The sequence below is a fragment of the Lathyrus oleraceus genome, chromosome 3 (genome assembly GCF_024323335.1).
Source record: "Lathyrus oleraceus cultivar Zhongwan6 chromosome 3, CAAS_Psat_ZW6_1.0, whole genome shotgun sequence".
NCBI classification, from domain to species: domain Eukaryota; kingdom Viridiplantae; phylum Streptophyta; class Magnoliopsida; order Fabales; family Fabaceae; genus Lathyrus; species Lathyrus oleraceus.
The window spans coordinates 321078428-321150516 of NC_066581.1; the positions used below are offsets into that span (position 1 = coordinate 321078428).

At 39.8% G+C, this 72089-nt stretch overlaps 2 pseudogenes; one reads left to right on the plus strand and one right to left on the minus strand.

Annotated features, from left to right (window-relative positions):
- Positions 1-1668: 1668 nt before the first annotated feature.
- LOC127127411 (exosome complex exonuclease RRP46 homolog) lies at positions 1669-7031 on the minus strand (annotated as a pseudogene).
- Positions 7032-7096: 65 nt separating this feature from the next.
- On the plus strand, positions 7097-12068 carry LOC127127410 (exosome complex exonuclease RRP46 homolog; annotated as a pseudogene).
- Positions 12069-72089: the final 60021 nt, after the last annotated feature.

Here is a 72089-nt window from a genome sequence, read left to right on the forward strand (position 1 = left end):
ATATATATATATATATATATATATATATATATATATATATATATATATATATATATATATATATATATATATATATATATATATATATATATATATATATATATATATATATATATATATATATATATATATATATATATATATATATATATATATATATATATATATATATATATATATATATATATATATATATATATATATATATATATATATATATATATATATATATATATATATATATATATATATATATATATATATATATTGGATAGTAATATAAAGATCCAAAAGCTAAAAGACCAACTAAACAATGTTTAAGATAAAAAAATTCAACTAAGATAAATTTTTATATTAAATTGTCTAAACTAACTCCACGATTCTATTATGTTTTTAATATGATATTTTTATATTTAAAAAAAATACCATATTAAACTTAGAACTTGAAAATATATATGACAATTGCATAACTACTTGCATCATTCGTATAGAAAAATATTATAGAAAAATATTACAAAATAAATATTATGTGATACTTTTTATTTAAAAAATATCATATTAAACTTAAAAATTGCAAATATACATGACAATTGCATAACTACTCGCAACATTCAAATAAAACAAAATAAATATTATGTGACAATAGACAGGTTCATTGTGTGTGATAACTCATTATAAAAAAGAATATAATATTTTTTTATAAAATATTCTCCAGCCTTTTCTACCTCGGATTGATTCTATAGGTAAGTAACTTACTTTTATTATGTTTTATATTATTTATTTATTTATTTATAATGTTTTGTTTCAAAGATCTGAAATATATTTATGAAAATATAATATTGGAAATGCAATAATTTTAAATTTGTTTCAAAGTTTTAAAATTATTGTCAAATATTTTTTATTTTGAGGAATGTTGTTTCACATAGTTATTTTCATATTTATTCTCAGAATGGGAATCAAACATATATGAATAATTTCAAGTAATTATAATTTTTCATTAGCATTCACTTATATTTTTATTCTTATTTTATAATTTAAAATTAATTAAAATTTATAAATATTAAATACAAGTTTTTTGTCAAATACATATAGAAAAATATTATTCTTTTAAATGTAAAGTCTTACTCATGAATGCCGAGAATCTCTTTTTAAATATTTAGATAGTATAATCATCTCTGAGTATATATGATGTAAACTACTACGAATAACTCAAAATATCTATAAACCATTTTGTTATTTGAATTATTTTTTTGAATTTAATTGAAATACACTGACGGTGTAAAAGGATTTTACACCATCAATTAATGTTATACGTTAGATATTAAAATAAGTTTGACTTTTAGTTTAAAAATCTAAAATAATGCAAACCGATGATAGTGATGAATCTAAAATAATTACTATACACTGACGGTGTCAGTGTATAGTGATTAATCCCATACCTAAAATACTATATTTAATGCAAAATGCAATCAAAATTGATTACATGAGGTAAAACACAAGCTCCAAAGGTGTACACCAGTAGATTGATTATTGCCTCTGTTCTCTGGTGTACACCAGTAGATTGATTATTGCCTCTGTTCTCTGCAGAATTATGCAGCAAATCAAAGCACAAAAAATACTAGCTCCATCACATTAGCTAATGATGAGATCATGAAAGAACAGTTTGACTCTGGCAATTTTATAATCATACATAAATTATCATCTTACTCATTGTAATAGCAACTTCGTTATGTTGTAGAACTACAAAACTAATCAGAAATTTAGATAGTTAGCAGGCATGGAACGGAGCAAATATGTCGCAAAAATTGTCCTACAAAAGATTCCATCTTCTTCAACCCTTGTAAGGGAAAAATTGGATACAAGTAAGCTACATTCAAAATATTCGTAAATCATCCAGCTTTGGATGCCTCGCGGATAGATTTTGGCTCTATGTTCTTCCTCAAAAATTCAGACAACCTTTGAGTTGTGGCACGCCCACGTTCTAGGCAATGAAGATAATTATCCACTAAAAGAAAATTAAATAGAAAATTAATTATTATATCCAATATTAGAAAGTTAAACAGAATCTCTGGAATCATGTGCTAGAGAGTTAGAGAGTTAGGCCAGTGCTGGAAAAATGAAATGGAAACATAGGGAACACTAGGCATCAAAATTTCAACTCAAGCATTAACTTTCATTTGAAGGAAGTGTAACAGAATACCTGACATAGCACCGTGTGTAACAGATGTGATGATTCCGTGTGCCGTGGGATCACTGCCAACTTGCAATGATTTCTCTGGTACGACAGTAACAGTTGTATTTGGAAAAACTAAATATGCAAATGCTTTCGCTTTCTGCCAGAAAACAAAAACGCATTGAATTAGAATGGCGCACAAGCTACATGGGATCAAGGTTTCCAATAAATGAATTTGTTTATACAACTGAGACTTGAAGATATAAACAACTATACCACGATTATGAGCGATTTATACATAATAGAACGCCAATTCACATAAAAATTTCAATTTCAAACTCCATAATAATTTTTTATCAAAACAAACTCCATAACACAACAATCAAAGTAGCATAAGAAACAAGGGAATAAATTAACATTTTTAGAGAATATGGATATAAAAACAACAGTAAACCAGAGCACTCACAAACAATAATACATAGAGGTGTGAGTAACACAAGCAGTAAGCACTCACAACACATTGAATAGAGCAACAAATTGAAAGATCAACACAAATAAGCAGAGCAAAAGAACAGAACACAGCACAGCATAAAGAGCAAAGCAGAAAACTTAAAACAAACCATAGGAATGAACGTGAGGCTGCAAGAAACACACAAGTGCATGCGCGAAACAACAAGAAATTGCGGTGCGAACTAGAGATGACAAGAAATGTGCATTGTGAATGCAAGACGGGGGTGGGGGTGGGGAGAAAGATTTGTTGTTCATATGAGATTTCTAACTTCTAAAAGAAAAGGAAGTGATAACAAAGGTCCTCTAGCTTCTTTTAAGGCTTTTTTGCTGAAACGAGGCCCAACATGTTTTGGGATTTTTTCTTCAAAATCATACCAAACTTGTAAACTTGCCTCAGACTCGCGAATATGTCCGAGTTTGTATGAGCCTATCCATGTTCGACTGAGTCCACCACGAAAACGAATCTAAGTGCGAGTCAACTCGTTTTAGCCTCCTAGACTTTGAGTCTACAAGTTGACTCACTCGCGAGTCTGACAACTATGGTTGCACTAAACCATACATTGTCTATTGGATGCATATTCTACCCCAACTATTTATGCTGCAAAACTGTGTCACTAGGGCAGTTTTATTTTTATACCAAACAAAAACTACAAAAATGGATAAGTACTAATGAGCTCAGTATTTTAAATCAGGAGAACGTAGAATATAGAGCCATGATGTTACATGTCAAAAGCATAATCTCATCACAACAACAACAACCAACCAACCAAGCCTTATCCCACTAAATGCGGCTACATGGATCACAAAAGAAGGAAAATATAACTCGTCGCGCGGTAAAGGAAGAACTCGAAGCTGCAGCTTATCACACAACTGACTCAAGTAGATGTTAGAATAATAAGAATCTTTAGTACAATGCTCCACACAGAGACACCCACCATGAACTCAATCAACCCTGATTTCCCGTCCGCATGTATGATAAAACCCACTCATCTATATCAAGATTTCACGCAAAATCAGAAAGGGGGATTAATATTGTGGAATAGTAATACTAATGGTAAGATTACACAAAATTCATAAGTAAGACAGAAAACCTTAAATCAATTGAAATACTCATGTAAGCATATAGCTGCATAATAGCATAAGAAAGTCAATAAGTAACAAATTCACAACTCATTAACAGGGGCAGGAGATCAGAATCGCAGAAACGCTTCCAAAGATCGTAGATTATATGACTCGATAATTAATAGGGGAGATCCCACTCCACCCGATTCCATCAGGATCTTAACTACCATGCTCTTGGTTCATGCACCAACCCCAAAATCATGACATAATTTCAACTATAGATACAACTGCACGCGTAGAATTAAAAATCCTATGGCAAAGAAAGAACAGTGTTTCACCACTTTACAGAAAATTAGGTCATCACAGCCATCAAGAAAATAAAACTGAATGGAAGCATCCAGGTTTTGAAGTAAGCTCCTTGCCTTCAGTGATGACAAGCATCCAGAGCCAAACATGAGAATTTGGTGGAGGAAACTGTTTTGTTTAAATAGATGCACTAGATAAGGATATGGGTGTGGTTTGGTGGGGGAAACTGTACTGTTTAAATAGATGCCCTAGTGTTAACAATGTTATGCGATAAAAAACAAATGCAAGATTCTTTACGTTTCTTGGTAAAAGCAGTTAAGTTAATCAAACCTCAACGGATGTAAAAGGAGCTAGCTTTACTTACAACATCAACGAGAACCATACAACAGATACGGTGACATATATATAGTTCAGTTCGGGAAAGGGTTGTTATGAACTTATGACAGCAATTACGGAAGAAAGATAAATAAATATATATATATATATATATATATATATATATATATATATATATATATATATATATATATATATATATATATATTTCCATCATTATCCACCGGGTATTTAGAATACTTCATCATAAATGTGGTGAATGCAGACCAAACTTTGTTTAACTAAAATGAGGTGAAAATAAAAATTGCTTTAAAATGGACCAAAAATCAATATACGAACCTTCTCTTCTTGTTTGGAAGGGTCCAATATAATACTGTTATTATCTGTTACACAACAACATATTGCAACTGCAGAAATAAGAAGAGAATTTTATTATTTCTTAACAAAATGAAATCTTAGAAGTAACCAAAAAACAATAACCAACAACTCTCTACTACCAGCAAGATGTCTTAGGGGTATTCCGGCATCAACGAGTGCAGCACATGCTGCGTTTATTGCACATGGAAGAAGCTAAATATTAAGTCAAGAAAAAGAAGCAAATGATCTAGAAGCATATTTATTAAATGTATCAATCTCATTGGGCATCCACTCTTCATGATTAAAAAAAATAAAAAAACTCACTATAGTGAGTAAACAAGATGGTATTAATGGTAAACCTATTTTGTTTCTTCACATTCCTAAAAAAAAAGTAGAACATAGAACTTGCCTCTGAATTCAATCGCTTTAACACCTCTCTTCAATGCCAATCACTCATTAGTCATTTCAATAATTGGACATTGAAGTAGAACATAGAACTTGCCTCTGAATTCAATCGCTTTAACACCTCTCTTCAATGCCAATCACTCATTAGTCATTTCAATAATTGGACATTGAGTCTTAGGTTAGAAAATAGCAAAAGAGAAATAACAGTAGAAATTTGGGGAATATACAAAATATATCCATTTCCTCCATCCAATTGAAAAACATTTAAATTTGAGCAGAAACTACAATCCTAAGGAACAAATATCACACGAATTGAAATTCAAATCATAACCAGTAGAATTGAAGATTTTCCAAACAAAAATAAGAAAGTTAACGAAAACAATTACCGCTACATAGATCATATATTAGAAGTGAATGTTTAAATAGGATAACCTGCATTAGACAGAAGGAATGTTCATGTTGACTCACAAAACATAACAAGCTAGGTAACAAATAAAATATTCTTAACTTGAAGTAGTTTGTGTTTATAATTAAGAGGGACTGAAAAACTTGCCTGGACTATAACAGAAGTGGTGGTGTTGGGATATATGGTAAGAATACAGATGCTTTCCAAGGTTTTCTTCAATATCATTTCATACTCCCTCGGCTTGACCAACCTGCCCTGTACTAGGCTTCCAAATAACTTCAATGGAAGCTTTTTCTGGATTTTCGTTCTTCTTGGCTCCGGCTTTAGGTCCGTAAACTGCGGCAAAGAGTTTGGTTTCGCCTTGAGCCCATGTGGCTGAGCCATGGGGTCGGTGGAGGACGGAATGAGAGCAAGCTAGGGGCCTCAGTTGATTGGGTGTCCTTCCGTCAGGTCTGTCGATCTCCATAAAATTGATACAAATAAAACCACTCTTCCTTCTGAACTCACTCAACTGAGCACAAGAAAAAACTGCAGTATTGACAATAAACCCAGAATTTATTCAAAACCTAAGCAAAAAAACCTAAGTTCAGTCTTCATCGGTTAAACTCGATCAAAATTATTCAAAAGATAAAGAAACTAATTAACTTCTCCTTAATCACATTAACAATAAACCCTATGCCATCAATGTTTCAGTAAATAAGGGAATATTGAGGAAAGAAATTGAAAAAGTAAAAAAGAACGGAAAGTGATGTGAGATACCTGTGACTCTGGGTAGGAACGGCGGTGCAAGTGTGTGTGAGAGAGCGACGGCGCGGGAGCGGCGGGGAGAGAGAGGCGGAGGGCGAAAGAGACTTCGGTTGTGGTTAGTAGGTTCGTTTTGCGTCTAATTTGTTTGGTTTGAGAGCGAAATCGAAGAGAGTGATAAAAGTGTGGGACCTAGTGGAGAGAGATGAAATATCTATGAAATTACGTGATTGTCCTTACTTATTTTTATTAATAATTTTGTTATTTTTTCACTTGAATCATACATTACCCTCTATGAACAGAGTACTACTACTATTTAAAATAATAAAATATGACCATCCCAAAGTTAAACGAGTCCATGAGAGGAAGCGACAGGGAGAGGATTAGAGAAAGGGAGAAAATTAAGAGGAAATTGAAGCCATTGATTTAGGTCTGGATCGAAGAGGTGGACGGTGGAGGGGTTGTGGTGGTTGTGGTGGCGGAGGGCAAGGAGGTTGAGTGATGGAAGAGTGGCGGAGATGTGGTGGAGGAAGGTTGGTGTGGTGAGTAGGTGGTTGAAGAATTTGGAAAGGGAACGGCAGAGAATGATTTGACGGAGGGGTAAAGTGGAGAAGATTTTGAGAAGTGTGTCGTGTGGGAGGTTGTAGATTAATGGTTCTTGTTCCATTTTTTTGTGTGTTTGTTTTGTGTTGTGGTGAAGAAGTTTTATGTGGGAGAATAATGGGTAAGGATGTTTTTTTTAATGTTTTTTTTTAAAGGTGGGAATTTCTTTTTTGTGTATTGACTTGTCGAGTTTTGTTAGGATATTTAGGGTAATTGAGGATTTTGATTTGGGATATTGTTTTGTTGTTTTTACTATTTTGTCCTTTGTTTAGATTTAGGATGTGTTGTAAAGGAGGGGGAGATGTGTCAGAGATGAGATATGAAAAGAGGACAGAGAGATGATAATGTTGAAAAAAGAGGGAAAGGTTAAATGTATCTTTGGATTGAATTTTACTTTAACCTCTAACCAAAAAGTGATGGTCATATTTTATTATTTTAAATAGTAGAAGTATTCTGTTCATAGGGTGTAATACATGATTCAAGTGAAAAAATAACAAAATTATTAATAAAAATACATATTGACACAAAGGACAATCACGTAATTTCATAGATATCTCATCTCTCCCCTAAGATGGAAATTGGAGATGGGTCCCACACTTTTATCACTCTCTTCGATTTCGCTCTCAAACCAAACAAATTAATTAGACGGAAAACGAACATACTAACGACAGCCGAACTCTCTTTCGCCCTCCGCCTCTCTCTCCGCCGCTCCTGCGCCGTCTCTCTCACACACTTCACCGCCGTTCCTACCCAGAGTCACAGGTATCTCACATCACTTTGAGTTCTTTTCTACTTTTTCAATTTCTTTCCTCAATATTCCCTTATTTACTGAAACATTGATGGCATAGGGTTTATTGCTAATGTGATTAAGGAGAAGTTAATTAGTTTCTTTATCTTTTGAATAATTTTGATCGAGTTTAACTGATGAAGACTGAACTTAGGTTTTTTTGCTTAGGTTTTGAATAAATTCTGGGTTTATTGTCAATACTGCAGTTTTTTTCTTGTGCTCAGTTGAGTGAGTTAAGAAGGAAGAGTGGTTTTATTTGTATCAATTTTATGGAGATCGACAGACCTGACGGAAGGACACCCAATCAACTGAGGCCCCTAGCTTGCTCTCATTCCGTCCTCCACCGACCCCATGGCTCAGCCACATGGGCTCAAGGCGAAACCAAACTCGGAGCCAAGAAGAACGAAAATCCCGAAAAAGCTTCCATTGAAGTTATTTGGAAGCCTAGTACAGGGCTGGTCAAGCCGAGAGGGAGTATGAAATGATATTGAAGAAAACCTTGGAAAGCATCTGTATTCGTACCATATATCCCAACACCACCACTTCTGTTATAGTCCAGGCAAGTTTTTCAGTCCCTCTTAATTATAAACACAAACTACTTCAAGTTAAGAATATTTTATTTGTTACCTCGCTTGTTATGTTTTGTGAGTCAACATGAACATTCCTTCTGTCTAATGCAGGTTGTCCATGATGATGGTGCTGTATCCTATTTAAACATTCACTTCTAATATATGATCTATGTAGTGGTAATTGTTTTCGTTAACTTTCTTTTTTTGTTTGGAAAATCTTCAATTCTACTAGTTATGATTTGAATTTCAATTGGTGTGATATTTGTTCCTTAGGAGTTTCTGCTCAAATTTAAATGTTTTTCAATTGGATGGAGGAAATGGATATATTTTGTATATTCCCCAAATTTCTACTGTTATTTCTCTTTTGCTATTTTCTAACCTAAGACTCAATGTCCAATTATTGAAATGACTAATCAGTGATTGGCATTGAAGAGAGGTGTTAAAGCGATTGAATTCAGAGGCAAGTTCTATGTTCTACTTTTTTTTAGGAATGTGAAGAAACAAAATAGGTTTACCATTAATACCATCTTGTTTACTCACTATAGTGAGTTTTTTTATTTTTTTTAATCATGAAGAGTGGATGCCCAATGAGATTGATACATTTAATAAATATGCTTCTAGATCATTTGCTTCTTTTTCTTGACTTAATATTTAGCTTCTTCCATGTGCAATAAACGCAGCATGTGCTGCACTCGTTGATGCCGGAATACCCCTAAGACATCTTGCTGGTAGTAGAGAGTTGTTGGTTATTGTTTTTTGGTTACTTCTAAGATTTCATTTTGTTAAGAAATAATAAAATTCTCTTCTTATTTCTGCAGTTGCAATATGTTGTTGTGTAACAGATAATAACAGTATTATATTGGACCCTTCCAAACAAGAAGAGAAGGTTCGTATATTGATTTTTGGTCCATTTTAAAGCAATTTTTATTTTCACCTCATTTTAGTTAAACAAAGTTTGGTCTGCATTCACCACATTTATGATGAAGTATTCTAAATACCCAGTGGATAATGATGGAAATATATATATATATATATATATATATTTATTTATCTTTCTTCCGTAATTGCTGTCATAAGTTCATAACAACCCTTTCCCGAACTGAACTATATATATGTCACCGTATCTGTTGTATGGTTCTCGTTGATGTTGTAAGTAAAGCTAGCTCCTTTTACATCCGTTGAGGTTTGATTAACTTAACTGCTTTTACCAAGAAACGTAAAGAATCTTGCATTTGTTTTTTATCGCATAACATTGTTAACACTAGGGCATCTATTTAAACAGTACAGTTTCCCCCACCAAACCACACCCATATCCTTATCTAGTGCATCTATTTAAACAAAACAGTTTCCTCCACCAAATTCTCATGTTTGGCTCTGGATGCTTGTCATCACTGAAGGCAAGGAGCTTACTTCAAAACCTGGATGCTTCCATTCAGTTTTATTTTCTTGATGGCTGTGATGACCTAATTTTCTGTAAAGTGGTGAAACACTGTTCTTTCTTTGCCATAGGATTTTTAATTCTACGCGTGCAGTTGTATCTATAGTTGAAATTATGTCATGATTTTGGGGTTGGTGCATGAACCAAGGGCATGGTAGTTAAGATCCTGATGGAATCGGGTGGAGTGGGATCTCCCCTGTTAATTATTGAGTCATATAATCTACGATCTTTGGAAGCGTTTCTGCGATTCTGATCTCCTACCCCTGTTAATGAGTTATGAATTTGCGTGCCTTTACTTATTGACTTTCTTATGCTATTATGCAGCTATATGCTTACATGAGTATTTCAATTGATTTAAGGTTTTCTGTCTTACTTATGAATTTTGTGTAATCTTACAATTAGTATTACTATTCCACAATATTAGTCCCCCTTTCTGATTTTGCGGGAAATCTTGATATAGATGAGTGGGTTTTATCATACATGCTGATGGGAAATCAGGGTTGATTGAGTTCATGGTGGGTGTCTTTGTGTGGGGCATTGTACTTAAGATTCTTATTATTCTAACATCTACTTGACTCAGTTGTGTGATAAGCTGCAGCTTCGAGTTCTTCCTTTACCGGGCGACGAGTTTTCCTTCCTTTGTGATCCATGTAGCCGCATTTAGTGGGATAAGGCTTGGTTGGTTGGTTGTTGTTGTTGTGATGAGATTATGCTTTTGACATGTAACATCATGGCTCTATATTCTACGTTCTCCCGATTTAAAATCCTGAGCTCATTAGTACTTATCCATTTTTGTAGTTTTTGTTTGGTATAAAAATAAAACTGCCCTAGTGACACAGTTTTGCATAAATAGTTGGCTTCTTAATTGAGTTGGATAATTGCATGATTATTTACCGTGAAGTCTCTCTTGATCATGTCTATAATACTCCTACAATCAAAATATTGAAAGTTAAACCAAAATTCAGCTGTGTAAATGAAACTAACTAATTGAATTTTTGGGGTAGAATATGCATCCAATAGACAATGTATGGTTTAGTGCAACCATAGTTGTCAGACTCGCGAGTGATTCAACTTGTAGACTCAAAGTCTAGGAGGCTAAAACGAGTTGACTCGCACTTAGATTTGTTTTCGTGGTGGACTCAGTCGAACATGGATAGGCTCATACAAACTCGGACATATTCGCGAGTCTGAGGCAAGTTTACAAGTTTGGTATGATTTTGAAGAAAAAATCCCAAAACATGTTGGGCCTCGTTTTAGCAAAAAAAAGCCTTAAAAGAAGCTAGAGGACCTTTGTTATCACTTCCTTTTCTTTTAGAAGTTAGAAATCTCATATGAACAGTGTGTTTCTCGCAGCCTCACGTTCATTCCTATGGTTTGTTTTAAGTTTTCTGCTTTGCTCTTTATGCTGTGTTCTGTTCTTTTGCTCTGCTTATTTGTGTTGATCTTTCAATTTGTTGCTCTATTCAATGTGTTGTGAGTGCTTACTACTTGTGTTACTCACACCTCTATGTATTATTGTTTGTGAGTGCTCTGGTTTACTGTTGTTTTTATATCCATATTCTCTAAAAATGTTAATTTATTCCCTTGTTTCTTATGCTACTTTGATTGTTGTGTTATGGAGTTTGTTTTGATAAAAAATTATTATGGAGTTTGAAATTGAAATTTTTATGTGAATTGGTGTTCTATTATGTATAAATCGCCCATAATCGTGGTACAGTTGTTTATATCTTCAAGTCCCAGTTGTATAAACAAATTCATTTATTGGAAACCTTGATCCCATGTAGCTTGTGCGCCATTCTAATTCAATGCGTTTTTGTTTTCTGGCAGAAAGCAAAAGCATTTGCGTATTTAGTTTTTCCAAATACAACTGTTACTGTCGTACCAGAGAAATCATTGCAAGTGGGCAGTGATCCCATGGCACACGGAATCATCACATCTGTTACACACGGTGCTATGTCAGCTATTCTGCTACACTTCCTTAAAATGAAAGTTAATGCTTGAGTTGAAATTTTGATGCCTAGTGTTCCCTCTGTTTCCATTTTTCCCAGCACTGGCCTAACTCTCTAGCACATGATTCCAATGATTCCAGAGATTCTGTTTAACTTTCTAATATTGGATATAATAATTAATTTTCTATTTAATTTTCTTTTAGTGGATAATTATCTTCATTGCCTAGAACGAGGGCCACAACTCAAAGGTTGTCTGAATTTTTTTAGGAAGAACATAGAGCCAAAATCTATCCGCATCCAAAGCTGGATGATTTACGAACATTTTGAATGTAGCTTACTTGTATCCAATTTTGAAGAAGATGTAGGACAATTGTGACATATTTGCTCCGTTCCATGCCTGCTAACTATCTAAATTTCTGATTAGTTTTGTAGTTCTACACCATAACGAAGTTGCTATTACAATGAGTAAGATGATAATTTATGTATGATTATAAAATTGCCAGAGTCAAACTGTTCTTTCATTATCTCATCATTAGCTACTGTGATGGAGCTAGTATTTTTTGTGCTTTGATTTGCTGCATAAATAGAACAGTGGCAATAATTCAAATAACAAAATGGTTTATAGATATTTTGAGTTATTCGTAGTAGTTTACATCATATATACTATCTAAATATTTAAAAAGAGATTCACGGCATGCATGAGTCAGACTTTACATTTAAAAGAATAATATTTTTCTATATGTATTTGACAAAAAACTTGTATTTAATATTTATAAATTTTAATTAATTTTAAATTATAAAATAAAAATATAAATATAAGTGAATGCTAATGACAAATTATAATTACTTGAAATTTATTCATATATGTTTGATTCTCATTCTGAGAATAAATATGAAAATAACTATGTGAAACAACATTCCTCAAAATAAAAAATATTTGACAATAATTTTAAAACTTTGAAACAAATTTAAAATTATTGCATTTCCAATATTATATTTTCATAAATATATTTCAGATCTTTGAAACAAAACATTATAAATAAATAATATAAAACATAATAAAAATAAGTAACTTAATATAGAATCAATACGAAGTAGAAAAGGCTGGAGAATATTTTGTAAAAAAATATTATATTTCTTTTTATAATGAGTTATCACACACAATGAACCTGTTTATTATATATATATATATATATATATATATATATATATATATATATATATATATATATATATATATGTACATATATATATATATATATGTACATACATATATATATGTACATATATATATATATATATATATATATATATATATATATATATATATATATATATATATATATATATATATATATATATATATATATATATATATATATATATATATATATATATAGATATGGATGCATTAAAGAGTAAGACCTAAAAGACGGGGATTGTTGTAGAGGTGAGATTAAAAGATTAAAGGGTAGGTAATGATGGGTTAGAGGTATGAGATTCAGAGGGATTTTGGTGGATGTTGTAGGTTCAGAGTTTGTGTAGATGGGGGATGGTTGATGAAGGGAGGAAGATAATTGCTTTAAATTAAAGTATAAGAGAGTATCAGATGGAACTGACTTACTTGGGGAGGAGGAGACCAGAGGCACAGGCGGTCTGGTTTCAGATGGTTCTCCTAACTTCAGAGTCTTCTTCTTTGACTTTCTTTCAGAAGGCTCTCGCATACTCTTCATGAAGTTAGGTGGATGTTCAGGTATCAAATCCACCGAGAAGTCAGAGATGTCTATCCCTTGATTTGCTAAGTCCTGCAGATAATGGGCGATGCATTCTAGGAGATCTATCTTAGAGAACAGATATAGACCATTGGGTATCTTCCTCTGATCCTTCAGAGCTTCCCAGGAGGTGTCCAGAGTTGGCTTGACCAGAACTCTCTCAATGATGCCCATGCTCTTCATATTTCTTGAGTTCAGAGGCTTGTCGGTGTCTACCGTCACATCTTCCATCAGATTATAGGATATCAGATGATCCACTAATCCACTTTCTATCAGAACATCAGAGATGAGCCTTCCCATAAGAATGTAGTTTATGGGCTTCATGTGATTTTTGGTGTCCCAGACGGAATCCCTCAGATACTTGAACAGTAGGGAAGGCAAATTCAGCTTGAGTCCTTTGTGGAGGCAGTAAAGGATGCATTTCTGGTCAGTGTTGATGTAATTTGACGAATTTGACGTTGGGAGGTGATGAATGGTACCCAGAATGATCTTCAGCCAGACTCTCAGATTCTGGTGAAGTTCCTTGTTCTTAGAGGATTTGCCTTATGCGCTTTGCTTGAAGATGGTGGGAATAATCTCCTGGGACATGTACCGTGCCCTAGGGTTGATGTTGTAGATTCTTCTTCCCCCATTCTTCTCCATGTTCAGAAGTTTTGCAATTGATTTCTCAGTAATAACCATCTTCACCCCTCAGAACGTGTGAGACGATGCAATGGTCATCGCAATCTGCGAATCTCTAGAACTCCTTGACCAGAAAGGTGTAGATGAGACCATAGAGTCTCTGAAAGTAGTTTTCCCAGCCTTGTTTTCTTAGTTCCTCTCTGAGATCAATACCATTACGTTTCATGTTCTTGAAATCCAAAAGAGGTTCACACAGAACTTCCAGTTTATCAAAAGGAATTGCAAGATGGATGTGAGCTGGACGATTAAGAATGTGTGGTTCCTTGTAGACTGTAGTTGATGTTTTAGCAGGTACGCTGGTGGTTTGCTGGGAAGCATTTGTATGTTGTTCAGTTGATTCCATTTGTTGTGAGAAGTTGTACACTTGTTGTTGTTGTGAATCCATGAAGAAGATGAAGAACAAGTGAAGAACACTGAAGAACTTTGGAGATAGTTGGTAACAAAGGTTTGTGTTGGATTGTGAGTAAAAAAGTGTGAGAGTGGGAGTTGTGACAATTATATATACACAAGGTTAACATGCAAAACGACATCATTTAATGGGAATAGTAAACATCATACATTAATGAGCATGGAAATTAAGTTGATACGCGACGGGGAAGTTAATTTCAGCTAATGATGGATGTTTAATCCCAAAAATATGCACACTTCTCGAGGAGATCTCAATAGTCTGGCTCTTGAGTTCTATGCTAGACAGTTGTCTAGAAGATCCAAGGTCAAACGCAAGAGAGGCCACATGTTGATATATCTGACTTCAAGAAAACCAAGATGTTTTGATTCTGAAGATTTCTGATTCTGATTACTTCTAACTGGTAGAGGTATCAGAGTCAGACCCAGATGCTAGAAGGATTTTAAGTTAGAGCCTATTTTGACACTTCAGAGAAGGAGCACAAATTTTAGACTCATTTTGGGCAATCTGCCATGTTTAAATGTTTCAGAATGAATGAGAATCTATCTTCAACTAGGGGTTTTATGAAGATATAAGCCCATTGGTGGTTTGTATCTATGAATTTTAAAGTTATTACCCCTTTCTGAACATAGTCTCTGATAAAAATGATGTTTAATTTCTATGTGTTTTGCTTTGGAGTGCAGGATAAGGTTCTTACTTAAACATATGGCAGCAGTATTATCATAAAAGATAGGAATGTTACTCTCATATATCTAAAGGTCCTCTAGTTGATTCTTCATCTAGAGCAAATGAGTAGTGCATAATGAAGCTGAAATATATTATGCTTATGCAGTAGAGAGTGCTATGGTTGACTGTCTTTTGCTAACCAAAGAGATAAGGTTTCCTCCCAGAAATTGAAAGTTTCCAGATGTACTCTTTCGTTCCAATCTGTCTCCAGCATAATCTGCATCACAATATCCAGAAAGCCTATACTCTGATGTTTTCTCATACATCAAGCCAAGGTTAGGTGTTCCTTTCAGATATCTTAGGATTCTCTTAACATATGTTAGATGAGATTCCCTTGGATCTGACTAGAATTTGGCACAAAGATAAATGCTGAAAAGAATATTTGGCCGTGTAGCTGTCAGATAGAGAAGAGAGCCTATCATACCACAATAGAGCTTCTGACAAACCTTTTGACTTACATCTTATTTCTCCAGAATGCATGTAGGATGCATGGAAGTCTTTGCTGGTTTACTTTCTGACATTTCAAATTCTTCAGAATGTCTTTTATATATTTACTTTGATATACATATGTAGCGTCTGAAGCTTGGTTGATTTGAATTCCCAAAAAGAATTTTAGTTCTTGCATCAGACTCATTTCAAATTCTACTTGCATCAATTCAAAAAATTCTTAACAAATAGAAGGGTTAGTAGAACCAAAGATTATATCATCAACATATATCTGACAGATCATGAGGTAATTTTTGATGTTTTTACAAAAGATTGTATAGTCAACTTTGCCTATGATAAAATCATTTTCCAGAAGAAAAGTGTTTCGTCTTTCATACCAAGCTCTAGGAGCTTGTTTTAGACCATACAAAGACTTTTTCAATTTAAAAACATGTTCTGGATATTTTAAGTTTTCAAAACTCGGAGGTTGATGAACATTCACTTCTCCAGAAATATATCCATTCAGAAATGCACTCTTGACATCCATATGATACAGTTTAATGGAATAATTTACAACGAATGGTACAAGTAAACGAATAGATTCTAACCTGGCGACTGGAGTAAAGGTTTCATTGTAGTCAATGCCTTATTGTTGACTATAATCTTGTGCTACTAGTCGTGCTTTGTTTCTGACTACTTCTCCCATTTCATTTAGTTTATTTTTGTACACCCATTTGGTTCCAATAATGTGGGTACCTTTTGGCTTTGGTACAAGATCCCAAACATCGTTCTTTGCAAATTGATCAAGTTCTTCTTTCATTGCCAGAATCTATTATTGTCTTGAAGTGCCTCTTCATAAGATGTTGGCTTTATCAGAGACATTAATCCCATAGTGGTTTCCTCATATACTTTGAATGTAGACCTTGTTATGACAGGTTCATCCTTATTTCCCATAATCAACTCTTCATAAACGTTTAGTCTATTTCCTGATCTTTTCTATGAAGTTGAGGTTTTAGTTGCTTCTGGTGTTCCCCTTTCAGCTTCCTCATATTCTTTAGTCTTTTCTTCAGAACCTGCAAGTGTTATCTCCAAATCTGCAAGTTTTTCAACTAGCTTTGACTTTTCAAAGTCAAGCTTGTCATTAAATTTGACATGTATTGATTCTTCCACAATTTTAGTTTCTGTATTGTGTACTCTATAGCCCTTAGAGCATTCTGAGTATCCTAACATAATACCTTTTTGTGCTTTTGAATCAAACTTGTTCAGATTATCTTTAGTGTTTAGGATAAAATAGGAACATCCAAAAGAATGAAAATAAGAAATGTTGGGTTTTCTTTCCTTACACAGTTCATAAGGAGTCTTCTCCATAATAGGTCTTATAGAGATTTTATTCTGAATATAATAAGTTGTATTTACTGCTTCAGCCCAGAAGTGCTTAGCCACATTTGTTTCATTGATCATGGTTCTGGCCATTTCTTGAAGAGTCATATTCTTCCTTTCTACAACCCCATTTTGTTGTGGAGTTCTAGGATAGGAGAAATAATGGGATATTCCATTAGAATCAAAGAGTTCTTCAAAAAGTTTGTCTTCAAATTCACCACCATGATCACTTCTGTCTCTGATGATTTTAGAGTCAAATTCGTTTTGCACTTTTGAACAGAAACTAGTAAAAACAGAGTGTGACTCATTCTTGTGTATTAGAAACTTTACCCATGTCATGTGACTATAATTATCAACGATGACCAGTCCATACCTCTTACCATTGACTGAAGTTGTCTTAACAGGTCCAAACAAGTCAATGTGAAGAAGTTTCAGAGGCTTAGAGGTAGAAACAACATTTTTATTTTTGAAATTTGTTTTAGAAAATTTTCCTTTCTGGCATGCCTCACAAAGAGCATCTGAAGAAAACTTCAACTTAGGCAGACCTCTGACTAACTTGAGTTTATTTAGTTGAGAAATCCTCCTCATGCTAATGTGACCTAAGCGTCTATGCCATACCCATTCCTCTTCATTTACATACATTAAACATTTTACATTTTGATCTTTTAGATCTGAAAGATTAATTTTGTAAATGTTGTTCTTCCTCTTGCCAGTGAAAAGGAATGTCCCATTATTCTGATTAATTGCTTTGCACGTTTTTTGATTGAAGATTATATCATAACCGTTATCACTTAATTGAGTTATGGATAACAGGTTATGCATTAATCCTTCTACGTAAAGAACATCAGAAATAGAGGGAAGAGATCCATTACCAATTATTCTGGAACCTCTGATTCTTCCTTTCTGATTTCCTCCAAAACCTATGAAGTCAACCTCTTTAAGTTCTAGGCTTTGGAACATATGCTTTCTTCCTATCATGTGTCGCGAGCATCCATAGCCCAGGTACCATGATTGGTGTCTTAACTTTGCTACATAGGATATCTGCAACATAGACTATTTTATCTTTTGGTACCCAGAATCTTTTGGGTCCTTTATGATTAGTTCTCCCAGAGTTTCTGGAAACTTTGGGTTTTCTGGCATTAGTATAACTTTATATTTGTGCATGTGTGTAATGATAAGAAAAGGGAGATTTAGATTTATCATCTGTAGAAGGTATTTGCTCAGCTTCATCAGAGTCATATCCTATTCCTCTTTTCTTATTCTGACTAACTGTCGCATCCTGCGAAAAAAACAACCGGCGAGCTAAAACAAAAACACAAACAGAGCCGCCACTGCGCGTTATTTATCCCAAGATAGGGAAAGGAAACGCTCAGAGAAACCTGGAAAAAGCATGGTCTCGCGACCAAAGAGAAAGGGTAAGGGAGTCGGTTACGTAAGGGGAAGGTATTAGCACCCCTCACGTCCGTCGTACTCGACGGGATCCACGTTCTAAAATAAAGAAAAGGTTGCTAAACATCACACACACACACGGGGAACGCAGGTGGGGTTAAGAGAAGGGAGCTCGATAGGACATCGCATCCTATGCCTACATATCTCGTCTGGAACGAGAATCAGAGCCACTGTAGTTCGGCTTACGCACGCCAAACAACACAAAACAACAAACAAGGGTGGCAAACATGGAGCCCGACAACCACTTGATGGAATTACGTCAGCATCCGAACCAAAACACACTCAAAAGGGCAAACATGGAGCCCGACAGCCAATCACTGGGCTTACGTCAGCATCCGAACCCAAAACAAGACAAACAGCATACAACAAACAAACAAACAAACAACAACTTGCTAAGGAGTCGGGGACTCGAGCCTAGCAATTGTCAAACAACACACACAAAAAGGAAAAAGGCGCCCGGAGAGGTCTCGCACGACCTCCTGCCTACATACCTCGTCTGGAACAAGGATCAGGGCGATGTAGTTCCCCTCAACAGGGGAGAAACTCTAGCCAGAAACAAAGGGAGACACACTACCAGGGAGCTGTACTCGAGCCTAGTGTTATCATGCATCATTGCCCTAAGTTCAGGTTTCTATCCTACTTGCATAAGCAAGCTACTCCTATCCAGGAAAGAAGCAAGCATACAAGCATACATCAAGCATATATCAATCAACACAAGCATCTAAAACAGATATCCACATAGCACACACTATAACCAATCAAGTGGGCTCAATCAATGGGCTTGACTGCCTCAGCAAGTCATCTGTATAGGCTGTGTTTGCTCTTAACCTTGCCATTGAGGGGCTAAGGTGAAGCAGATGAAAGGATGAAGTGAGGATGAGACCTCACAGCTCTTATCCCTGACCAGGGAGAGCTTCTGACAAATGAGCATGGGTCCAGAATGGGGGAACCCTTCTATACTCAAAGACTCTGACTCGATTGTGCACTGCACAGGATCTTGGGTTTATGCCCCAATGCATCAACACACAGCAGTGTGAGCAGAGGGACGACTCAACAGAATAGTGGGGGATAGATTGCATATCCCTACCTTCCATCAATTGCCTCATAGAGGTCTTTACCTGCTTGGGCACAAAAAATAAACAACCACAATCATTGCCTCTTAAGGAGGACTTCAGACATTTGCCCGGCCCGGTAACAGGCCCGGTCTCCCAGACTACATGAAGTCAAGAGGACCTACCTCAAGTGGTTTTCACAACCAAGCAGCAGCAAAAGCAAGTTCAATAAGAACTATAAGCAACTAAATGTACCTGAAAACAATCAAGTATCATCAGTACTCAAACAGACAAACATAAACAGCAAATGTTAATCAGTCAGACTATACAAGTCAATGCACAACAAAGCAAGCTATGAGCTCAAGCCCAAGCTTCACAACCTACAAAACAAAGTTATGTTAGTGTTCAAACATCAAACAACATCAATTGAATTGACTTGGATCATTCTCCATAAGCATTGCACCTTTTCATCCTGAAAACTCAATCAAATGTTAGAAACTAGACCACTAGGCCAAGCCTAGGGTCCAAAGGCAAGAAAAATTCCTAAACAGCAAGGTATATCTAACCAAACTCAAATTAATGTCAAACAAGAGCAAACACAATTAATCCCATGTTCATATCATTCATCATATTCATTTTATGCACAAAACAATCCAAACTAGTTCAAATGAAACATCAAACATCCAAACAGAACTATTGCATTCAATTCCACATCAAAACAATTCCAAAAATCCTCAAATAATTTACACCCAAACAGGACATATTCAAGGTCTAGCATGTCAATTTTTAGCTCAATTGGACAAAAGGAACCATGTCAATGAAAATCAACAAAAACAGACACAATTATATGAGCCAAATCACAACATCAACACATGCATTCACTTCAAAAATTCATAACTCAATGAAAACAATAAAGAAATGAATGGGACCAAAACAGGGATGTCACATCATGTGTCTACAATCATCATACCAAATTTCATGATCATTCAATACCATATGAGCATTTCACATTAAATTTCCCAACATGTGTCACATGGACTTGCATAATTGACCAACAGAGATGAAAAATAGCAATCAAATTGAAAATGCCACATAAAATTCCACAAAATTTCACATAGCATCTTAACATGTCAATGATCCATCATGCAAAATTTCATATCATTCTAACAAGTCTAGGTCATTCAAATAAATCCAGCAAGTTGACATAATGAGGTGTGACACAAATTGTCACACCTAGGTTCAAAAATTCATAACTCAATCACCAGGAATCCAAAATTCACAAAATTTACATGTAAATAAACATCAACCAGTCTACAATTACCACAAAAATTTTCAAACATTTCTTTGTAAGCATGAGGATTTCACAATCAAAATGGCAAAAGGTACCAAAATTGCACACATGCCAAATAACCCTAGGTCAAGCTAAATTTCCACCATGCACAACTTCAATCAATAGGTCAATAAAATTCTAGAGTCAATTAGGAAGTCAACAAAAAAATCCACATATTTTTCTGATTTTTAATTAATTTTTTATGAATTTTTTAAAGTGTTTATGAATTTTTAATGATTATTTGGAATAATATAAATTAAATTGGTTTTCATTAATGGCATAGTTGTAATTATGGAACGCGGGCGCGGTAAACCTCCTATTCAAATTTTCAAATGGAATTTCGGATCAAACAGCTTACATTTCCAGAAATCATCTCCTTCTTCCCCAGAATTGCTATGAACACGAAGAACATCGAACCATTACCAAAATCAACAAACGAGCATCCGTTGGAACCGTCTTAATATGTAGATCTCAAATATGACAATAATTTCACCTAAATGTTCCTAAATCCTCTGAATCGATCGAGTTAGGGTTTGGATTCGAAACTTTCAATCAAGATTACATCCTCTACAGTTATCCATTTCACAAACCGAAAGCATCACTATGATCTATGTTCCTCAGTCTACAAAATGCATACAAGCAATCAAAGAATCATGACATTCGAAAAAATCAATTACCTGGAATGCAGTGCTGGAATCGATGCTTTTTGCGCGTGTTTTCCACAAACAGTTGAACTAGAAGCTCCAAGCAATTGAATAATGTGATCAGGTTCGAGCGAATCAGCTTCTAGTGCACACAATCTCGATTCACCATGAATGATGCAAACTTGAACAGTTGAGTTTTGGTGTGCAATTGATGATGAGATCCACAAACAGATGTAGAAGAAGTTGAATAAAGATTGACACAAAAAGAATTTCGAGAATTGATCAAGAAATGAGAAAGATCTTTGGATTTTTGGTTTTGTGTTCTTGAAGAATTCTTGAGAATTTGGAGAGTTTTTGATCTGATTTTTGATGAATTGTGATTCTGTTATGATTTAGATGTGATTAGGATTATATACTCAAGCTTAATCCATGTTTAATCACACTAATTAATCAAATGCCAATGATTAGTGAAATGGTTATTTTTCAAGCAAGGGGCAAAAGTGTACTTTCACATATAAGCCAATGCCAGCTCATTGACAGCTCACACACTCTCAAAATGACATGTGTGAGCTGTTGCAACTTGTTTCACCTTCATTGGATGAGTATTTTGGAAATTCACTATGTGATGGCACTTTGTCCATTTTTGCAAGTTCATTTCAAAAGCCATTTTCCAAACCATAAGGCTTTGGCATATTATAATATTCCAACAAGTTTCAAATACCATTTATGAGGTGTTGCAAAAATCCCCACTCAAAAATTCCAATTATTTCACAAGTTGGACAATTTTGTCCCTGGTTCACTTAACTGTCCAGTTGAAATTTGACTTTTTGCATTGACCATTTTTGAGAAAATCCAATTATACACCATGAAAGTTCATGTCAAATGAAGTTTGTGCATATAAAGAACTTCCAATTTGGACAATCCATGTGGAAGTTATGGCCCCCTGATTATGGGTCATTTTTGAAATTCACTGAGCCATAATTTCCCAACCATACATGGGATTTTCAAGTTCTTGGACTTTTTGGAAAGGTGAGAACAAGATCTACAACTTTCATGTTGAACAAATTTTCATTTGAAGCTTCCTTGGATATTTTATTTTGAGGTCAAAAACTTTCCATTTTTGGAAACTTCCATTACAAGTCACTTTCTATTTTTGGCAGTTTTTGTCCTGACTTGATTTTCTCCATTTTTAAGCTTTGAAATGTCAAATAACACTTGTTCCAACATGAATGAAGTGTATCTAACTCATTTCCACCTCCAAATCCATCAGATCATGTATAGTTGACCACAGTTGACTTTTTCAGCTGATAGATGAACTTGGCCATGCACTGATCAATCTGAGCCCCAATCCCCAACTGAAATGGCTCAAGGGTGAAACCCTAGCCTCAATAAGCACAATATAACCAAAGAATGAACCCCATATCCTTCATAAACCCCATCTCCTGATTATGCCCTGATTGGCCCAATGCACCTGATTAGGGTTGACCAGTAGTCAAAACCCTAATCTCAAGGAATAAGCTCCAATCACTTGATTCTTCTGATGATAACCAACCATGATGATGATGATGTACCACTTTAATCAAGATGAAGACCAATATCCTTTGAGAACCATGAAACCCTAATTTGAACTGCCCAATCCTCAGATGGTCAATGATCAGTCAATAAAACCCTAGCTTGCACTTTGACTTCCTCATCCTCTGATCAAGACTTGAGAGTATGGCTTGCACAATGTAACCACATGATATGCAATATGCAATGCCTAATGACCTAAAATGATATGTACAATGATAATGCTAGTCCCAAGAGAGGAGGGCAAATTTTGAGGTGTTACAGCTGCCCCTATTCAATCCACTGTGAACCTGTCGATACGAAATAGCCTCGGCTTTCGGATGATCAGGATGAAGAGTGATTGAATACCAAGAACAGACGAACAATTTGCACTCTGATGGGATAATAATTAACAGCGCCTGTCAGAATCGGCGAAGAAACAAACTCTTGAAACGTCGACCTGGATACCAAAATAAATGGTAGCACAGGGATAACCATGGTCTGATCACCACACATCCACGCGGGATTACCATCTCTTCTTCTCTAATTTTTGCCTTGAACCCCGAAATTTTCTTTTCTTCTTTTTTCATTTTCTTGAACCCCGAAATTTTCTCTGTGCAAACGATCCTCGGATCTCTGCATTTGAACCCCAGAAAATGCCTCAGCACTCCTTCTTGCCAAAATAATGAACCCCAATCTCCAGTTTGAGCCCCAGTCGCCTGACGATACCTCGCGATCGCCAATATGAACCCCGTTCTCCAGAAAATGCCGCAACATCTCCTTTTCTCCGTTTGAACCCCGTCTCCAGAAAATGCCTCAACATCTTCTTTTCTCCATTTGAACCCCGGAAAATGCCTCAGCATATCCTTTTCTCCAATCTCTCGTGATAATTCCGCTGGCAACGTCGGAAATAACACCAAACCACTCTGAGGGCGACATGTCAGAGGGTAAACCTTCATAAAGAAGGTAGCATGTGTATTTCTTCCTCAGAAGACACCTATAACGAACTCCATTGGCCTCAGCCAGAGTCTAAGGCGACACATGAACAGAAGATAACCCTAAGGACCTCATCCCGGATACAATCTTCAACTCCATCTCCATTTGAACCCCAGAAAATACCTTAGCATTTCCTTTTCTCCATTTAAACCCCGGAATCGCGCTGATCGCGTAACGTCCTTTGATTTTATTTTCATCTCCGCACGATGGAAACATTTCCTCCAATATCGCACTACTGGGGAACATTGCTGATCTGACATCATGATGCTAAACTCCTCAGAGTAACATCTTCACCATTCGATTGCAACAAAACTTCAAGCGGTAACCACGGCTTGAGTCGCGCTGATCGCGTCATATTTCCATCTCTGCACGACGGAAAAACTCCTCCAGTATCGCACTACTGGGGAAATACCTTTGATCAAACCATGAGGCTAAACTCCTCGGAGTAACACCTCGCTCAGCAGACAAAAACCACTTCTCAAACGGTAACCACGGCTTGAGACTAGCTTATGCTTGCAATGATGCATGATTGATTTTTTCTGCGTAATGCTCCACAATTATGGAAATGCTACACGATTATTTATTTTTCTATGCAATATGCCATGTCATTTTTTCATGATGAATGCATAAAAAATAAAAACATCCCCCTCAAGGGACTCTTCTGGGGAATACGAGACACTCCGCTGAGGAACTCGTCACCGCTCCAATTCCACCCTGCTGGGGAATAATACTGCTGCTGGGAATAATGCAACCCTTGCTGGGGAAGAACCTCCTTTGCACGCAATCCACTCGAGAAACTGCGGGGGATAAGCACCACCAACACTCTGTGGGGATACAACAATCTTTGACTTGCCGGGGATATCCATCCTGATTCCGCTTCGGGAAAACCCTCACAGATACCTGTTGACTTCACTGGGGAAATACTCACAGATACTCCGCTGGGGAAATAGCAACCTCCAGACTCATCTGGGGAAACATCAATCTGACACCTGCTGGGGATAACCATCCTGACCCTGCTAGGGAAACGAATACTACTCCGCTAGGGACAACCCATGCAATCCATATGTAGAATCAACTCAGCTGGAGATGCAAAAATCCGTCCGCTACGGGAACTTGTTCAATCCACTGGCAGGATGAACACTGTTGGAGATATATTTCATCGAAACCCGCTCCACTCGGGGAATAGCCACCTTCATACCTGACTGCTGAGGAAACACCATGAGTCTGCCGGGATAACCCTCCTGACTCGGCTGGAGAAGTCTACAGACCTTGGATCTGCAGGGGAGCTAGTCTTATGACTCTGCTTGGGGACCTAGCTGGGAAATGAGAATAGTTGGTATAGAACACCCATCGACTCGTCGAACCACGGTATCCATCTCCAATACTCATATCATCTTTCCACTTTTGAGAATTCCCAGACTCATCTGGACCTTTTCTGCTCCATCATCTTGTATTCCAAGTCGCCCCGCGCTCGACGAGAGACACACTCCTGGGATTTATACATCAATTTCAATTTTCCGACTTTGAAGAGTCTTCTTGATTACCATCAAGGATCGTCGTACGTCGCAACGTCTTCGTCATTCTTTCCACATATTCGTTCCTGAGCGAACTCTCTGGGGATTTGTTACAAAGCTTCCACATCACAACCTGCAAGTGAGTGAAAATATCTAACAGTTCCTGCAAAACAGATTGTTAGATAAAACCGTGCCCCAGGCGTGTCAAGATTTCAACACTTGGGTCACTCAAACTTCCAAATAAGATTTCAAGCTTTCAATCTTATAAACATGCATTGGAAGGAACCTGTATATCTTAAAAATGCAAGCATTCTTCACCAAAATAATCAGATGTTTTTGCAATCAAAGCGGTAATGAAAAACAAAAACAAAAATTATTTGACTGAATGTGCATTTTATTGATTGGAAGTGTGGCTCAAACGAGCAATACAAAAGGAAGCAATTCCTGGAAAGAGGTAATTGCGCTCAAAAGGAAAAATCTATCCTAATGGCAATGTGAAACCCGTGATCTCATCGAGTTCCAACTCGGTTACACCCCATATGTCCTCAGACTCTCCATGCTTTCTGCCTTCTGAACAAGACGATTCTGACCGATCCCTACCGGGTATTATCCATGATGCTTTAACCAAAGCGCAAACGATCATGCTGGACGCAGTTGTTCGTTTCAATCCCTCTTTTGCCTGGACCGCCCTTTCGGGTTTTCAGTCCACCGGGATACCCATTTTTGCCCAAGTCGCCTTTTCAGGTTTTCAACTTGCCGGGTGTACAATTTTTCATTTTGATCCCTAATTTTTGCCCGAACCTTTCTTCTGTTTTTGGTTCGCCAGGATGCCCCTTTTTGCCTGGACTATTTTATTCTTTTCGTCCAGCGGGTCAATTATACGAAGTATTTTTTAACTGCGTCCGCATTCACAGGGGATGGAAAATCCTCGCCATCCATGGTCGTTAACAACAAGGCTCCGCCAGAGAAAACCTTCTTGACCACGAACGGACCCTCATAATTCGGCGTCCATTTGCCCCTTCGATCGTTTTGAGGAGGAAGGATCCTTTTCAGCACCATATCACCTACGTGATACACCCGAGGTCGCACCTTCTTATCAAAAGCACGCTTCATCCTTTGCTGGTATAACTGCCCATGACAGATGGCTGCCAGCCTCTTTTTCCTCAATTAGGCTCAACTCTTCATACCGGGTCCTTACCCATTCAGCCTCTTGCAATTTCACGTCCATCAGGACTCTCAAAGAGGGAATCTGAACTTCAACAGGTAATACAGCCTCCATTCCATATACCAATGAGAAAGGAGTTGCCCCAGTAGATGTACGTACCGACGTTCGATACCCATGCAATGCAAACGGCAACATCTCATGCCAATCTTTGTAGGTCACCACCATTTTCTGCACAATCTTCTTTATATTCTTGTTGGCTGCCTCAACCGCCCCATTCATCTTCGGACGATAGGGAGAAGAATTGTGATGCTCAATCTTGAATTCCCGGCACAGCTCTGCCATCATCTTATTATTCAAATTAGAACCATTATCAGTAATGATTCTCTCAGGAACCCCGTATCGGCAAATGATATCCCTCTTGAGAAATCTGGCCACGACCTGCTTCGTCACGTTCGTATAAGAGGCTGCTTCTACCCACTTGGTGAAGTAGTCAATAGCCACTAATATGAATCTGTGTCCATTCGAAGCCGTAGGCTCAATCTTTCCAATCATATCAATGCCCCACATAGCAAACGGCCACGGAGACGACATTAAGCTCAACGGATTTGGAGGCACGTGCACCTTATCAGCATAAATCTGGCATTTATGACACTTCCGCACGAAATTAAAACATTGGGCCTCCATTGTCATCCAATAATAACCTGCCCTCAGCAGCTTCTTCACCATCGCATTCCCACTGGCATGGGTACCGAACGACCCCTCGTGAACCTCTTTCATCAATTGGCTTGCTTCTGCATCATCAACACATCTGAGCAAGACCCAATCAAAATTTCTCTTATACAAAACCCCATCCTTATTCAGGTAGAACACCATGGCTAACCTCCGCAGAGTCTTTCTATCTTTCTTCGATGCTCCCTCAGGATATTCTCGCGTCTCAAGATAGCGTTTGATATCGTAATACCACGGCTTCTCATCATCAGGCGTTGTATCAACAGCAAACACATAAGCCGGTCTATCCAGACGTCCCACTTCCACACTGACCTTAATCAAGGCAGCCAGAGTAGCCAAAGCATCTGCCAAAGGATTCTCCTCTCTGGGCACATGATGCATCTTCACCTTGGTGAAAAACGTCAACAATCTCCTCGTATAATCTCGATACGGAACCAAATGAGATTGATGCGTATACCATTTTCCGTTAACCTGATTTATCACCAGAGCTGAATCTCCATATATGACAAGGTTCTTGATCCTCAAATCAATCACCTCTTCAATTCCCAATATGCAAGCTTCATATTCAGCTACGTTGTTGGTGCACTCAAATGTTAGCCGGGCAGCAAAAGGAATATGAGATCCTTTCGGCGTAACCAAAACAACACCAACACCGCTTCCATTCACGTTAACGGCCCCATCAAACAACAGAATCCATTCGGATTCAGGGTCCGGCCCCTCCTCCGGGATCGGTTCCTCACAATCTTTCGATTTGAGAAACATGATGTCCTCATCAGGGAATTCAAACTTCATTGGTTGATAATCATCAATAGGTTGCTGGGCGAGGTAATCAGACAATACACTCCCCTTAATCGCCTTCTGAGAGGTATATTGAATATCATATTCAGTCAAAATCATTTGCCACCTCGCAACCCGTCCGGTCAATGCTGGCTTCTCAAAAATGTACTTGATTGGATCCATCTTGGAAATCAACAAAGTGGTATGAACCAGCATATACTGCCTTAGTCGGCGAGCAGCCCAGACCAAAGCACAACAAGTTTTCTTGAGCAGTGAATATCTTGTTTCACAGTCGGTAAACTTTTTGCTAAGTGTCGCATCCTGCGAAAAAATCAACCGGCGAGACTCAAAATAAAAACACACAGAGCCGCCACTAAACGTTATTTATCCCAAGATAGGGAAAGGAAACGCTCAGAGAAACCTGGAAAGAACATGGTCTCGCGACCAAGAGAATGGGTTCGGGAGTCGGTTACGCAAGGGGAAGGTATTAGCACCCCTCACGTCCGTCGTACTCGACGGGATCCACGTCCTAGAATAAAGAATAGGTTGCTAAACATCACACACACACACGGGGAACGCAGGTGGGGTTAAGAGGAACGAGCTCGATAAGACGTCGCACCTTATGCCTACATATCTCGTCGTCTGAAACGAGAATCAGAGCCACTGTAGTTCGGCTTACGCACGCCAAACAACACAAAACAATCAAACAGATGGCAAACATGGAGCCCGACAACCACTGGATGGAATTACGTCAGCATCCGAACCAAAACACACTCAAAAGGGCAAACGTGGAGCCCGACTGCCAATCAATGGTCTTACGTCGGCATCCGAGCCAAAACAAACAATCAGATAACAAGTTAACACACACAAAAAGAAAAAGGTTCCCGGAGAGGTCTCGCACGACCCCCTGCCTACATACCTCGTCTGGAACGAGGATCAGGGCGATGTAGTTCCCCTGAAAGGGACTAAATTGCTAACCAGAAACCGGGGAAAGACACACGACTAGGGAGCTGAGACTCGAGCCTAATGTTGTCATGCATCGTTCACCTAAGTTCGGTTTTCTATCCTACTTGCATAAGCAAACCTATCCTAACCAGGAAAGAAGCTAGCACACAAGCATACAATCATATATCATACATCAAATGAGAACAAGCATCTCAAACAAGCACGTCAATCAGATATCCACATAGCACGCACTATAGCCAAACAAGGGGCTCACACAATAGGTTTGACTGCCTCAGCAAGTCGTCTGTACGGGCTGTGTTTGCTCTTAACCTTGCCATTACGAGGCTAAGGTGAAGCAGATGATGGGTGAAGTGAGGATCAGACCTCACAGCTCTTATCCCTAACCAGGGAGAGCTGACAAATGAGCATGGGTCCAGAATAGGGGAACCCTTCTATACTCGAAGACACTGACACAATGTGCACTGCACAGGATCTTGGGCTTTTGATCTCAATGCTACAACCATGTAATGGGAGCAAGGAGAAGACTCACAGAATAGTGGGGGGTAGACTGCATACCCCTACCTTCCACCAATTGCCTTATTTAAAGGACTTTTCCTGCTTGGGCTTGAAAATAAACAACCACAATCATTGCCTCTTAAGGAGGACTTCAGACAATTTTCCCGGCCCGGTAACAGCCGGGTCTCCAGACTACATGAAGTTAGGAAGTTACCTCAATGCAAGTTGCTTAAGCAAAGCAAAGCAAAATTTCACAAGGAACTGAGCAACTAAAGTACCTGGAAACAATCAAACACAGTCAGTACTCAAGCAGACAAACTGTAAACAACAAGTTCAATCAATCAATCTATACAACTCAATGCACAACACAAGGCAAGCTCAAGGCTTAAACCCAAGCTTCACAACCTACAAAACAATGTTATGTTAGTGTACAAACATCAACAACATCAATTAAAATTGATTTGGATCATTCTCCATGTTCATTATGCCTTTGATCCTGAAAAATCAAGCAAACATTAGCAACAAGACCACTAGGCCAAGCCTAGGGTCCAAAGGCAATAAAAATCCCTAAACAGCAAGGCATTCACCAACCAATCTCAAATTAAAGTCAAACAAGAGCAAACATCATTGGTCTCATGTTTATATCATTCACTATGCTCATGCCATGCACAAAATAAGGCAAACTAGTTCAAATGAAGCACCAAGCATACAAACAGAACTATTGCATTCAAATCCACATCAAAACAATTCCAAAAATTCTCAAATAAATTACACCTAAACAGGGGGTATTCAAGGTCTACCATGTCAAATTTGAGCTCAATTGGGCAAATGGAACCATGTCAATGAAAATCAACAAAAACAGACACAATTATAGGCTCCAAATCACAACACCAATACATGCTTCCACTTCAAAAAATCATATCTCAATGAAAACAAAAAAGAAATGGATGAGACCAAAACAGGGAGGTCCTAACATGTGTCTACTACAAGCATATCAAATTTCATGATCATACAATACCACATGAGCATTTCACATTGATTCTACCAACCTAGGTCACATGAGCTTGCAAATTCAACCACCAGAAATGAAAAAATCACAATCAATTTGAAAATGCAATGTAAAATTCCACAAAAATTCACAAGGCATCTTAACATGTTAATCAATCATCATGCAAAATTTCATTTCATTTCAACAAGTATAGGCCCCTCAATTAATTCCAGCAAGTTGACACAATGAGGTGTGACACAAATTGTCACACCTAAGTTCTAAAATTCATAACTCCATGGCCAGGTATCAAAAATGCATAAAATTTACATGGAAATGAGCATCAATGAGTCAAGAATCATCACAAAAATTGGCAAGAATTTATTTAACATTATGTGCATTTCACAAGCCAAATGGTGCAAGGTGTCAAAATGTAACACATGTGAAAGAACCTTAGGGCAAATGAAATTTCTACCAAGCACAACTTTGACCAATAGGTCAAAAAAATTCTAAAGTCAACAACAAAGTCATAGAAAAAATCCTCACATTTTTCTGAATTTTCTACTATTTTTTATGCATTTTTTAAGGTCATGTGAATTTTTTATGAGTTAATTAAAATTTAATTAAATGAACAATGGCATTATGGTAATTAAACATGGCGGGAGCGGGAAACAGAGTTTTCAAAAATTCAAACATGTTTTCAGATCAAACACACTTCATTTCATCATCTTCACTCAAATATTTTCCAGAACATGCAAAATTCGAAGAACAGCAAATCATCATGGAAATTAGCAAGTGGATAGTCATTCGAACCGTACGAGCATGAGGAACACGAATATCAACTTATTTTTGGCTAAAAGTTCCTAAATCTTCCAAATCGTGTGAGTTAGGGTTTGTGTTCATATCTTAAAATCCAGATTTCTCCTCCTATGGTTCATCATTCACTAATCTACAACCATCACCGTAATCTACAAAGCACGATCTATAAAACGCATATGAACTTGAAGCAAATCATGAGATTCGAATTTTCTCAAACCTGGAAATGGCAGCGTGAAAACAGCTGGAATTCGAGCTTTAATTCCACAAACAGATGAACAATAGAGATAGGGAAGGTGATTGCTGCATCCAAATCCACTTGCCTTGGCTCCTAGTGCACACAATTCGCATTCACCATTGATGATGTGATATTGGACAGTCGCGATTTGGTGAGCCTTGGATGATGAAACATGAAAACAGATCTAGCACATGATGATACAAGATCACAGCAAAAAGAATTTTCAATATTGATCAAGAATTGGTGATGAATTTTGGAATTGAAGTTTTGATGTTCTTGATGAAATTGAGAGAATGTGAGAGGTTTTTGATCTGAATTTGATGGAATGGTGATTCTGTTGTGTTTAACAAGTGATTAAGAATATATATGTTGCACTAAACCATGCTTAATCAACTTAATTAACCAAATTGGAATGTAAGTGAAAATGCTAATTTCAAGTGAGGGGTAAAAGTGTAATTTCCATATGACAGCTCATGCCACCTCAATGACAGCTCACACACCTCCCAAATGCCATGTGTGAGCTGTAGAAACTTGTCTCACTCCCATTGGTTGTGTATTTTGCAATTTCACTATGTGGTAGCAAAATGTCCAATTTTAGCCATTGCATTTTTCAAGCCAAATCTCAATTTACAAGGCCTAGGCATGAAATGATGATTCCAACCAATTTCAAATGCCATTTGTGAGGTGTTTCAAAAAGTCCCATCTCAAAATTCCAATTATTTTGCAAGTTGGACCATTTTGCCCCTAGTCCAATTTAACTGTCCAGTTGAAAATTGACTTTTTGCCTTGGCCATTTTTGGGAAAATCCAATTATGCACCATGAAAGTACATGTTAAATGGAGTTTGTGCATATAAAGAACTTGCAATTTGGACAAAGCATGTGGAAGTTATGGCCTCCTGATTATGGGTCATTTTTGAATTTCACTGAGCCCTAACTTTCCAACCATACATGGGATTTTCAAGTTCTTGGACTTTTTGGAAAGGTGAGAACAAGATCTACAACTTTCATGTTGAACAATTTTTCATTTGAAGCTTCCTTGGACATCTTATTTTGAGGTCAAAAACTTCATTTTTGGAAACTTCAATTACAAGTCACTTGCTATTTTTGGCAGTTTTTGTCCTGACTTGATTTTCTTCATTTTTAGGCTTTGAGATGTCATTTAACACTTGTTTCAACATGAATGAAGTGTCTTCAACTCATTTCCACCTTCAAATCCACCAGATCATGTACAGTTGACCACAGTTGACTTTTCATCTGACAGATGAATCTGGCAATGCATAGACCAATTTAAGCCCCAATCTTCAACTGAAATGGCTCAAGGGTGAAACCCTAGCCTCAATAAGCACAATATAATCACAAAATGAACCTCATAACCAACATGAACCCCATCTCCTGATTAAACCCTGATTGGCCCAATGCACCTGATTAGGGTTGACCAGTGGTCAAAACCCTAATCTCAAGGAATCTTCTTCAACCTCCTGATGACACCCAATCATGATGATGATGATGTATCAATTCAATCAATATGAAGATCAATACCCTTGAGAATCATGAAACCCTAATTCACAGCCCAATCCTCAGATGGCCCATGACCAGTCAATAAACCCTAGGCTTGCACTCGACTTCCTCATCTCCTGATCAAGACTTGGGAAGATAGCTTGCACAATGTAACCACATGATATGCAATATGAAATGCCTAATGCCCTAAAAATGTATATGTACAATGATAATGCTAGTCCCAAGAGAGGAGGGCAAATTTTGAGGTGTTACAGCTGCCCCTATTCAATCCACTGTGAACCTGTCGATACGAAATAGTCTCGGCTTTCGGATGATCAGGATGAAGAGTGATTGAATACCAAGAACAGACGAACAATTTGCACTCTGATGGGATAATAATTAACAACGCCTGTCAGCATCGGCGAAGAAATAATTCTGAAACGTCGACCTGGATACCAAAATAAATGGTAACGCAGGGATAACCATGGCCTGAACACCACTTATCCGCTCGGGATTATTATTCTCTTTTTCTTTTTATGCTTTTCTTGAACCCCGAAAATTTCTTTTCTCTTTTTCATTTTCTTGAACCCCGAAATTTTTTCGCGCAAACGATCCTCGGACCTCTGCATTTGAACCCCGAAATCTTCTTTCCTTGCGATAACTCCGCTGACAATCGTCGGAAATAACACCAATCACCACTCTGATGGCGACATATCAGAGGGTACACCTTCAACCAGACACTGACTGATGACCGGGAAGAAACCCGACGTTTACTGGACATCGAACGATGATGTTTACTGACACCAAAGAAAACTCGACCAAACATTAAACAATGACTGGGAGAAAACTCGATGTTTACAGGCATCGGACAATGATGTTGACAGGACATCAAACAAGGATGTTGACAGGACATCGAACAATGATGTTGACAGGACATCAAACAGTGATGTTGACAGGACATCAAACAAGGATGTTGATAGGACATCAAACAGTGATGTTGACAGGACATCTAACAATGATGTTTACAGGCATCAAACAATGATGTTGACAGGACATCGAACTATGATGTTTACAGGCATCAAACAATGATGTTTACAGGCATCAACAAATGACCGACCAAACACTTACTGATGTCTGGGAAGAAACGCGACGTTTACTGAACATCGAATGATGATGTTTTACAGGACACCAATCAAGCTCAACCAGACACTTACTGATGACTGGGAAATACTGCTGTTTGAAACTCACAATGCTGAACTCCTCGGAGTATCGTCTTCACTGTCCGGCAAAACCAATCCTCAAGCGGTAACCACGGCTCGAATCGCGCTGATCGCGTAACGTCCTCTGACTTTATTTCCATCTCTGTCCGACGGAAACATTTCCTCCAATATCGCACTACTGGGGAACATTGCTGATCTGACGTCGTGATGCTAACCTCCTCAGAGTAACATCTTCACCTTCGGTGAACCCAAATCTTCAAGCGGCAACCACGGCTTGGGTTGCGTTGAATGCACCCTCTTTCCATCTCTGTCCGACGGAAGAATTCTTCTCCAGTGTCGTACCACTGGGACAAATACCTTTGATCAAATCATGAGGCTATACTACTCGGAGTAACACCTTCACTTTCTGGCAAAACACCTCTCAAACGGTAACCACAGCTTGAGACTAGCTGATGTTTGCAATGATGCATGATTGATTTTTTCTGCGTAATGCTCCACAAACATGGAAATGCTACGCGATTATTTATTTTTCTATGCAATATGCCATGTTATTTTTTTTATGATGAATGCATAAAAATAAAAACATCCCCCTCAAGGGACTCTTCTGGGGAATACGAGACACTCTGCTGAGGAACTCGTCACCACTCGGATTTCCGCCCTGCTGGGGAATAACACTGCTGCTGGGAATAAGGCAACCCTTGCTGGGGAAGAACCTCCTTTGCACCCAATCCACTCTAGAAATCGCTGGGGATGAGCACCACCAACACTCTGTGGGGATACATCAATCTTGACTTGCTAGGGATATCCATCCTGACTCCGCTTCGGGAAAACCCTCACAGATACCTGTTGACTTCACTGGGGAAACACTCACAGAGACTCTGCTAGGGGAATAGCAACCTCCAAGCTCAACTGGGGAAACATCCATATATCACCTGCTGAGGATAACCATCTTGACCCTGCTAGGGAACCGCATGCTACTCCGCCGGGGACAACCTACGCGATCCACAGGTAGAATCATCTCAGCTGGAGATGCAGAAATTCGTCCACTACGGGAACTTGTTCAATCCACTGGTAGGATGAACACTGCTGGAGATATATTTCTTTGAAAAAGACCCGCTCCACTCGGGGAAATAACAACCTGCAGACCTGACTGCTGAGGAGACACCGTTTTAAACCTGCCGGGGATAACCATACTGACTCGGCTGAGGAGCTAGTCCTACGTTTCTGCTTGGGGACTTAGCTGGGAAATAAGAATTCCCGGACTCATCTGGACCTTTTCTGCTCCATCATCTTGTATTCCCAATCGCTCCGCGCTCGACGGAAACGTACTCCTGGGATTTATACATACTTTTCAATCTTCCGACTTTGAAGAGTCCTCTTGATTAATATCAAGGATCGTCGTACGTCGCAACGTCTTCGTCGTTTCTCCATATATTTCCTGAGCGAACTCTCTGGGGATTTGTCACAAGGCTTCCGCATCACAACCTGCAAGTGAGTGAAAATATCCAACAGTTCCTGCAAAACAGATCGTTAGATAAAACCGTGCCCCAGGCGTGTCAAGATTTCAACACTTGGGTCACTCAACCTTCCGAATAAGATTTCAAGCATTCAATCTTATAAACATGCATTGGAAGGAACCTGTATGTATTAAAATGCAAAGTTCTTTATCAAAATAATCAGATGTTTTTGCAATCAAAGCGGTAATGAAAGACAAAAAACAAAATTATTTAACTGAATTTGCACTTTATTGATTGAAAAATGTGTGGCTCAAATGAGCAATACAAAAGGAAGCAATTCCTGAAAAGAGGTAATTGCGCTCAAAAGGAAAAATCTATCCTAATGGCAATGTGAAACCCGTGATCTCATCGAGTTCCAACTCGGTTACACCCCATATGTCCTCAGACTCTCCATGATCTCTGCCTTCTGAACAAGACGATTCTGACTGATCCCCACCGGGTATTCTCCATGATGCTTTAACCAAAGCGCAAACGATCATGCTAGACGCAGTTGTTCGTTTCAATCCCTCTTTTGCCTGGACCGCCCTTTCGGGTTTTCAGTCCACCGGGATACCCATTTTTGCCCAAGTCGCCTTTTCAGGTTTTCGACTTGCCGGGTGTACATTTTTTCCATTTTTATCCCTAATTTTTGCCCGAACCTTTCTTTCTGTTTTTGGTTCGCCGGGATGCCCATTTTTGCCTGGACTATTTTATTCTTTTCGTCCAGCGGGTCTATTTATACGAAGTATTTTTTAACTGCGTCCGCATTCACAAGGGATGGAAAATCTTCACCATCCATGGTCGTTAACAACAAGGCTCCGCCAGAGAAAACCTTCTTGACCACGAATGGACCTTCATAATTCGGTGTCCATTTGCCCCTTCGATCGCTTTGAGGAGGAAGGATCCTTTTCAGCACCATATCACCTACGTGATACACCCGAGGTCGCACCTTCTTATCAAAAGCACGCTTCATCCTTTGCTGGTATAACTGCCCATGACAGATGGCTGCTAGCCTCATTTCCTTAATCAGACTCTCTGAGTGAGAAAGGCGTTTGCCCCAGTAGGCGTACGTACCGAAGTACAGTACCCAGGATACCAGCTTCGTACTCGGTCACCATCGTTGATGCATTCCATCGTGCCCCAGGAAGCACTACCTTATTCACCTTATCCTCCCCATCAGACATCAGAATCCGTTCGGATTCAGGGTCAGGCCCCTCCTCCGGGATCGGTTACTCTCAATCTTTCGATTAGAGCACCTCGAGATGTCCTCATCAGGGAACTCAAACTTCCTCGGCTGATAACCCCCAATGGGTTGCGGAGCAATGTAATCAGACAATACACTCCTTGATTGCTTTCTGAGAGTATCCCAAATCAGTCAACATTATTTTACTCCTCTCACAACCCGTCCGGTCAATGCTGGATTCTCAAACCCATACTTGATCGGATCCATCTTGGAAATCCACAAAGTGGTATGAACCAGCATATACTGTCTCAGTCGGCGAGCAGCCTATGCTAAAGTACATCAAGTTTTTTCGAACAGTGAATGTATTGTTTCACAGTCGGTAAACTTTTTGCTAAAGTAAATTGCATGCTCTTTTCGACAAGACGCGTCATGCTGACCCACTTCACCTCGTAGACCCCTCGAAGGCCGTCAAGTACAGATTTAACAGTCTCTCTCCATAGGGAATCAGAATCAGAGGTTCCTGCAACTTATTCTTTCTTTTCAATGCCCCTTGGCAATCATTATTTCACCTGACCGTTTGATCTTTTCTTTTCAACATTTTGAATATAGGTTCACCCGTGGCTGTTAGATGAAATGTGAACCATGACAGGTAGTTCAATCTATCTAAAGAAACCACGAACCTTTCTTTTCTTTTTCTCGGTTCAGGCATTTTCTTTTTTTTTTTTTCTTTTTTTTAAAAGCAGGAGCAACCTCGATTCCTCTCTTATAATGAACCCCAACGACTTACCAAATCGCACTCTGATAGTGCTCTTGTTCAAATTCAACCTAAGTTTGAATAATCTCAACCAGTCAACCAACTTGCCCCGGTCTGCCAGATGCCCCACTTCTGCTTGGGACTTTGCTATCATGTCATAGCAATCGATGTCATGATGAGTCATATCATGAAACAAAGTCGCCATAGTTCTCTGATATAGGCACTGGCGTTCTGCTTCTTTAGAGGACAGTCTTCTCTCTATGGTAGCTTGTGAGCAACGACATCGGTGTTTGATCCTGGCGTATCCTGACATGACCAAGTAGAAACATTCATATGCTCTTTCAACAAGCCTACCATCCTGCTTTTGACTTGCCCCTGAAGCGGCTCCAACTTTCACTTTCTTCCTAACCTCGGCGGTACCTGGAATAACAATCTCAACTCGCTCCGCATGCGGCTGAATCACCTTCTCCTCTTGTTTCAGCAATCTGGCTAATTCCAGCAAATCACAATCTTCTTCGTCTTCTTCTTCAGCAAGATAGATCGAATTGTCGTAGTCATACGAGGGGTAACCAAATTGTTATCAATGAGATCCGGAGATTTGTTTTTGAAGTCGGAACGAGACAAAACAAAAAGATGAAAAATGAAAATAAACATTGCCATTTTTATTTTGTTTTTAAACTGCAAAAATAAATGAAAAACAGGGAACACCGCTTTTTGACTGAAAAACATCCATTTATTAATGATGCAGAAATGCAAATTTAAACATGAGGTGGCCCTTACAATGAACCATTACGTGTCGGGCAACACGTATGGCTTTCATGCAAATAAACTGAAAACAAGAAATGCTACTCTTCCGGATGAGTGTCAGTGCTGATCCCTTTTAAGCCTTCCAGCTTCCCGGTACGCACGATTTTATCCATTGATCAATTCCTCAGTCACTGTCAATTTCTTTACCCACTGCATAGGCCTGATCTGAATCTAGCATTCCGGCACTGACAAAAGTGAATGACGGACGACGTCCTTTGTTCTGCTCAGACGAGTCTTGACCTGGATGATAACCAATCCCAGACATATCCGCCTTTACCACAATGCCTATGATCTGTCCCCAGCCTGGGATCCCTCCATTTCTCACCACTTCTAATGCCTGCTTGTAAGATGAAATGGACGGCTTTTTCTCTTTCTCAACACCAATGGCATTTTCCCCTGTCCCTTTCTTGTCCTTCGACACCATTTTCACTTTTACGGGACCATGTTTTGACACGGGGTTAGCACTATCACCTGCCATTTGTGCAAAGCTGATTGCCTTAGAATCCACCAAGTCCTGGACCACATGCTTAAAAGCTTTGCAATCCTCAACATGATGTCCGGGTGCCCCAGCATGGAACTCGCACCTGACATTCTCATCATAACCAGCAGGCCTCTGATCAGGTTTTAACAGAGTCAACATCCTCGGCTGCACCAATCCAAGATCCTTCAACCTCTTAAACAGAGAGGCGTAAGTCACGGGCGGCTTATTGAAATGACGATCTGCCGTCCTTCTTCTTACTGGGCCTCCAGCTCTTTGTGTCCTCTGTCGAGGTGGCTGTTGCCGCCGTGCTACAGATGAATCACCCACAGGAATGGTTACAGTGGCCGCATAAGGGTGGTAACGATCCTTATCGCATTCTCTTTTAGTCTGCACATCACCTGACTCAACCTTCTTCTTGGGCTGACCACTGTCAAGGGATTTCTGGGTTATAGCGACAGGAGGATTTGCTACTTCGAATGGCGGAGCCTTTCCCAGAACCTTCTCCACCATTAGCCACTTCTCAATTTTTTCCAATCTCTCAGCCATGGCTTTCTGCCCCAAGGCAAGCCCTTGCACAACACTGAACAGATCCCTTACCATCTCTTTCAATTCGAGGATATCGGCGTGGGGCGGATTCATCCTTCCTGCGTCAATCAAAACAGGTTAAAAACTGACACCTGCAAAACAAAAAACAAGTTATTATGCATGAATGCAATGTCTATCCCCATGAGGAACACCTTGTCTCTCGATCCTGGCATCATTGAGACAAATAATAATCCGGCATTAATATCTTGACTTGCAGTGTTTGATTTCATCGTGCAGATCGGAGATATGATTTAGCATGAATACCCCCAACCGTGTACGTGCTTGTGTGAATGCATACAGTAAAGCAAATAAAGCTTGAAGATCAATCACTGAATGAAAACAACCATCGCATAGCAAAAAAGCGCACCAACAGTGCCATAGTCATACATCAAAGCTGACAAAGTCAAATACAATCCTCCAGAATAGGAAAGAAATACAGACAAGTGAATTCCGTCAACAAGCCTGACGGTAATTCAACACAAATGAAAGATCTATCTGGATGAGGGTCCCGCAGGTGGCCCTATCTCGTCTTCCATCCTTGCGAACTCTGCGGCGAACCTGAGCTCGGTATTCTCCTGCCGTAGTCTTCCAACTTCCTTCTGATGAATCTTCATCTGCCTGAAGTAGTGATCTCTCTCAGCCATGTAATGATCTCTCTCAGCGGTGATCTTCAGATTCTCTGCTTCCTTGACCTTCAGCTTGGTCTCCCACTCAGCAATGGGGACTCTGACTCGGTCATCCCTCTGATCCTTCACTATGATTTGCCTTCTCTTCTCATCTTCAATCACCTTTGATGCTCTGAACAGCTTATCCTTAGTGATGTCGTGCTCCCGGTTGGACGATGCTAAATGTAACACCCCGATAATAATATGTATTTATTTAAATTAAATTAATAATATGTTTATTAATTTAATTAGAATATTTGAATTATTATTATTATTATTATTTTGGAATAATAATTATTGGGATAATTAATTAGTGGAATAATATTATTGGAGTATATAAGTTGGAATAATAAAAAGTCCCAATTTTTGGAAAAAGGTTTTCACGTGAAAGGGGAAAAGAGGCAGAAAGGGCAAAAAGAGAACCAGAGAACGAAGGTTGAAGGAAGGAGAAGCTTGGAGCTCAGAGGTTGCCGGATTAACTCAGGTAAGGGGGGTTATCATCAATTAACGGGTATTATGGGAGGATATGTACTGGGTAGTGATAGACCATTGTTTTACCTATGATTGGATGATATATGTTGAATTTGTGAACTGTTGAGATGAACGAAAATTGGAATGTAATTGAAGAATTCGTAGGAATTTAGTGTGGAAATGTTAGACCTTGTGGAATCGAATAGGATCTGTTTTGAGTTAGACAATAGGAAGGAATTTTGTGTGAAAATTGGACTGTAGAAGGTTGAATTGGGTAGATCTCGTAGCAGAGAAAGCCATTGCAGATCTGAGAACTCTGGTCTCTGGTCATACGCGTATGGCACTAGGCAATACGCGTATGAGATGTTGGTACGCGTATGGGGGAAAGCCTTACGCGTATGGGTGGGAAAGATGGCATTTTGAACGTGAATTGGTCTCTGTTGGTACGCGTAATGGGAAGTTGTTACGCGTAGCGTACGCGTATGGGATAGGTGGTACGCGTATGAGTTGGGCGAGGAAATGCGCAATACGCGTAAGAGAGTAGGCATTACGCGTATGGAGTTAGCCAGGTTTGGGCAATACGCGTATGGCATGGGCAGTACGCGTATGGGCAGAGTTGGGATTTTCCTGAACTGTTGTTGTGCAGTTTTTGGTTGTTTAGGCTGAGTGATGTACTTAGCTGAGATATGATGTTGTAGGGATCGTTTCCCGTTGTTTTGAGTGGTATAGGTATTAGTAGAGCGGGCTAGTACTGTGTTTGATTATGTGGCATGATATGAGATGTTTTTGTGATTAATTATGTTGATAATGTGTGATGGTATACATGATGATGTGAATGTATACGTTTGTGAATAGACTGTATTATGGCTTAGAGTGTGAGCATGTGTCTATTCTTGATTGTTGTTGATGTTGCATTGCTAGGTGATTAGCATGCATGTTGTGGCCCATTTGGGGTGGTAGCTAATTCCCATGGTGAGGAATTAGTGAGTATATCATTTGATTGTTGTTGTTGATGTTTGCATGCTAGGTGATTAGCGTGCATTTCATGGCCCATTTGGGGTGGTAGCTAATTCCCATGGTGAGGAATTTGTGAGTGAGTCACTATGTCTCAAATGAGTGGGACTAGTGAGCTTGGTAGCCGTGCCTGGATTTGGACGGTGAGGTTGAACTATATGTTCACAAATAGTCGGTACCGCATGCATAGAGTCTCATTGCATAATGAATGTATGGCATATGATATGAATGGATGCATTCCAGTATCATATGTGTGTTGTGTGTTGTGTTGTTAATGATTGAATATGATGGAGAGTGTACTGTTAAGTATGATGTTTGAATGGATATTACTGTTGCTGAATGCGTAGTCTAATTAGGGTGAATTAATGTGTTAATTACTTGGCATTACATGTTGTTCTATAATGCTTATTATATTGATTGAGGAACTCACCCTTACGCCTATTTTTCAGGTAACGAGAAATAAGTTGAGTAGAAGCTTATGCTTGGAGTCTAGAGTAGTTTCTTGTGGGTCATGCTCTGATAGATGTAACATCGGGAGGGAATGTTTTAATTAATTTGATATTGGTTGTTGGATGATTTACATGTATAGTGTTACATGTTTTACACTGATGTTGAATTTGATTCTGCTGCGAATTATGCAAAAGACCTTATTTTGATTTAAATAAATGAGCATGACAGGATATTTGATGAATGTAGTGAAATGATTGTGTGACACCCTTCGGGGCATAATTACTCTGATGAATATATGTGTATTTTAATTATAATAATTTGGGGTATTTAGAAGGGTGTTACATTAGTGGTATCAGAGCACAGTCGGTCGTGTCGAGTCGTAGTTATTCTGTTTCCCCTGTACGGGATAGGTGTTGTGTAACCCTATCAGTACTTATTTATTTAGCTTGTTTGGGTTTTCAGAATAGAGATGGCTGGAAGAGGTAGAGATGATGCTGCAATTGCTGAGGCTCTGGGTATGCTAGCTGGAGTACTTGGAGGAAATCCGAATGTTGTGGGAATGGGAGCTGCTCGTCAACTGAGTGAGTTCCAGAAGAACAATCCTCCAATGTTCAAAGGAGCATACGATCCAGATGGTGCTCAGAAATGGTTGAAGGAGATAGAGAGGATCTTCAGAGTAACTGAGTGTGCTGATAACCAGAAGGTCAGGTTCGGTACACATATGCTGTCAGAAGAAGCTGATGATTGGTGGGTTGCTACCCGCACTGAGTTGGAAACTGCTGGAGATACTGAGATTTCTTGGGCTGTGTTCAGAGAGAGATTTCTGAGGAAGTATTTTCCCGAGGATGTCAGAGGAAAGAAAGAAATTGAGTTCTTGGAATTGAAGCAGGGTAACAGGTCTGTTACTGAGTACGCTGCTAAGTTCACAGAGTTGTCTAAGTATTATACTCCCTATGCTGAGGCTGCTGGGGAATTTTCAAAGTGTGTGAAGTTTGAGAACGGGTTGCGTCCCGAGATCAAGCAAGCGATTGGATATCAGAGGATTAGAGTGTTTTCTGATTTGGTTGACTGTTGCAGGATTTTTGAGCAGGATTCCAAGGCTAGAGCTGAGAGTTATCAGCAGAGGGTTGATAGGAAGGGCAAGAATCAGATTGATCGTGGAAAACCGTATGCTGCTGGCAAAGGTTTTCAGAGACAAAGTGGGATGAAGAGGCCTAGTGGGGGAGACTCTAGTGCTCCTGCCAAGTGTTACAGATGTGGTCAGGCTGGACATCGTATCCATGAGTGTACCAGTAATGAGAAGAAGTGTTTCAAGTGTGGCAAAGGTGGTCATTTGGCTGCGGATTGCCGGTTGAAGACTGTGACTTGCTTCAACTGTGGAGAGGTGGGTCATATCAGTCCACAGTGTCCTAAGCCGAAGAAAGAGAATCAGTCAGGAGGCAAGGTTTTTGCTTTATCAGGTTCTGAGACTTCTGCAGAGGATCGTTTGATCCGAGGTACGTGTTATATTAATGGCTTTCCTCTTGTAGCTATTATTGACACCGGTGCTACTCATTCTTTTATATCTTTGGATTGTGCTGTGAAGCTTAAGTTAGAAATATCTGAGATGTTTGGAAGTATGGTGATTGATACTCCTGCGAAGGGTTCAGTAACTACTACTTCAGTTTGTCTAAGTTGTCCCTTGAGTATTTTTGGTAGAGACTTTGGGATAGACCTTGTGTGTCTTCCACTAGTGCAGATTGATGTTATTCTGGGTATGAACTGGTTGGTGTTTAACCGGGTTTCTATCAACTGTTTTGATAAGACAGTGATATTCCCTGAGATTGAAGAAGGAAAGAGTTTGCTTCTATCGGCCAGGCAGGTGAATGAAGAAGTAGCAGATGGGGCGGAGTTGTTTATGCTGTTAGCGACCTTGGAGGCTAAAGATAAACTGGTGATTGGCGATCTGGCTGTGGTGTGTGATTTCCCTGATGTGTTTCCGGAAGGAGTGAATGAATTGCCGCCAGAGCGTGAAGTTGAGTTCTCGATTGATTTAGTACCTGGTACTAGACCGATATCGATGGCGCCGTACCGTATGTCTGCTGTTGAGTTAGCTGAATTGAAGAGTCAGCTGGAAGATCTGTTGGATAAGAAATTTATTCGTCCGAGTGTGTCACCGTGGGGTGCACCAGTGTTGTTGGTTAAGAAGAAAGAAGGTACTATGAGGTTGTGTGTGGACTACAGGCAACTGAATAAAGTGACGATCAAGAATCGGTATCCTTTACCGAGGATTGATGATTTGATGGATCAGTTGGTTGGTGCGAGTGTGTTCAGCAAGATAGATTTGAGATCTGGGTATCATCAGATACGTGTGAAAACTGAAGATATTCAGAAGACTGCTTTCAGAACAAGGTATGGACATTATGAGTATTCCGTAATGCCTTTTGGTGTGACTAATGCGCCTGGAGTATTCATGGAGTATATGAATAGGATTTTCCATCCGTACCTAGATCAGTTTGTTGTGGTATTTATTGACGATATTTTGGTGTATTCGAAGTCCGAAGAAGAACATGCGAAGCATTTGAGAGTGGTTTTAGGAGTTCTGCGAGAAAAGAAGTTATTTGCTAAACTGTCTAAGTGTGAATTTTGGTTAGAAAAAGTTAGTTTTCTTGGCCATGTGATTTCCAGAAGTGGTGTTGCTGTTGATTCTTCTAAGATAGAAGCGGTATCTAAGTGGGAAGCTCCTAAGTCTGTTGCTGAGATTCGAAGTTTCCTTGGGTTGGCTGGTTACTATAGGAAGTTCATTGAGGGATTTTCTAAGTTGGCGTTACCGTTGACGATGTTGACGAGAAAGGGACAAGCGTTTGTTTGGGATTCAAAATGTGAAGAAGGTTTCCAAGAGTTAAAGAGAAGGCTAACTACTGCTCCTATTCTGATATTACCGAGTTCGTCGGAATTATTTGAGGTTTATTGTGATGCTTCATTGTTGGGTCTAGGCGGTGTGTTGATGCAGAATAAGCAGGTTATAGCTTATGCTTCGAGACAACTAAGGGTTCATGAGGGGAACTATCCGACACATGATTTAGAGTTGGCAGCTGTGGTATTTGTTCTGAAGTTGTGGAGGCATTATTTGTATGGATCAAGATTTGAAGTTTTCAGTGACCATAAAAGTTTGAAGTATTTGTTTGATCAGAGAGAGCTGAATATGAGACAGAGAAGATGGTTAGAATTTCTGAAGGATTATGACTTTGGTTTGAATTACCATCCAGGTAAAGCAAACGTGGTGGCTGATGCATTGAGTCGGAAATCATTGCATATGTCTATGTTAATGGTTAAGGAATTGGATTTAATTGAGCAGTTTAGAGACTTGAGTTTGGTGTGTGAGAGTACTCACAATAGTGTTAAACTGGGAATGTTGAGATTAACAAGTGGTATTCTGGATGAGATCAGAGAAGGTCAGAAATCTGATATGCTTTTGGTTGATAAGTTGACTTTGGTGAACTCAGGTCAGGGTGGTGAATTCCGAGTTGATGAGAATGGTGTTTTGAGATTTGGTGACCGGGTGTGTATTCCGGATGTTGCCGAGCTTAAGAAGAGTATTCTTGAAGAAGGACATCGTAGTGGCTTGAGTATTCATCCTGGAGCTACGAAGATGTATCATGATTTGAAAAGGTTATTTTGGTGGCCGGGAATGAAAAGAGAAATTGCAAGTTTTGTGTATTCCTGTTTGACTTGTCAGAAGTCGAAGATTGAGCATCAGAAGCCGTCTGGGCTAATGCGACCGTTGGCTATTCCAGAGTGGAAGTGGGATAGTATCAGTATGGATTTTGTTTCTGGTTTGCCGAGGACAAGTAAGAATTTTGAGGCTATTTGGGTGATTGTTGATAGATTGACGAAGTCGGCTCATTTCATTCCGATCAGAATGGATTATCCGTTAGAGAGGCTAGCCGAGTTGTATATTGAGAAGATTGTAAGTTTGCATGGTATTCCGTCGAGTATTGTTTCGGACAGAGATCCTAGATTTACATCGAAATTTTGGGAAGGTTTGCAGAGGGCTTTGGGAACTAAGCTGAGATTGAGTTCTGCATATCATCCGCAGACTGATGGTCAGACTGAGAGGACGATTCAGTCACTGGAGGATCTTTTGAGAGCTTGTGTTTTGGAAAAAGGAGGTGCTTGGGATTGTTATTTGCCTTTGATTGAGTTTACCTACAACAATAGTTTTCATTCGAGCATTGGTATGGCACCGTTTGAAGCTTTGTATGGTAGGAGATGTCGGACACCTTTATGTTGGTATGAGTCCGGTGAGAGTGCGGTGGTTGGACCGGAGATTGTTCAACAAACTACGGAAAAGATTAAGATGATTCAGGAGAAGATGAGAATTTCTCAGAGTCGTCAGAAGAGTTATCATGATAAGAGAAGGAAGTCCCTTGAGTTCCAAGAGGGAGACCATGTGTTTCTTCGTGTTACTCCGATAACCGGTGTTGGTCGAGCTTTGAAGTCGAAGAAGTTGACACCTCGATTTATTGGTCCTTATCAGATTTTGGAGAAGATAGGAGAGGTAGCCTATCGCATCGCTTTACCGCCGTCGCTTGCGAATTTGCATGATGTTTTTCATGTGTCTCAGTTGAGGAGGTACATTCATGATCCGTCACATGTAGTCCAAGTAGATGATGTACAGGTGAGAGATAACCTGACTGTTGAAACATCACCTATGAGGATCGAGGATCGAGAGTTGAAGCAGTTGCGGGGTAAAGAGATTGCCTTAGTGAAGGTAACTTGGGGAGGACCAGCAGGTGGCAATGTGACTTGGGAACTTGAGAGTCAGATGAAGGAGTCTTATCCGGAGTTGTTCGCTTGAGGTATGTTTTCGAGGACGAAAACTCTTTTAGTGGGGGAGAGTTGTAACACCCCGATAATAATATGTATTTATTTAAATTAAATTAATAATATGTTTATTAATTTAATTAGAATATTTGAATTATTATTATTATTATTATTTTGGAATAATAATTATTGGGATAATTAATTAGTGGAATAATATTATTGGAGTATATAAGTTGGAATAATAAAAAGTCCCAATTTTTGGAAAAAGGTTTTCACGTGAAAGGGGAAAAGAGGCAGAAAGGGCAAAAAGAGAACCAGAGAACGAAGGTTGAAGGAAGGAGAAGCTTGGAGCTCAGAGGTTGCCGGATTAACTCAGGTAAGGGGGGTTATCATCAATTAACGGGTATTATGGGAGGATATGTACTGGGTAGTGATAGACCATTGTTTTACCTATGATTGGATGATATATGTTGAATTTGTGAACTGTTGAGATGAACGAAAATTGGAATGTAATTGAAGAATTCGTAGGAATTTAGTGTGGAAATGTTAGACCTTGTGGAATCGAATAGGATCTGTTTTGAGTTAGACAATAGGAAGGAATTTTGTGTGAAAATTGGACTGTAGAAGGTTGAATTGGGTAGATCTCGTAGCAGAGAAAGCCATTGCAGATCTGAGAACTCTGGTCTCTGGTCATACGCGTATGGCACTAGGCAATACGCGTATGAGATGTTGGTACGCGTATGGGGGAAAGCCTTACGCGTATGGGTGGGAAAGATGGCATTTTGAACGTGAATTGGTCTCTGTTGGTACGCGTAATGGGAAGTTGTTACGCGTAGCGTACGCGTATGGGATAGGTGGTACGCGTATGAGTTGGGCGAGGAAATGCGCAATACGCGTAAGAGAGTAGGCATTACGCGTATGGAGTTAGCCAGGTTTGGGCAATACGCGTATGGCATGGGCAGTACGCGTATGGGCAGAGTTGGGATTTTCCTGAACTGTTGTTGTGCAGTTTTTGGTTGTTTAGGCTGAGTGATGTACTTAGCTGAGATATGATGTTGTAGGGATCGTTTCCCGTTGTTTTGAGTGGTATAGGTATTAGTAGAGCGGGCTAGTACTGTGTTTGATTATGTGGCATGATATGAGATGTTTTTGTGATTAATTATGTTGATAATGTGTGATGGTATACATGATGATGTGAATGTATACGTTTGTGAATAGACTGTATTATGGCTTAGAGTGTGAGCATGTGTCTATTCTTGATTGTTGTTGATGTTGCATTGCTAGGTGATTAGCATGCATGTTGTGGCCCATTTGGGGTGGTAGCTAATTCCCATGGTGAGGAATTAGTGAGTATATCATTTGATTGTTGTTGTTGATGTTTGCATGCTAGGTGATTAGCGTGCATTTCATGGCCCATTTGGGGTGGTAGCTAATTCCCATGGTGAGGAATTTGTGAGTGAGTCACTATGTCTCAAATGAGTGGGACTAGTGAGCTTGGTAGCCGTGCCTGGATTTGGACGGTGAGGTTGAACTATATGTTCACAAATAGTCGGTACCGCATGCATAGAGTCTCATTGCATAATGAATGTATGGCATATGATATGAATGGATGCATTCCAGTATCATATGTGTGTTGTGTGTTGTGTTGTTAATGATTGAATATGATGGAGAGTGTACTGTTAAGTATGATGTTTGAATGGATATTACTGTTGCTGAATGCGTAGTCTAATTAGGGTGAATTAATGTGTTAATTACTTGGCATTACATGTTGTTCTATAATGCTTATTATATTGATTGAGGAACTCACCCTTACGCCTATTTTTCAGGTAACGAGAAATAAGTTGAGTAGAAGCTTATGCTTGGAGTCTAGAGTAGTTTCTTGTGGGTCATGCTCTGATAGATGTAACATCGGGAGGGAATGTTTTAATTAATTTGATATTGGTTGTTGGATGATTTACATGTATAGTGTTACATGTTTTACACTGATGTTGAATTTGATTCTGCTGCGAATTATGCAAAAGACCTTATTTTGATTTAAATAAATGAGCATGACAGGATATTTGATGAATGTAGTGAAATGATTGTGTGACACCCTTCGGGGCATAATTACTCTGATGAATATATGTGTATTTTAATTATAATAATTTGGGGTATTTAGAAGGGTGTTACACTAAAGCTTGGCTGATCTTCCCATAATAGGCTGTATCCATCTCAAAGCGCTTGGCTGCCAGGGCGTGTCGCTTGTCTTGATCTTCCATCTTTATTTTGATCTCCTGATTAGCTGCCTGAAAACGAGCAACACTTCTCTCCAATTCAACTTTCTCCGTAAGCAACTGATCTCTGGCCCTCTTCATCTCGAGGAATTCTTCCATACTGACAGAAGAACTTGGACCCTCGATCCTAGGACACCCAGAATCACCCCCAGGGAATGGTAGAAATGTGAGCCCTATCCTCTTCCGCAACCAATCTTCGAAAAGAGGAGAATACTGGCAATTGACTTTGCCATAAGGAACCTTGCCCTTTCTCTGAATATTGCGCCATGCCCCAGACACCTGTACCAGCCTGGCCTGATCGCCCTCTGCTGAGAAGTAAAAGGACTCCTGCATCTCCCTCTCAAGAGGAGGAACCTCCACAGCAAACCCCATCTGTCTCCTGAGAAGTGTTGGGTTGTAATTAATGCAACCCTGAATTCCTATGAGAGGCACATTAGGGAATCTCCCGCAGCTATATACGAAATCCTGTCCAGCCAAGCCATTATGAGTCCAAGCAATGTCATCAGCCCGCAGACCCATCAATCTGAAGGACCACTTGACACTAGGATCAATCTGAACGAAGGCACCTCGAGAAGGCAAATACCCAATGAACCATTTGAAGAGCAACTGGGAACAACATCTAATCAAGCCACCCCGCCTCTTCTCATTCCTGTTATGCACTGAATAGTAGACATCTCCAATCAGAGTAGGAATAGGGTTTCTCTGCACGAACAATCTGATAGCATTATGGTCCACAAAATTCTTCTGATTAGGAAACAGAACAATCCCGTAAATGCTCACAGCAACCAATGCGCACACCGTCTTCCAGTTACCCATTGCAGCATGTTCCTTGGCATTAGCCTCCAAGAAGCTCAAATGAAACCCAGGTAACTTTCCCTTTTCCTTCCACCCTTCCTTGACCATTTCCGGACTCAAATAAAGAGCACGTGAAATCCCAAGGACATCTGGATCTACTCTCATGACATGGAAAGGAATCTGATCTCGGACCTGAATACCCAGTATGCTAACATAATCCTCCATCAGAGGCCCCAACAGATAATCTGGAAATACAAAGCACCTCAGCCCCGGGTCATAGAACTGGAGAAGAGTATGAATGGCACTCCTATCACTGTCAGTGAGCCTGAAAACCGTCTTCAGAATACCGCCGTATGACTCTCTAAACATTCCCACATGGTCAGGAGTAATCAATGCTATCATATCCTTGAGCACACCAATCTCAGGATCAAAGAAACTGTAGGCAACGTTGTCTTTCAAACCGGCCCTCATAACTGAGCAGAAAATCTCTCAACCAGGATCTCGATCCAAAGTGTCCCTGCATATGGGTAAACATGTGTTAGATGCCATTAATGCAAAATGCAATGATGCTGATGAATGAATGCAATGCTTTGCCATCCTCCAAGCCATCTGATCATCTGCACTGAATCTGATCTCTGAACTGATCACAACCATCTGAGGAATAAACAAACACAATTCTGACCCACGGGTTCCGAAATAAACGGAAGACAGATACATCATCATCATCACTGGTCTCTGAGCAGACACACCATCACCATCTGAATCGGCCCAGGGAATCCCGAAATAAACGGATCCCCACTGATAAATATCTCGGCCCAGGGAATCCGGAAATAAACGGATCCCCACTGATAAGTTACGGACAGCACTCCGGCGTCACAACAATAAATGCCCATAAATCCGACTTATAAATAGGACCCACGGAACAAAAGTCACCATCTGAATCCATCTGATCATGCATATGAAAGAATCACCCTCCCCTCACAGGTAAATTCTAAACAGGTCATCCTAAGGCGGATAATAGTCTCGACAATCGGGCGGAGATACTCAATGGGTTTGCCCTTTCGGGTGTGCCATTGTAGCTCCCTTAAAATCGTCTAAACCAAAGATCCGGGAAATGCTCGGTCACCAGAGTCAATAGCCCAGAAGAAGTAACCAAGCCAAAGTGAAATGTTCCACAATGGAAAGCACTATCGACTGAACCTCGTCCGGCTTGTGGTATATCACATTGCAACATTATATTGAAATAGCAAATGAGGAACGTGAGACCCACACTAATCCTAAGTGTACACTCGGGCCTGGGTTTTAGCCCCGCTCAGAACACCCACCCCAAGTAACAGAATCACCTGCATAGAGGACGGCAACAACATGATAGTATGATGCATGCAAGTATTTAATGCAAATATGGAGGGTTAGAATAATAAATGCAATAAATAACACAACACAAGCAACATAAACTAATCCTAGAACGCTAGGAGAGACTCGCTTAGGGACGATGGACCAGCATAGGTCTACATCGTATAAATCCCCAGCAGAGTCGCCAGCTGTCGCATCCTGCGAAAAAATCAACCGGCGAGACTCAAAATAAAAACACACAGAGCCGCCACTAAATGTTATTTATCCCAAGATAGGGAAAGGAAACGCTCAGAGAAACCTGGAAAGAACATGGTCTCGCGACCAAGAGAATGGGTTCGGGAGTCGGTTACGCAAGGGGAAGGTATTAGCACCCCTCACGTCCGTCGTACTCGACGGGATCCACGTCCTAGAATAAAGAATAGGTTGCTAAACATCACACACACACACGGGGAACGCAGGTGGGGTTAAGAGGAACGAGCTCGATAAGACGTCGCACCTTATGCCTACATATCTCGTCGTCTGAAACGAGAATCAGAGCCACTGTAGTTCGGCTTACGCACGCCAAACAACACAAAACAATCAAACAGATGGCAAACATGGAGCCCGACAACCACTGGATGGAATTACGTCAGCATCCGAACCAAAACACACTCAAAAGGGCAAACGTGGAGCCCGACTGCCAATCAATGGTCTTACGTCGGCATCCGAGCCAAAACAAACAATCAGATAACAAGTTAACACACACAAAAAGAAAAAGGTTCCCGGAGAGGTCTCGCACGACCCCCTGCCTACATACCTCGTCTGGAACGAGGATCAGGGCGATGTAGTTCCCCTGAAAGGGACTAAATTGCTAACCAGAAACCGGGGAAAGACACACGACTAGGGAGCTGAGACTCGAGCCTAATGTTGTCATGCATCGTTCACCTAAGTTCGGTTTTCTATCCTACTTGCATAAGCAAACCTATCCTAACCAGGAAAGAAGCTAGCACACAAGCATACAATCATATATCATACATCAAATGAGAACAAGCATCTCAAACAAGCACGTCAATCAGATATCCACATAGCACGCACTATAGCCAAACAAGGGGCTCACACAATAGGTTTGACTGCCTCAGCAAGTCGTCTGTACGGGCTGTGTTTGCTCTTAACCTTGCCATTACGAGGCTAAGGTGAAGCAGATGATGGGTGAAGTGAGGATCAGACCTCACAGCTCTTATCCCTAACCAGGGAGAGCTGACAAATGAGCATGGGTCCAGAATAGGGGAACCCTTCTATACTCGAAGACACTGACACAATGTGCACTGCACAGGATCTTGGGCTTTTGATCTCAATGCTACAACCATGTAATGGGAGCAAGGAGAAGACTCACAGAATAGTGGGGGGTAGACTGCATACCCCTACCTTCCACCAATTGCCTTATTTAAAGGACTTTTCCTGCTTGGGCTTGAAAATAAACAACCACAATCATTGCCTCTTAAGGAGGACTTCAGACAATTTTCCCGGCCCGGTAACAGCCGGGTCTCCAGACTACATGAAGTTAGGAAGTTACCTCAATGCAAGTTGCTTAAGCAAAGCAAAGCAAAATTTCACAAGGAACTGAGCAACTAAAGTACCTGGAAACAATCAAACACAGTCAGTACTCAAGCAGACAAACTGTAAACAACAAGTTCAATCAATCAATCTATACAACTCAATGCACAACACAAGGCAAGCTCAAGGCTTAAACCCAAGCTTCACAACCTACAAAACAATGTTATGTTAGTGTACAAACATCAACAACATCAATTAAAATTGATTTGGATCATTCTCCATGTTCATTATGCCTTTGATCCTGAAAAATCAAGCAAACATTAGCAACAAGACCACTAGGCCAAGCCTAGGGTCCAAAGGCAATAAAAATCCCTAAACAGCAAGGCATTCACCAACCAATCTCAAATTAAAGTCAAACAAGAGCAAACATCATTGGTCTCATGTTTATATCATTCACTATGCTCATGCCATGCACAAAATAAGGCAAACTAGTTCAAATGAAGCACCAAGCATACAAACAGAACTATTGCATTCAAATCCACATCAAAACAATTCCAAAAATTCTCAAATAAATTACACCTAAACAGGGGGTATTCAAGGTCTACCATGTCAAATTTGAGCTCAATTGGGCAAATGGAACCATGTCAATGAAAATCAACAAAAACAGACACAATTATAGGCTCCAAATCACAACACCAATACATGCTTCCACTTCAAAAAATCATATCTCAATGAAAACAAAAAAGAAATGGATGAGACCAAAACAGGGAGGTCCTAACATGTGTCTACTACAAGCATATCAAATTTCATGATCATACAATACCACATGAGCATTTCACATTGATTCTACCAACCTAGGTCACATGAGCTTGCAAATTCAACCACCAGAAATGAAAAAATCACAATCAATTTGAAAATGCAATGTAAAATTCCACAAAAATTCACAAGGCATCTTAACATGTTAATCAATCATCATGCAAAATTTCATTTCATTTCAACAAGTATAGGCCCCTCAATTAATTCCAGCAAGTTGACACAATGAGGTGTGACACAAATTGTCACACCTAAGTTCTAAAATTCATAACTCCATGGCCAGGTATCAAAAATGCATAAAATTTACATGGAAATGAGCATCAATGAGTCAAGAATCATCACAAAAATTGGCAAGAATTTATTTAACATTATGTGCATTTCACAAGCCAAATGGTGCAAGGTGTCAAAATGTAACACATGTGAAAGAACCTTAGGGCAAATGAAATTTCTACCAAGCACAACTTTGACCAATAGGTCAAAAAAATTCTAAAGTCAACAACAAAGTCATAGAAAAAATCCTCACATTTTTCTGAATTTTCTACTATTTTTTATGCATTTTTTAAGGTCATGTGAATTTTTTATGAGTTAATTAAAATTTAATTAAATGAACAATGGCATTATGGTAATTAAACATGGCGGGAGCGGGAAACAGAGTTTTCAAAAATTCAAACATGTTTTCAGATCAAACACACTTCATTTCATCATCTTCACTCAAATATTTTCCAGAACATGCAAAATTCGAAGAACAGCAAATCATCATGGAAATTAGCAAGTGGATAGTCATTCGAACCGTACGAGCATGAGGAACACGAATATCAACTTATTTTTGGCTAAAAGTTCCTAAATCTTCCAAATCGTGTGAGTTAGGGTTTGTGTTCATATCTTAAAATCCAGATTTCTCCTCCTATGGTTCATCATTCACTAATCTACAACCATCACCGTAATCTACAAAGCACGATCTATAAAACGCATATGAACTTGAAGCAAATCATGAGATTCGAATTTTCTCAAACCTGGAAATGGCAGCGTGAAAACAGCTGGAATTCGAGCTTTAATTCCACAAACAGATGAACAATAGAGATAGGGAAGGTGATTGCTGCATCCAAATCCACTTGCCTTGGCTCCTAGTGCACACAATTCGCATTCACCATTGATGATGTGATATTGGACAGTCGCGATTTGGTGAGCCTTGGATGATGAAACATGAAAACAGATCTAGCACATGATGATACAAGATCACAGCAAAAAGAATTTTCAATATTGATCAAGAATTGGTGATGAATTTTGGAATTGAAGTTTTGATGTTCTTGATGAAATTGAGAGAATGTGAGAGGTTTTTGATCTGAATTTGATGGAATGGTGATTCTGTTGTGTTTAACAAGTGATTAAGAATATATATGTTGCACTAAACCATGCTTAATCAACTTAATTAACCAAATTGGAATGTAAGTGAAAATGCTAATTTCAAGTGAGGGGTAAAAGTGTAATTTCCATATGACAGCTCATGCCACCTCAATGACAGCTCACACACCTCCCAAATGCCATGTGTGAGCTGTAGAAACTTGTCTCACTCCCATTGGTTGTGTATTTTGCAATTTCACTATGTGGTAGCAAAATGTCCAATTTTAGCCATTGCATTTTTCAAGCCAAATCTCAATTTACAAGGCCTAGGCATGAAATGATGATTCCAACCAATTTCAAATGCCATTTGTGAGGTGTTGCAAAAAGTCCCATCTCAAAATTCCAATTATTTTGCAAGTTGGACCATTTTGCCCCTAGTCCAATTTAACTGTCCAGTTGAAAATTGACTTTTTGCCTTGGCCATTTTTGGGAAAATCCAATTATGCACCATGAAAGTACATGTTAAATGGAGTTTGTGCATATAAAGAACTTGCAATTTGGACAAAGCATGTGGAAGTTATGGCCTCCTGATTATGGGTCATTTTTGAATTTCACTGAGCCCTAACTTTCCAACCATACATGGGATTTTCAAGTTCTTGGACTTTTTGGAAAGGTGAGAACAATATCTACAACTTTCATGTTGAACAATTTTTCATTTGAAGCTTCCTTGGACATCTTATTTTGAGGTCAAAAACTTTCCATTTTTGGAAACTTCAATTACAAGTCACTTGCTATTTTTGCCAGTTTTTGTCCTGACTTGATTTTCTTCATTTTTAGGCTTTGAGATGTCATTTAACACTTGTTTCAACATGAATGAAGTGTCTTCAACTCATTTCCACCTTCAAATCCACCAGATCATGTACAGTTGACCACAGTTGACTTTTCATCTGACAGATGAATCTGGCAATGCATAGACCAATTTAAGCCCCAATCTTCAACTGAAATGGCTCAAGGGTGAAACCCTAGCCTCAATAAGCACAATATAATCACAAAATGAACCTCATAACCAACATGAACCCCATCTCCTGATTAAACCCTGATTGGCCCAATGCACCTGATTAGGGTTGACCAGTGGTCAAAACCCTAATCTCAAGGAATCTTCTTCAACCTCCTGATGACACCCAATCATGATGATGATGATGTATCAATTCAATCAATATGAAGATCAATACCCTTGAGAATCATGAAACCCTAATTCACAGCCCAATCCTCAGATGGCCCATGACCAGTCAATAAACCCTAGGCTTGCACTCGACTTCCTCATCTCCTGATCAAGACTTGGGAAGATAGCTTGCACAATGTAACCACATGATATGCAATATGAAATGCCTAATGCCCTAAAAATGTATATGTACAATGATAATGCTAGTCCCAAGAGAGGAGGGCAAATTTTGAGGTGTTACACTAAGGTAGTATATGGCATGCTCTTTTCGACCAGACTCGTCATGCTGCCCCAATACACACCCCATGGACCCCTCGAGGACTGTCAGGTACAGAATTAACGGTCTTCCCTCTACAGGAGGCATCAGAATCGGAGGCTCCTGCAAATACTCTTTTATTTTCTCAAATGCCGCTTGGCAATCATCATTCCACCTGACCGTTTGATCTTTTCTCAACAATTTGAATATTGGTTCGCACGTGGCTGTTAGATGAGATATGAACCATGAAATGTAGTTCAATCTACCTAAGAAACCACGAACCTCTTTCTCTGTTCTCGGTTCAGGCATTTCTTTTATCGCTTTTACTTTTGCAGGATCAACCTCGATTCCTTTCTCGCTTACAATGAACCCCAGCAATTTACCGGACCGCACTCCGAACGTGCACTTATTCGGATTCAACCTCAGTCTGAATTGTCTCAACCGGTCGAACAACTTGGCCAAATCAACCAAATGCCCCTCTTCTGTTTGGGACTTTGCTATCATGTCATCAACATAGCATTCGATTTCATGATGAATCATATCATGAAACAAAGTCACCATGGCTCTCTGATAAGTAGCACCGGCGTTCTTGAGACCGAATGGCATCACCTTGTAACAAAAGGTACCCCACGGTGTGATGAACGTGGTTTTCTCCATATCATCTGGCGACATTTTGATTTGATTATAGCCAGAAAAGCCATCCATGAAGGAAAACACCGAGAATTGAGCTGTATTATCTACCAACACGTCAACGTGAGGTAGCGGAAAATCATCCTTCGGACTAGCTCTATTCAGATCTCGGTAGTCCACACACATTCTCACTTTCCCATCCTTCTTCGGGACTGGCACAATGTTTGCAACCCATGGCGGATAATTAGTGACAGTAAGGAAACCAGCATCCCACTGCTTCTGCACCTCTTCTTTGATTTTCATCGCCATATCCGGTCGAGTTCTGCGCAACTTCTGCTTCACCGGAGGACAATCTGCTCTCAATGGTAGCTTGTGCACAACAATATCGGTATCCAACCCTGGCATATCTTGATAAGACCAGGCAAAGATGTCGACATACTCTTTCAACAATGCCACCATTCTGCTCTTGACACTTTCCTCCAAAGCAACCCCGATTTTCACTTCTTTCTTAGCCTCGTCGGTACCCAGATTCACAACCTCAATCTGTTCCTCATGCGGCTGAATCACCTTCTCCTCTTGTTTCAACAACCTGGCTAATTCCCCTGGCAGTTCACAATCTTCTTCGTCTTCTTCTTCAGCAAGATAGATCGGATTGTCGAAGTCATACAAGGGTGTAACAGGATTGTTATCAATGAGATCCGGAGAGGAATCGCATCTGCATGAATGTTGATTCATGCATTGCTTTAGAACCGGTGTGAGAAAACAAAAAGAAAAATGAAAACATTGCCATTTTTATTTTGTTTTTATTTTTAAACTGCAAAAACAAATGAAAAACAAGGAACACCGCTTTTGATTGAAAATCATCCTTTATTAATGATGCAAAAATCTTGCAAATTTAAACACGAGGTGGCCCTTACAATGGACCATTACGTGTCGGGCAACACGTATGGCTTTCATGCATATAAAAAGGAAAACAAGAAAAATATTACTCTTCAAGGAGAGTGACCCGGATGATTTCTTCGGCCTTCCAGTTCTGGATTTCCATCCCTGGTGCGCACGGCTTTATCCACTGGTCGATGTCGCAGTCGCTGTCAGCGTCTTCACCCATCATACAGATGTGATCCGGATCCAGCATTCCGGCGCTTGTGAAGGTAACCGACGTACGACGCCCTCTTCCTCGTCCTGAGCCTCGGCCCGGTTGATATCCAACCCCAAATCTGTCTTTCTTCTCGGGGATCTCCATCATTTTGCCCCAACCAGGAGCCTCTCCACTCTTGACCACCTCAGCAGCCTGCTTATATGAAGCGATGGACGGTTTCTCTTCTTCCTGCTTAGCAAACAGAGCATTCTCCACCTTGATGGTTTCAAATGCCTGGCTAGGCGTCTCCCAAATTTCTCCATCCATCTCCACATATTTAAACGAGGACAGGTGGCTGACAAAAATGTCCTCCTCTCCACAGACGGTGACAACCTGACCTTCCCAGATATACTTTAATTTTTGGTGCAAAGTCGAGGTGACTGCTCCCGCAGCATGAATCCATGGGCGACCCAACAGGCAACTGTATGCCGGCTGAATATCCATGACGTAGAATGTCGACTTGAACACCTCAGGTCCAATCTTCACCGGCAGCTTAACTTCCCCGAATACGACCCTTTTTGACCCATCAAAAGCCCGCACAATCAAATCAGTCGGGGTCAAAACCAGCCCATCACAATTCAGCTTCGCCAAGGCTTTCTTTGGCAACACATTTAATGAGGAGCCGGTATCAACCAGCACATGCGAAAGCACGGCCCCTTTGCATTCCATCGCTATGTGTAGCGCCCTGTTGTGGTTCCTTCCATCCACTGTCAGGTCCATATCCGTAAAGCCCAGCCCATGGCTAGCATGCACATTGGATACAACCGTCTCCAGCTGATTGATGGTGATCTCTTGAGGAACATACGCCTTCTTCAAAATTTTCAATAAGGCCTCCCTATGCCCCTCTGAGCTCAGCAACAATGACAGAATTGAGATCTTGGAAGGAGTTTGCTGCAAATGATCAACCAGTTTATACTCCGACTTTTTGATGATCCTCAAGAACTCTTCAGCCTCATCATCAAATTTATTTTCCGACCCCGCAGGCGCCGGTGTCATCACAGGAGTACCGCCATTATCCACCACAGCCTTTCCCTTTGCCCTGACTAAAGCCTCGGCCTTTTCTTTTTTATCTTTTTTTTCCTACCCTCTCCTTAACGCATCAGGAGCAAATAATCTTCCACTGCGAGTGAAACCGCTGGGACCGGCATTATCCACCTTTAGCACGGTGGTTTCACTTGCAGTCTGCTCTTCCAACTTCTCCTCATTGCAATAAACTTCCCCACCATAATGCCATGGCACGACATCATCTTTGTCATAGGGAATCGGCCCAGGTACCGTGATGGTAACTGGAGCCTCCTCCACAAGGTTTGACAAATCCACCGGATCATAAAAGATTGTTATGGTGGAGACCTCCTCCTTTCCTTCATCAGCCCTCTCAATTATAATAACCCCTTCGTCCATCAGCCCTTGGACACACTTCCGCAGAAGCTCACAACCATTCACAGAAACAGTGCACTCAGCACACTCACGGCCGCAGCCCGGATAAACCCCATTCTTCAACAACAACCTCTTGACCTCAGCCAGAGGCGTCTTCAATCGATCAACATCAGACAGCCCAATTCTATTCTCCTCGGAGATTGCATTCACCCCCCTCTGACCATGCGCGGGCATGGGATTTGCATTGACATTGGGAGATGGAGCAAAATTGATTGCCTTTGAATCCACTAAATCTTGAACTGTGTGCTTAAAAGCTTTACAGTTCTCAATGTTATGCCCAGGCGCACCTGAGTGGAATTCACACTTGGCATTCTCATCATAGCTGGCTGGCCTTTGATCAGGTCTCAAAGGTGCCAGGGTTCTGGTCTGTACAAGGCCCAAATCCTGCAGCTTCTTGAACAAGAAAGCATAGGTCACCGGAGGCCTATCAAATTGACGATCCATTGCTCTGCCCCTAACCTGATAACCAGCCCTCTGCTGCCTCTGCTGAAAGGGTTGTCTCTGCTGCTGTTGTTGCGGTGCAGATTGAGGCTCAGCAGGGATAGTTACCGCAGCAGTGTGCTGGAAGTAACGGTCCCTACTGGGCCCTCGTTGTGTATAAACAGCGCTGGTGTCTCCTTCCTTCTTCCTCTGCCCACCATTACCAAACGGTTTCTTCGATCCCGAAGAAGACGCAGACGCAGTACCCTGAATCTTACCCAGCTTCAACCAGCTTTCAATTCGCTCCCCTGCCACCACAATATCAGAAAAGTTGGTCACCGGACAACCAACCATTCTTTCAGCAAACGGCCCCTGCAGGGTCCCCATGAACAAATCAGACATTTCTCGATCAACGAGAGGAGGTTGCACCCTCGCAGCCAGTTCTCTCCACCGCTGAGCATACTCCTTAAATCCTTCATTGTGTTTTTGAGACATACCCTGCAGCTGGGTACGACTCGGAGCCATGTCAGCATTGAACTGGTACTGCTTGAAGAAAGCATCTCCAAGATCCTGCCAACTCTTTATATCAGAAGATTTCAACTTGGTATACCACTCCAGGGAGCCTCCGGACAGGCTGTCCTGGAAGAAGTACATCCACAACTTCTGGTCCGCCGTATACGCAGAGATCTTGCGGACGAATGCTTGAAGGTGAGTCTCTGGGCAAGAACTCCCGTTGTATCTGTCAAAACTGGGCGCCTTGAACTTCTGTGGGATCACAATCCCCTCGACCAGCCCCATGTTAGACATATTCACCACCCCGGGAGTGGCATAACTCTCCAACACCTTGATTTTCTCAGCCAGCAGCTGAATCTCCTTATTCTAAGGTGGAACATTATAAGGCACAAACGGCTCGTTCTGCATCGAGAACTGATCAGCCTCTCTATCTTCCTCCTGGTCTTCATCGAACCCATAAAACGGAGACACAAAATTGTCTTTCAAATTCTGACCCGGTTGGCCACCAGCATTATTCACGAGACCCACAGTCGTCCTCTTTCCGCCGTCTCTAGACCCTTGCCCCTGGTTGGAGACTCCATCCAGGTTAACCCCACTGTTTGCTGCAGAAGCCCGCTCGAGCTTTTCAACCTTGTCTGCCAGAGCCTTCTGACCAACTGCAAAGCCTTGCATTATGTTGATCAACTCGTTCATTTTGTCCTTTAGCTCAAGCATATCTGCACTGGGAAGCTCCATGAGTCTGGGTGTATTTCTTCTGGTATAATATTTGTGAGGGCGTGTTGAGTGCAAAGGTACTGTTCTTCGAGCACGAGCAATGATTCCTGTAACAATCAAGCACGTTAGTAACAAACACCTGCAAAATAAAACACAGTTATTATGGTTATGCATGGATGCAGTGTCTATCCATATGAAGGACACTTCGTCTCTCGACCCTGGCATCATTGAGACAAATAATAATCCGGCATCCATATTCAGTCATTCAGCATTTGATTTCATCATGCAGATCGGAGATATGTGATTCAGCGTGATACCCCCCCCAACCATGTGTGTGCTTGTGAGTGCATACAGTAAAGCAAATAAAGCTTGAAAACCAATCACTAACTGAAAAATCACCATCACATAACCAAAGAGTGCACAATCAGTGCCATAGTCATACATCAGCCAGATAAAATCAAATACAATCCTCCAGAATAGGAAAGAAATACAGACAAGTGAATTCCGTCAACAAGCCTGACGGTAATCCAACACAAATGAAAGATCTAACTAGATGAGGGTCCCACAGATGGCCCTATCTCGTCTTCCATCCTCGCGAACTCTGCGGCGAACCTGAGCTCGGTGTTCTCCTGCTGTAGTCTCCCCACTTCCTTCTGATGAATCTTCATCTGCCTGAAGTAGTGGTCTCTTTCTGCCATGTAGTGATCTCTCTCAGCGGTGATCTTCAAATTCTCTGCTTCCTTGACTTTCAGCTTGGTCTCCCACTCAGCAATGAGGCTTCTGACTCGGTCATCCCTCTGATCCTTCACCAAGGTTTGCCTTCTCTTCTCATCTTCAATGACTTTCGACGCTCTGAACAACTTATCCTTAGTGATGTCGTGCTCCCTGTTGGACGATGCTAAAGCTTGGCTGATCTTCCCATAGTAGGTTGTATCCATCTCAAAGCGTTTGGCTTCTAGGGCATGCCGCTTGTCTTGATCTTCCATCTTTATTTTAATCTCCTGATTAGCTGCCTGAAAACGAGCAACACTTCTCTCCAATTCCGCTTTCTCTGCAAGTAACTGATCTCTGGCCCTCTTCATCTCAAGGAATTCCTCCATGTTGACAGAAGAACTTGGACCCTCAATCATAGGACACACAGGATCACCCCCCGGAAATGGTAGAAATGTGGCTTCAATCCTCTTCCGCAACCAATCTTCAAACAAAGGAAAATACCGACAGTTGACCTTGCCGAACGGAACCTTACCCCTTCTCTGAATGTTGCGCCATGCCCCGGACACCTGCATCAGCTTGGCCTGATTGCCTTCCACAGGAAAATAAAAGGACTCCTGAGTCTCACACTCGAGAGGAGGAACCTCCATAGCGAACCCCATCTGCCTCCTAAGAAGTGTCGGGTTGTAATTAATGCAACCCTGCACTCCTATAAGAGGCACATTGGGAAAAGCCCCACAACTGTATATAAAATCCCGTCCAGCCAAACCATTATGAGTCCAAGAAATGTCATCAGCCCGCAGACCCATCAACCTGAAGGACCACTTGACACTAGGATCAATCTGAACGAAGGCACCTCGAGAAGGCAAATACCCCTTAAACCACTTGAAGAGCAACTGAGAACAGCACCTGACCAACCCCCCACGCAGCTTCTCACTCCGATTATGCACTGAGTAGTAAACATCTCCGATCAGAGTAGGGATAGGGTTTCTCTGCATGAATAATCTGACAGCATTATGGTCTACAAAATTCTTCTGATTAGGGAACAGAACAATCCCATAGATGCTTACAGCAATCAAAGCACAGACCGTCTTCCAGTCACCCACAGCAGCATGCTCCTTGGCTTTAGATTCCAAGAAACCCAAGTGAAAACCCGGTAATCTTCCTTTCTCTTTCAAACCTTCCTTGACCGTTTCCGGACTCAAATAAAGAGCATGGGAAATCTCCAGGACGTCAGGCTCTCCCCTAATAGCACAAAAAGGAATCTGATCTCGAATCGTGATACCCAGAATACTAGCATAGTCCTCCATCAGAGGTCCCAACATATAGTCTGGAAACACAAAGCATCTCAGCCCCGGGTCGTAGAACTGGAGCAGGGTATGGATGGCGCTTCTGTCACTGTCACCGAGTCTGAAAACCATCTTCAGGATACTACCGTATGCCTCCCGGAACATCCCCACATGGTCAGGAGTAATCAATGCTATCATATCCTTCAGCACACCAATCTCTGGATCGAAGAAACTGTAGGCAGTGTTGTTTTTCAGGCCGGTCCTCATATCTGAACAGAAAGTCTCTCAACCAGGATATCAATCCAAAATGTCCCTGCATATGGGTAAACATGGGTTAGATGCAATTAATGCAAAATGCAATGATGCTGATGAATGAATGCAATACGTTGCCATCCTCTAAGCCATCTGATCATCTGCACTGAATCTGGACTCTGAACTGATCATAACCATCTAAGGAGTGTACAATCACAAATCTGACCCACGGGTTCCGAAATAAACGGAAGAAAGATACATCATCATCATCATCATCCTCTGAGCAGATACTCACAACCATCTGAATCGGCCCGGGGAATCCTGAAATAAACGGATCCCCACTGATAAATATCTCGGCCCGGGGAATCCTGAAATAAACGGATCCCCACTGATAAATACCACGGACAGCACTCCGGCGTCTCGGCAATAAATGACCATAAATCCGACTTATAAATAGGACCCACGGAACAAAAAGTCACCATCTGAATCCATCTGATCATGCATCTGAAAGAATCACCCTCCCCTCACAGGTAAATTCTAAACAGGTCATCCTAAGGCGGACAATAGTCTCGACAATCGGGCGGAGATACTCAATGGGTTTGCCCTTTCGGGTGTGCCATTGTAGCTCTCTTAAGATCGTCTAAACCAAAGATCCGGGAAATGATCGGTCACCAGAGTCAATAGTTCAGATGAAGTAACTCAACCAAAGTGGAATGTCCACAGAGGAAAGCACTGTCAAATGAACCTCGTCCGGCTTGTGGTATGTCACGTTACAACAATGTGCTGATTCAGCAAATGAGGAACATGAGACCACACTAGTCTTAGGTGTATACTCGGGCCTGGGTTTTAGCCCCACTCAGAACACCCACCCCAAACAGAGGAACCACCTGCATAGAGGACGGCAACAACATGATAGTATGATGCATGCAAATATTTAATGCAAATATGGAGGGTTAGAATAATAAATGCAATAAATAACACACACAAGCAACCTAAACTATCCTAGAACGCTAGGAGAGACTCGCTTAGGGACGATGGACCAGCATAGGTCTACATATATTCCCCAGCAGAGTCGCCAGCTGTCGCATCCTGCGAAAAAAACAACCGGCGAGCTAAAACAAAAACACAAACAGAGCCGCCACTGCGCGTTATTTATCCCAAGATAGGGAAAGGAAACGCTCAGAGAAACCTGGAAAAAGCATGGTCTCGCGACCAAAGAGAAAGGGTAAGGGAGTCGGTTACCTAAGGGGAAGGTATTAGCACCCCTCACGTCCGTCGTACTCGACGGGATCCACGTTCTAAAATAAAGAAAAGGTTGCTAAACATCACACACACACACGGGGAACGCAGGTGGGGTTAAGAGAAGGGAGCTCGATAGGACATCGCATCCTATGCCTACATATCTCGTCTGGAACGAGAATCAGAGCCACTGTAGTTCGGCTTACGCACGCCAAACAACACAAAACAACAAACAAGGGTGGCAAACATGGAGCCCGACAACCACTTGATGGAATTACGTCAGCATCCGAACCAAAACACACTCAAAAGGGCAAACATGGAGCCCGACAGCCAATCATTGGGCTTACGTCAGCATCCGAACCCAAAACAAGACAAACAGCATACAACAAACAAACAAACAAACAACAACTTGCTAAGGAGTCGGGGACTCGAGCCTAGCAATTGTCAAACAACACACACAAAAAGGAAAAAGGCGCCCGGAGAGGTCTCGCACGACCTCCTGCCTACATACCTCGTCTGGAACAAGGATCAGGGCGATGTAGTTCCCCTCAACAGGGGAGAAACTCTAGCCAGAAACAAAGGGAGACACACTACCAGGGAGCTGTACTCGAGCCTAGTGTTATCATGCATCATTGCCCTAAGTTCAGGTTTCTATCCTACTTGCATAAGCAAGCTACTCCTATCCAGGAAAGAAGCAAGCATACAAGCATACATCAAGCATATATCAATCAACACAAGCATCTAAAACAGATATCCACATAGCACACACTATAACCAATCAAGTGGGCTCAATCAATGGGTTTGACTGCCTCAGCAAGTCATCTGTATAGACTGTGTTTGCTCTTAACCTTGCCATTGAGGGGCTAAGGTGAAGCAGATGAAAGGATGAAGTGAGGATGAGACCTCACAGCTCTTATCCCTGACCAGGGAGAGCTTCTGACAAATGAGCATGGGTCCAGAATGGGGGAACCCTTCTATACTCAAAGACTCTGACTCGATTGTGCACTGCACAGGATCTTGGGTTTGTGCCCCAATGCATCAACACACAGCAGTGTGAGCAGAGGGACGACTCAACAGAATAGTGGGGGATAGATTGCATATCCCTACCTTCCACCAATTGCCTCATAGAGGTCTTTACCTGCTTGGGCACAAAAAATAAACAACCACAATCATTGCCTCTTAAGGAGGACTTCAGACATTTGCCCGGCCCGGTAACAGGCCCGGTCTCCCAGACTACATGAAGTCAAGAGGACCTACCTCAAGTGGTTTTCACAACCAAGCAGCAGCAAAAGCAAGTTCAATAAGAACTATAAGCAACTAAATGTACCTGAAAACAATCAAGTATCATCAGTACTCAAACAGACAAACATAAACAGCAAATGTTAATCAGTCAGACTATACAAGTCAATGCACAACAAAGCAAGCTATGAGCTCAAGCCCAAGCTTCACAACCTACAAAACAAAGTTATGTTAGTGTTCAAACATCAAACAACATCAATTGAATTGACTTGGATCATTCTCCATAAGCATTGCACCTTTTCATCCTGAAAACTCAATCAAATGTTAGAAACTAGACCACTAGGCCAAGCCTAGGGTCCAAAGGCAAGAAAAATTCCTAAACAACAAGGTATATCTAACCAAACTCAAATTAATGTCAAACAAGAGCAAACACAATTAATCCCATGTTCATATCATTCATCATATTCATTTTATGCACAAAACAATCCAAACTAGTTCAAATGAAACATCAAACATCCAAACAGAACTATTGCATTCAATTCCACATCAAAACAATTCCAAAAATCCTCAAATAATTTACACCCAAACAGGACATATTCAAGGTCTAGCATATCAATTTTTAGCTCAATTGGACAAAAGGAACCATGTCAATGAAAATCAACAAAAACAGACACAATTATATGAGCCAAATCACAACATCAACACATGCATTCACTTCAAAAATTCATAACTCAATGAAAACAATAAAGAAATGAATGGGACCAAAACAGGGATGTCACATCATGTGTCTATAATCATCATACCAAATTTCATGATCATTCAATACCATATGAGCATTTCACATTAAATTTCCCAACATGTGTCACATGGACTTGCATAATTGACCAACAGAGAAGAAAAATAGCAATCAAATTGAAAATGCCACATAAAATTCCACAAAAATTCACATAGCATCTTAACATGTCAGTGATCCATCATGCAAAATTTCATATCATTCTAACAAGTCTAGGTCATTCAAATAAATCCAGCAAGTTGACATAATGAGGTGTGACACAAATTGTCACACCTAGGTTCAAAAATTCATAACTCAATCACCAGGAATCCAAAATTCACAAAATTTACATGTAAATAAACATCAACCAGTCTACAATTACCACAAAAATTTTCAAACATTTCTTTGTAAGCATGAGGATTTCACAATCAAAATGGCAAAAGGTACCAAAATTGCACACATGCCAAATAACCCTAGGTCAAGCTAAATTTCCACCATGCACAACTTCAATCAATAGGTCAATAAAATTCTAGAGTCAATTAGGAAGTCAACAAAAAAATCCACATATTTTTCTGATTTTTAATTAATTTTTTATGAATTTTTTAAAGTGTTTATGAATTTTTAATGATTATTTGGAATAATATAAATTAAATTGGTTTTCATTAATGGCATAGTTGTAATTATGGAACGCGGGCGCGGTAAACCTCCTATTCAAATTTTCAAATGGAATTTCGGATCAAACAGCTTACATTTCCAGAAATCATCTCCTTCTTCCCCAGAATTGCTATGAACACGAAGAACATCGAACCATTACCAAAATCAACAAACGAGCATCCGTTGGAACCGTCTTAATACGTAGATCTCAAATATGACAATAATTTCACCTAAATGTTCCTAAATCCTCTGAATCGATCGAGTTAGGGTTTGGATTCGAAACTTTCAATCAAGATTACATCCTCTACAGTTATCCATTTCACAAACCGAAAGCATCACTATGATCTATGTTCCTCAGTCTACAAAACGCATACAAGCAATCAAAGAATCATGACATTCGAAAAAATCAATTACCTGGAATGCAGTGCTGGAATCGATGCTTTTTGCGCGTGTTTTCCACAAATAGTTGAACTAGAAGCTCCAGGCAATTGAATGATGTGATCAGGTTCGAGCGAATCAGCTTCTAGTGCACACAATCTCGATTCACCATGAATGATGCAAACTTGAACAGTTGAGTTTTGGTGTGCAATTGATGATGAGATCCACAAACAGATGTAGAAGAAGTTGAATAAAGATTGACACAAAAAGAATTTCGAGAATTGATCAAGAAATGAGAAAGATCTTTGGATTTTTGGTTTTGTGTTCTTGAAGAATTCTTGAGAATTTGGAGAGTTTTTGATCTGATTTTTGATGAATTGTGATTCTGTTATGATTTAGATGTGATTAGGATTATATACTCAAGCTTAATCCATGTTTAATTACACTAATTAATCAAATGCCAATGATTAGTGAAATGGTTATTTTTCAAGCAAGGGGCAAAAGTGTACTTTCACATATAAGCCAATGCCAGCTCATTGACAGCTCACACACTCTCAAAATGACATGTGTGAGCTGTTGCAACTTGTTTCACCTTCATTGGATGAGTATTTTGGAAATTCACTATGTGATGGCACTTTGTCCATTTTTGCAAGTTCATTTCAAAAGCCATTTTCCAAACCATAAGGCTTTGGCATATTATGAATATTCCAACAAGTTTCAAATACCATTTATAAGGTGTTGCAAAAATCCCCACTCAAAAATTCCAATTATTTCACAAGTTGGACAATTTTGCCCCTGGTTCACTTAACTGTCCAGTTGAAATTTGACTTTTTGCATTGACCATTTTTGAGAAAATCCAATTATGCACCATGAAAGTTCATGTCAAATAGAGTTTGTGCATATAAAGAACTTCCAATTTGGACAATCCATGTGGAAGTTATGGCCCCCTGATTATGGGTCATTTTTGAAATTCACTGAGCCATAATTTCCCAACCATACATGGGATTTTCAAGTTCTTGGACTTTTTGGAAAGGTGAGAACAAGATCTACAACTTTCATGTTGAACAAATTTTCATTTGAAGCTTCCTTGGACATTTTATTTTGAGGTCAAAAACTTTCCATTTTTGGAAACTTCCATTACAAGTCACTTTCTATTTTTGGCAGTTTTTGTCCTGACTTGATTTTCTCCATTTTTAAGCTTTGAAATGTCAAATAACACTTGTTCCAACATGAATGAAGTGTATCTAACTCATTTCCACCTCCAAATCCATCAGATCATGTATAGTTGACCACAGTTTACTTTTTCAGCTGATAGATGAACTTGGCCATGCACTGATCAATCTGAGCCCCAATCCCCAACTGAAATGGCTCAAGGGTGAAACCCTAGCCTCAATAAGCACAATATATCCAAAGAATGAACCCCATATCCTTCATAAACCTCATCTCCTGATTATGCCCTGATTGGCCCAATGCACCTGATTAGGGTTGACCAGTAGTCAAAACCCTAATCTCAAGGAATAAGCTCCAATCACTTGATTCTTCTGATGATAACCAACCATGATGATGATGATGTACCACTTTAATCAAGATGAAGACCAATATCCTTTGAGAACCATGAAACCCTAATTTGAACTGCCCAATCCTCAGATGGTCAATGATCAGTCAATAAAACCCTAGCTTGCACTTTGACTTCCTCATCCTCTGATCAAGACTTGAGAGTATGGCTTGCACAATGTAACCACATGATATGCAATATGCAATGCCTAATGACCTAAAATGATATGTACAATGATAATGCTAGTCCCAAGAGAGGAGGGCAAATTTTGAGGTGTTACACTAACTCCATAAACATAGAAGCCATTTTGCTTCTTTCTAGCCCGTTTTTCAGAAACTTTTAAAACACTTTTTCATATTTGTATATGATTGTGTCAGAAGTTTGTGGAGCTTTGTATATAGATTCTTCAAGTTTTAAACATTTTTTAGTTGAAAATTCATTTTCTTTTTCCAAAACAAAAATGTTGCCTTTTAATTCAGAAACTTCTATCTCAAGTTTATCACATTCTTCAAAAGTTTCTTCAAGGACCTTCTTTAGGCCCTTGAATTTCTATTGAAGCTTTTGATAGGAGCTTAGAGATTCTGATAAGCAAGATTCAAGGTTAGAGTGAGAGAGATCAGAAAATACCTCTTCAGAATCAGATTCTCTTTCAGATGTACTTCTAGATGTGGTAGCCATGAATGCAACATTTTCCTGTTCCTCTTCAAAGTCTGATTTTGAGGCATCAGATTTAGAGTCGTCCCAAGTAGCCATGAGTCCCTTCTTAGTTTTGAAAGAGTTTTTCTTCAATCCTTCTTTTCTGGTACTGTCTTTCTTGAGATTTGGACATTCGTTCCTGTAGTGTCCTAGTTCTTTACATTCATAGCAAGTTACCTCTTTGTTTGGTTTGCTTTTGGAAGTTAATTCTGAGTGATCTCCCTTCTGTCTTGGTCTTCTAAAGTTGTTATTCCTTTTTCTCCAAAGTTGTTTAACTTTTCTGGTTAGAAGAGATATCCCTTCTTATCATCAGAATCATCCTTTTCAGAGTCATCATTTTCTTCTTCTTCAGCTTGAAAGGCTTTGTTCATTTCTGGCTTACGTCTTTCTGATCTAGACTTCAGAGCCACTAATTTGCTTTTATTTTAGGGCTCGTATTCCTCTAGTTCTATCTCATGACTCCTGAGGAAGATGATGAGTTCTTCCATGCTTATGTTGTTCAGATCTTTTGATAGCTTCAATGCAGTGACCATAGGTCTTCATTTCTTTGGCAAGCTTCAACAATCTTTTTGATATGATCTTCATTTATGTAGCCCTTGTCCAGAACCTTGAGTCATACAATTAAAGTTTGAAATCTAGAAAACATTACCTCTATAGCTTCATCATCCTCCATCTTGAAGGCTTCATATTTTTGAATTAGAGCCAGATCCTTTATCTCTTTGACTTGAGTGTTGCCTTCGTGGGTCATCTTTAAGGAGTCAAGTATTTCTTTAGCAGTTTCCATGTTGGTGATCTTTTCATATTCATTGTAGGATATAGCATTCAACAAAATTGTTCTGGCTTTGCGGTGATTCTTTAAATCACACTTCTGATCATCAATCATTTTATTTGTGGAAATCATCAATCATTATATTTCTGGAAATATCAATACCAGCATCAGATACAGGTGGTTCATAGCCAATTGTAACTATGTCCCATAGGTCAACGTCATAGCCCAGGAAGAAACTTTATATTTTGTCCTTCCAATAATCAAAATTTTCTTCATCAAAAACTAGAGGTTTAGCGTTGTAGCCGTCTCTTTCATTGGTGTTAGTCATTATGTTTTTCTCACGCTGGATCTTCTCTACACTGTTAAGTGTTAGATTTGAAAATCAATAATAGAGTCGAAGCTCTGATACCAATTGAAGGTAGAGAAAAAAAAGAAAGGGGGATTTGAATTGTTTTCACTGATAGTAAAAACTTTTGCAAACACCATACACATGAAAGATAAAGCAAACAACACAGAAGTTTATCCTGGTTCGCTTGAAATTCAAAGCTACTCCAGTCCACCCGGCCAAGGTGATTTTGCCTTCAATAAGGACTTAATCCAATAATCTAGAAAAATTACAACAAAAATGTCTAAGAGAACAATGATCTATTAGCCCTCTAAAGTCTACACACTTCACAATTCACTTGAGGAAATATTCAACAACTATTTGAGAATTACAATGAAGTGTTTCAGTGCTTCTAGGTAAGCAATTTTAACACAGTAAGAACAATAAAAATTCACACTAAGAATTGAGTTTGCAGTATTCTTGTGAAATTGCCTCGTGCTTTGTATGATGATGATTTTGCCTTTATATAGTGCTTCGAATATGAAGTCGTTGGCTGAAGCATTGATGTGATATCTTGTCAATGATAGGACTTAATTGAAATT